Here is a 72,089-nt window from a genome sequence, read left to right on the forward strand (position 1 = left end):
GGGTACAACACTCTCTCCAGGTATCACCTTACAGTCTAGGCACGCACGCCTATCTTCTCTTCTCGAGAGGATGAAATCAATCTAGCTAGAGTGTTGGCCACTACTAAAAGTCACCAGATGTGATTCTCTCTTTCTAAAGAGGGTGTTAGCTACAATCATGTTGTAGGCTAGAGCAAAGCTTAAGACATCTTCTCCTTCTTGATTCCTGATGCCATAGCCAAAGCCCCCGTGCGCCCTTACAAAAAAGCTTATGGATTTAACATAAAGCCAGTGAGAGACAAGGAGCATTGGAGAAAGATGTATGGAGTTGACGTATATCCACCTGTGTACACTAAGGTCATGGGAAGACCAAGGAGGAATAGGAAGAAAGAACCAGAGGAGAAGCAGATGAAAGATGGAGGGAAGAGGCTGTCAAAGCATGGTGTGTCCATGCATTGCTCTTTATGTGGAAGAGCAGATCACAATAAGAAAGGGCACAACAAGTGGGAGGAGAACAATAGAGATGCACCTCAGCCTACAGAAGATGATGGAGATGATGATGATGCAGAGTATTATGACGATCCTTCAATCATTTCAGTAAGATGGAAGCAACTAAAATTACTGTAATGTTTTCTAAATTTTACTCCCTGCCTCGTAGCGCTGACACTTTGTTTGCACTCTTTTCAGAACATAATGCCACATATAGTGCACCCACACCTGGATCCTACTCAAACACCAGGGTCAATGGTGTTTCTCATGCAACAAATGGTAAGGATTTTTTTCTACAGAACATTATATTCCGATTTCACCATGCAAAACTCTATCTGAAAATTGATGCATTGTTTCATACTTAGGAGAGGAGAGCATCTGTGCCAGTTATGGATGATGGACCTCTTCCAGAATCAGCTTTTGTTGCAAATGCTAGAGATAGCATACCCCCTCCTAGGGTTACCACAGCAATGGCAACAGGCAGGGTTAGAAGAAGAGGGGTGACAAAAGACATTCCTGAAGATGTCCCTGAAGCAAGCTACCAGGCAGCTGAAAATGCAAGAGGGAGAAAGAGGAGAGCAATTGGAAGAGGCAGGGGAAATTTCACAGGAGTAGGCAGAGCACCTGGGAGAGGAAATGGGAGAGGGACTGGGAAAACTAGTGGGAGAGGGACTTGGAGAGGTCGTGCCAGCGGGACTGGGAGAGGTCACACAGGCGGTAGGACAGGACCAGGAGCTGGGCTGTGGAACATCATGTTTCCACCAGATGAACCTAGATCATATGTGCGAGCCGAGGAGGTCCCAGTGACACAAAATGCACCACAAGAGGAGTGGCTTGATGATTTCCAGACCTTATATAGCAAGCTGCATATCAAATTAGTTCATGAATGAACTGGAAAAAAATGCAATCAAGTTCATGTATGAACTTTTGTTCTTTGGATTAATTGTTAGAACTAAATTAGCCCTTTGCTTAAGTTGAAACATGTCAGGAGCTGAACATATCTTTTGGTAGGATGCTCAAATGAATATGATGCTATCCTCTCTAAATTAGTTCATGTATGACTTCTCTAAAGATGATATGATGCTATCCTTTGCACTATGATTATTGTGAAGATGATATGATGTTATCCTGTGCTCTATGATTTCTGTGAAATTTTACTTCATTTCATATAGAAATGCTTCCTGTGGAGTTTTTGATATGATGCTATATTCTGCTCTATGGTTTCTGTAAAATTGTTGTGCAAATTCTATTTATAACAATTTTAACAGTATGAGAAATAAAAATGTGGAGTTTTTGATATGATGCTATTCTGCTTTATGATTTCTATGAAATTGTTATGGAGAAACCTTGCTATGCAAATTCTATTTAGAACAATTTTAATAGTATGAGAAATAAAATTAAAGAATGGTGGTTCTGGGACTCGAACCAAGAATCTGTAGGTGGTACTGTTTTGTCTGTAGCCAGTGGGCTACTGTGCAAGTTCTGTTCAACTTTGAAAGCTCTCTTCTGTTAAAACAACATATTTTGTTGTTTGTCTGACAGTTATAAGGAAAGGCCACTTGTGTACAGCCAACCCGGGGGCTTATTCGTCAAAAACGTGAAATCTGAGGGGGTTTCTGAGAAAACTCATGCCAAACGCACTAGCCCACGGCCTCTGGTCACTGCCAATGGGACCCGCGCCATGCTGTCTTGCTTAGTCAGCGCTTGATTCATACGAAACTGAGAAAAGCACCGTATGCGAACGATTGAGCCAAATTTTTCCGCCACTTTGACGTATCTCACAACTTGTAGCACCAAAGTGAACATTTAGGACAAGTTGTGACACCAACAGTGTAATTGACTCAAAAATTTACCACCGCTCAGCGATTTAGGTTCTACGAAACAGGCTTGGAAGAGATGTTGATCATTCCGTCAGTACAAATGAGAGATTTTTTGCTGCATTGTATGTTGTTAGGTTATAACCCAAATAGCAAAAAATTCATGATACAAGAACATAGTGGCAGTAAAGGCCTTATTTCACTTAGACCGGACGATGTGTTTTCAATATTTGGGTTTAAGAATGAAGGTGAGGATGTTTTTGGCATTCTTGCGACGGAAGGAAAAGAGTTAATAAAGAAAATTCCTATTCAGTACGTTCACAAAAAAAATGGTCACATAATGATAGATTACTTGATTCAAAAAATTGTGAGGAATAAATCCGCCGACGATGAATTTCTTCGGATGGCTGTTCTTGTTTTGCTGGGGACCATTATTGCACCCATGTTGGCTGTCTCCATACCAAAGGAGTACTACGCGTTGGTGCATGACGTGAAGCGGATAAGCACGTTGAATTTTAACGTGTTCACTTTGCGAACTTGTTTGACGGAGATTGGTAAACTCAAGCAGGACGGCCGTGTGAGGCAATGGTCATGTGGCAACCTAGCCCTACTACAGGTATGCTATTAATTAATGCTATTTCATATTTCTTTAATTTATGTGTTCGTAACTTATTTTGTCTTTTGTTTTGTAGTACTTATAATGGGAGAAGGTGCAGCCAACCACCGGCCCGAAAAATGACCCATTGTCGTTGCAAGTTCCCCTAATGAAAAAATGGACTGAATGTAAAGCGGAGAAACGAGACAAGTACGACCTGGAAAATGGTCGTGGCCATGGATTGGTAATATTATAATGCTTATTTACTTATACATTGATTATGCATTGAGAATGTTATGTACTCATGTTGTCATTGCATACTCACTTTGCAGATTGATGACTGCATTACGAAGGAGTATAGAATGAAAAAACTTGTAGATGAACAAGCTGAAAGCAGTAAGAAACATAGTAGCCGAAAGTCATCCGTTACGGGAAAGAAAAAAGTGGACAACGTGTCCGAGGTCCCTGCTAATCTAATGCCTTTTATGGATCGGGTTATGAATGATATGAAGGAAATTCGTAAGGAATTGTTTCGTATGCCGGAGTTATGCGCACAGGTAAAAATGTAACAACTCTGGTATGCACTTTATTAAACTTGATAAATTAATAAAAAGATATAACATGTGACTGAGCTTACTTTTGCAGAGAGTGTTAGAGAAAATGAATAAAACAGGTGTACGGTACAAACCGGGCACAATGACAGCGGAGGAAAAAAAATCTGTATGGACAGAATAGTGAGTCCAGGTATGAAAACAAGTATCCTCAAAAAGAATTTCAGTATGATGACAAACACACACCTAATGGCCGAAATGACAGTGGGCATTATGATTTGGATTCTGAAGAAGGGGATTCGTTCAAATTCAACACTGGTCACTTGAGTAGCTTTAAAGATGAGAAGGAGGATCATATAGATGTCCCGGAGCAGTCAGAAAAAAAGAAGCATCATCTCTAAAAACCGATGAAATAGAAGCTACAAGATGGCAAGTCCCTCAAAATGAGCAAGAAGTGTCAGAGGCCTTGTCAGATGGTAATAGCGAGGTAGAAGAGAAGAATGTGGTGATTCCAGCGAAGCGAAAGCGGTGTGCGTCAAAGTACACGAAATCTCCTTATGTTAAAAAGACTCCGAGAAAATGTGCGAAACGTTCCACGAAAACGAATAAGTTAAACATGCTATGAATATATTTTTGGAAATTATGTAGTATAAATTTGTACTTTAACTTTATTGACTTGTGTTGTAGAACTGTTTAATGAAACAACCCCTCAATTTGATCATTCTGTGGATGATATGGTGTGTGCCGCTGTGCAGTACGTGAAAGCGTACGAGCACTCATCAAAACATAAGAACCATGAAATATTCAACAACGGTAAAGATGAAGGACTTTCTGCGGACCGAGTTTGCCAGATACTTAACCATGCATGGATATCCGGTGATGTATGTATTTTTATTGTCATGCTTATGTCATGCATTAATTATATTGCATCCATCTTAAATTTACTCATTTATTTCAGGTAATTGACGCTTATGCGACGTACATATCGGATTCAAGTATCGTCAAAGACAGGTATATTGTACCCACATATAGATCTCACTGGTTATTGAACACTCGGTCAAAGTCAGTAAGACGAGGGAAGTCGGTAGACGATCCAGAAGGTTTAACACATGCAAATGAACCTCTCAACAGATGCATGACAGAATATTTTGCAAAACCGAAGGTACCGTTTGTATTGCAGAATTGCATTTTGATTACTATCTTATGTGAAAGCCGAGCTTACTAACAATATTTAAGTTATGCAATAGGCTTATTTTGCTTTAAATAAGGATAAAAACCATTGGATTACATGTGTTTTGCACACTAGAAAGAAAGAGTACCAAATTCTTGATTCTTTGAGGGGGAAGTAAATATCTCTGAAGCTACCAGGAAATTCATTGAAAATTTTGTAAGTTTCATATTCATGTGTGTACAATTAACCATATAATTTATTTACCGTATGTAGTCAACGTGTTCATATTTTTTTGTCAGAGAGAGCAACTTGCAGGAGATATTCAAAATGCAAATGACAGTGCTATTATGTCGTTCCCGGATGTGTCCGCATGGCCTATAGTCCCCTACAACATGCCTCAACAAGAAGGTGGGTGAGTTACATGTAGCATGTGCTTTCGAAATACATTAATTGGTCAAGTGCTATGTTACTTAACGTGCTTTAAAAACTGCACTTATGTTTTTTAACACAGGAACTCATGTGGACTGTTCGTCATTCGCTGTTTTCAATACTGGGACGGAGAAAAATTTATTACTCCTATTTATCAGGTGGGTACATTTTAAGTATGAAAAATTAATACATTATATCATATATAAGTGATGAAAATAATATTATTTTTATTACTTTTCAGGAATCTATTGGTAGTTCGAGAGAAAGAATGATAGCTGGAATTAATATGTCCCCCGAAAATAAGCTTACAGAAGTGAAGAACAAAGTAATTCGACTTGCGAAGAGGAAACAAAAATAAAAATATCATACGACAATTCTACATAATTGTCGAAATATTATTTGTTCATGACTGAGAATTGTGTGTGGATGCTTTATTTTTTTATGTGAGTTTCAAATATTTTTAGCATGTCAAGTTTATATTACCTGGCAAATTTATTAAAATTACATTTTATCATTTCTTATTTTACTATTTAATTTATAATTTATGTTCAATGAGTTCTCCCAAAAATACGATTTGGGGTTTTAAAATACTCTGATGATATATGATGACGATATCTCAGAGGCGAGCGCCGCCCGCGCCGCACGTTTGCCGCTACATGGCGCACGTGGGCCGCGTCATCTGCCAGCGGGCACGCGCCGCGCGTTGCCCCAGGGTTGGCCGTTGCTGGCACCGAGGCTGATTCTACATCGTCCCGCGTGCGCCCCTCTGCGCCCGAGGGCGGCGTCAGCCTCGGGATCGCCCCGGCGGCGCCTACTGGCGGCTGTGCAGTGCCTCGGGATCGCCGTTAACGTTATTTTTTTAAAATTAAAGCAACCGGCGGCTGCGCAGCGCCTCTGATCGCTCAACATGCATGATTTATACACAAAATCATATATTTGTAGAAAAAATATATATAATACATATCATGTTAAATTTGTATAACGCATATCATATTATAACGTAAAATTTGTATGTCGCATATCATATTAAGAACAACGAGTATAGTGCCAACAAATATGACATAAGTAAACACCGATTACAAGTCTCCCGTATCAATGTAACGAAACAAATATGTAAATACTATTCTTTAATACAACCAAATAAATCGTCAACTATAATTAGAAGTTGTTCCTTTTATTCAAACATTTCTTTGCTGTGATCATCATGCCATGTTCCTGCATAGAAAGGTTGTAATATACGTCAAAATTTTGTAAAGTATTAACTAAACAAGAAAAGAACGTTAATGAAATGGTGTGCACATACTTTGGATTCTGAGGACAATTGTTTTTGAAATGACCTTTTCCTCTGCATAAACCACATAGTCGTACAGGTTTCTCATCAAAACCTTTGGGTCTACTGTTTGTAGTCACGCCAGGTTCCTTACCACGGCCTTTGTTATTCTGTCCTTTCGGTGCTCCTTTCGTATTGATTTTTTCTAGATCACCAACAAAAACATGATTTTGATTCGGCACAAAAGCATCATCATGTGCAACTGTATGTTGTCTCACATAATCTTCCTCCTTAACATCCTTATTTGCTATCACATCCTCCAGAGCAGCCTTCAGTTTATCAAATAGAAATGGTTTATGACATGCCGCATGATTTGCCTCCGCAGACAAAATAGTCAACTCACTGTACTTAGTTCTCTCCTCAGTACCTGGCCATCCCCATGCGAAGAGATCGCTAGTGCATTTCACGGGCAGTCCACCTCTAGCATTCTTGCTGAATCTTCGCATCACTAAGCACCTAGGTAAGTCCTGCACGTTCAACCTGGCTAAAACATAAAGAACATGCTTACATGGAAGACCTTTACATTTCATACTATCACAACTGCACTTCACAGTTTCTTCTGAATTACTAGGTGTATAGTCCACTTTGAATCTAAGTTGCCTGTTATTTTTCCATGCCACTATGAATCTCCTACTGACGGCTCCACTCAGTCTATCTATGATCTCAAGATCCGTTGCCTTCTTCATTTCTTTCTGCAAGAGGTAAAAGTTCACCGCAGTGAAGTCACGGGCAGCGGCTTTTTCAATGCATTTGAAGTCGTCGAGTACTGCTACAGGGAGTGTCTGTGTGGACAGGCAGTCGTCGTGTGACTCGTTCCCATGGAGCCGAACAATGCAGTTCTCATAATGCACAACCATATCAACAATTTTCATGCTAGAGTCAAGATGCATATGAAGGCAAGAGTTCAGACTCTCGCTCCTCTGGTTACACCGCATACCAAGGAAGAACCCACCGGTGAGATATGACGCAGCCCAAAGCCTTTTCTTCCGGTACATCCTACACAACCATGTTTCAGTTTTCTCCGACTCCCATTTAGCTCTAAAAGCTGCCCATCTCGCCTCAAACTCATCATGTGTAGTGGCATAATAAATAAGAGACCTGAACTCCTTAAGGGACTTGTGGTGGAGGTGTTTCTGCATGTTTTTCTCAATATGCCACGAACAAAGTCGATGCCACACGTCAGTAAGGACCTTCCTGACGGCCCTTATCATGGTTGCGTCTCCGTCAGTAATTACAGACCTCGGCTTCTTCTGACAATGAGCTCTTAAGAAGGTATGCAACACCCAAACGTATGTATCCTCCGTCTCATATGACACAACTGCACAACCGAACACAGTGGTGCAACGATGATTGTTTAGACCAACAAAAGGTATGAATGGCATTCCGTACCTATTCATCTTGTAAGTGCTGTCGAAAACGATTACATCACCAAAGTCAAGGTAATCCCGACGTGACTGAGAATCACACCAGAACATGTTCTTCAGCTTTCCTTCTGCGTCAACAGTGTGCTCAAAGAAAAAGTCTGGATCCCTTGTCTTTCTTGTCATCATGATACCAATTGCAGTGTCCGCATCACCCTTTGCTAGCAACTCCATTTTCTCCCTATAACACATGTTATAAAGCTTCCTCCTCCCGAAACCAGCCAGTGCATATGATCCATACCTACTAACGAAGTTGTAATAAATCCAATGTTTTTTGAGCCCAGCACCTGCCATTGCTAAGATCTCGAGCTTCTGGTATTCCTTTATCTGATTATGAGATCGAAGATATATAACTTCATCTGGTCTAGCAAGAGTGTGACTATGATCATCGCTGAAACTGCTGACATACCAAATGGAACGCTCTCTGTCAACCTTCACGGTTAGATGGGCCTCGCAATAGCACCGAGTCTCCGCTCTCAGCCTGCGCTTCTTCCCTTCCATGGTACAAAACTTGGCCTGTCGTTTCCCAGACCTTGAACAGAGAAACCTCCTCAACTGCCTACGTGCGTCGATACCCTTACTATATTTCAAGTTGCCCCTCCTAATGCTGAAGCCTCGCTTTTTCGCATAGTCGTTATAGAAATCATATGCCTCCTCGTCTGTCCTGAACGTCATGGACATCACCGTCCAATGCCTGTCCAGTGATTCTTGCTGGTATTCATCGTACCCAGTATCAAAATTGCACTCATCACCATCGGCATCATCATCGTTTTCGCACGGGTCACCATCCTCTTCCTGAAAAAAAATACAAACAACGGTATATGTCAGTAAGTAGTTGTATAAGGACTATCATATGTATTCACTTTCCACTACTTACTTTGCTCGGGCTGTCATTATAAGATGCATCGATATCGTTTTCGTCATTGGCATCATCGAAAAAATTCCACTGATAGTACCCTTCCACTTCCATCTGCGCAAATTGTAAATATGATATGTAAGACTTGATGCGTACTTAATTTCACTTTAAAATAACCTACATAATTCTAAACCTACATGGCTTCCGCTTTCAGCATATGAATCATCTACATCCATATCCTCATTGTCATCATCCCCTCCTATCTGTTCATAGTCGAACATGTTATTGTCATCGCGGATGCTTGTATTTAATATGGTTGAGCACATGCATACCACTTACATTGCCACTGTAAGACTCATCCAAACTCATATAATTTTCGCCGTCATGTTCGTCTTCATCCAATGACAAAGATCCGTCCTCGCTACCGCCATCATCACCGTCATATCCTATTTCAGCCTCAATCTATACACGTTCATATATAATCAAATATCCATTCAAACATCACGTAACATCTTCTCAATTAAAATCCGTTCTTAAATTACTATGCCAGCGCCTCGCGTACCTCGTTGCCTTCGTCAGACATGAGGCGGTTGTCGCCGGATACGAGCTGCCGGCGGCGGAGGCGTCTGCCCGACCGAGGCAGTTGTCGGCGTAGCGCACAACGCGTACGTTTTTTTTCGTCGGCCAGGTACTGCCAAAGATGGCGGCGGCGGCAGCGCGAGAGGAGGCGGGTGAGGCGTCTTGAAGATAGGGTTCGCCGATCGTTTTTTTAATCACTCGGGCGTACGCAGCGTACGCGGGCGGGCGTGCATGCGGGACGTGGGCGCCTACGGGCGCCCGTGCATGCGGAAGGGGGCGCGTACGGGTGGCCGTACGCGACAGCGCTGTACGGCGACGCGGGCGTGACTACGGCGGGCGGGTATTATTATACGGCGTGTGAAAATAACCGCCCCTACCCTTTATACGTTTTAGGGGGGGTTGTACCGAAGACCACCTCTACTAACTAACATACCACCACTATGGCCAGCCTAACAGCCGTCATGGAGAGGGTAAGCAGGGGCGAAGGCTAGAGATTGCATGGTGACTTCTTGGGCTGCGGCACTGCTGAAATCTGAGATGGGCTCTAGGCCCATATTGCAATTTCTGAAAAATCTCTAAGGGCCCATGTGGGTTATATGGCACTAGGTGTGGTGGGAAGTTTAGTCCCACCCCGGAAGTGGAAGGAGAGTTGGAGTGGTTTATAAGGGTTTCTCTTCTACATGTTATTGGAGCTTGAGAAGAGAAGAGGCCCTCGCGCACTCCTCGTCCACCGCCCGCCTCGCCACGCCACGCCTCGTCATGACGCGCCGCGGGTAGCGGGATTGAGCCGAGCCGAGCTCACACCTACGCGCTTATTTTTGCCAGTCACTAACGGAGAGTTTTCTGACAGCTGGGCCACGATCTGAGAAATTCGGATCGTGGGCTGTCACGGACTCGGACGTTGGTCGAGCCCACGTCTCTCCACGCGGCAGCGCCTATAAGTATGCGGTGTCTCCTAACCCTAGCCGCCACGAACAGATCACATCTGCTCACGCGCACACCCACCGTCGTTCCTTCGCTGCTGCTGCCGCCGGTGACTCCATCCCGTCCGCCGCGTACACGGTCGACGGGAGAGCAGGTCTCCGAAACCACGCCCTTCTGGTTCCTGTATGGGGTGAGGGGCGAATAGGTTTTTGGGCAGCGATTACGCGACTGCTCGCTTCCGATCGTCTACTTCCTCTACGTCCGCGTCGCCTTCATCATCACCATGTCCACCGACGCCGACCGTGCCGCCGCCGAGAAAGCTGAAGCCGACAAGAAGGCCGCCGAGGACGCCGCTGCTGCCACCAAAGCCGCGGCCTCTGCGTGGCCTACTGGAGGGTATAACTCGTTTATCCCGCTCCTGATTATTTTTATATTAGCAGTACTAGCAGTATGTGTAGATTTGTCTACTGTTTGTTTAGTACGTGCATGTTTAGATCAGAGTCAGTACGTCATCAACTTAGTCAATGCCATGCTAGTGATTTACTCATGGATTAATTTAATCGAGAAATTGCCTATTTACTCCACAATCCAAAAACCTATTATGTGTAGGAATTTCTCGGCAAGTGGCTTTGCCGCTGCACTGAAATCGGATAAGTTTACCGGTACATACTTCAAGCGTTGGCAGACTAAGACCACGTTATGGCTCACGGCTATGAACGTGTTCTGGGTCACCGGTGTCTCCACGGAAACGATTGCTCCTGAACAGGAGAAGGCGTTCAAGGAGGCTACCGTTGTGTTTATCGGAGCGGTTCTTAGCGTGATCGGAGATAAACTGGTCGACGCATATTTACATGTGCGTGTCGCCAAGGACTTGTGGGAGGCGCTCGAATCTAAATTCGGGGCCGCCGATGCAGGGAGCGAGATGTATATTATAGAGCAGTTCCACGATTACAAGATGGTTGAAAACCGTACTGTATTGGAGCAGGCTCATGAGATAATATGCATTGTTAAGGAACTTGAGCTTCTCAAGTGCGAGTTACCGGGCAAGTTTGTCGCGGGCTGCATAATCGCTAAGCTCCCTAATTCCTGGAGGAACTTTGCCACCACTCTGAAACATCAGAGGCGTGAATTCTCTGTGGAGGATGTCATTGGCCATCTGAGTGTTGAGCAGAATTCGAGGGCAAAAGACTCGCACGGAAAAGGGGCCGAAGGTACTTCTGTTGCCAACATGGTGAACCAGAAGAACTTCAACTCCCACAAGCCCAAGGGAAAGAATGGTGTCCAACACAATACCGACTTTAAGAAGAAGGGTAAGAAGACCTTCAAGAAGAACAAGAAGGACGAGGGCTGCTTTACTTGTGGTTCGGTTGAACATTGGGCCAACAAGTGCCCAAACAAGTACAAGAAGTCAGGACAGGACTCCAAGTCTGTCAACATGATTGTGGGCAACAATGAGAATGGTGCATCTGGGTACGGTAATTTATTTACTGTTTTTCAGTGTTTCAACCCAACGATTGGTGGGTGGACACAGGTGCAGGTGTTCATGTGTGTGCTGACATTTCATTGTTCACTTCTTACCAGGTCACAGGTCACGGGTCCGTATTGATGGGGAATGGCGCGAGTGCTTCTGTTCATGGTGTTGGCACGGTCGATCTGAAGTTTACTTCGGGAAGGATCGTGCAGCATGTCCCCGCCATCAAGAAGAACCTCGTTAGTGGCTCCCTTCTATGTAGAGAAGGGTTTAAGTTGGTTTTCGAGTCTAATAAATTAGTTGTTACAAAATATGGACTCTTTGTTGGAAAAGGTTATGAGAGCGGAGGGATGTTCCGTCTTTCCCTCGCAGATTTTTGTAATAAAGTCGTGAACCATATTCATTCGAATGTTAATGAATCTGAAGTTTGGCATTCACGTCTTTGTCACATTAGTTTTGGTGTTATGACGCGGCTAGCCAAGTTGAATTTAATCCCGAGTTTCACTTTATCCAAAGGTTCTAAGTGCCTTTCATGTGTGCAAGCTAAGCAACCTCGCAAGCCTCATAAGGCCGCGGAGGAGAGACACCTGGCATCATTAGAACTCATACATTCTGATCTTTGCGAGATGAATGGTGTGTTGACTAAAGGTGGAAAGAGATACTTCATGACATTGATAGATGATTCCACTAGATATTGCTATGTGTATCTGTTAAATACTAAAGATGAGGCTCTACACTACTTTAAAATCTATAAGGCAGAAGTTGAAAATCAACTTGAAAAGAAAATTAAACGAGTCCGGTCAGATCATGGTGGAGAGTACTTCTCGAGTGAGTTTGATTCCATCTGTGCGGAACACGACATTATTCATGAGAGGACGCCTCCCTATTCACCCCAGTCAAACGGGGTTGCCGAGCGGAAAAACCGTACTCTAACTGATTTGGTTAACACCATGTTAGATACATCGGGTTTATCCAAGGCATGGTGGGGGGAGGCTATATTGACGGCATGTCATGTCCTGAATAAAGTTCCGACAAAGGATAGTGAGATCACTCCCTATGAGAAATGGGCAAAGAGAAGGACGACACTCTCGTACTTGCGCACTTGGGGCTGTTTGGCGAAAGTCAACGTGCCGATCCCCAAAAAGCGTAAGCTTGGACATAAGACCGTGGACTGCATTAATTTGGGCTACGCTAAGAACAGCATTGGCTATAGATTTCTAGTAGTGAAATCTGAGGTACCTGACCAGAAGATCGGTACAATTATGGAGTCTAAGGATGCTACATTCTTTGAGGATATTTTTCCTATGAGAGATATGCAAAGCACTTCTAGACAGGAATCTGAGGAGACTCCTGAACCTGCCATCCCTATGGAATATTATGAACAAACACATGATGAAAATCCTGAGGAGGATGACGAGGAAACCCTTGGTAGGGGCAAGAGACAAAGGACTGCAAAGACCTTTGGTGATGATTTCTTCGTGTACCTCGTGGATGATACTCCCACTTCTATTTCAGAAGCGTATGCCTCTCCAGAAGCTGACTACTGGAAGGATGCGGTCCGTAGCGAGATGGATTCCATCATGGCTAACGGGACATGGGAGATCACTGACCGTCCCTATGGTTGCAAACCACTGGGATGTAAGTGGGTGTTCAAAAAGAAGCTTAGGCCCGATGGTACGATTGAAAAGTACAAGGCTAGGCTTGTGGCCAAGGGCTATGACCAGCAAGAAGAGGAAGATTTCTTTGATACTTATTCACCTGTGGCTAGACTAACCACCTTTCGAGTATTACTCTCGTTGGCGGCCTCACATGGTCTTCTCGTCCATCAGATGGATGTTAAGACGGCTTTTCTAAATGGAGAGCTAAAGGAGGAAATCTACATGCAACAGCCTGATGGCTTTGTGATAGATGGTCAGGAAAGAAAGGTGTGTAGGTTGATAAAATCTTTATATGGCCTGAAACAAGCACCTAAGAAATGGCATGATAAGTTTAATACAACTCTGACATCTGTTGGTTTTGTTGTTAATGAGGCTGACAAATGTGTATACTATCGCCATGGTGGGGGCGAAGGAGTTATACTGTGCTTGTATGTTGATGACATACTGATATTCGGAACAAACCTCAAAGTCATTGAGGAGGTCAAATCGTTTCTATCTCAGAACTTTGAGATGAAAGACCTTGGTGTGGCTGATGTTATCTTGAACATCAAGCTACTGAGAGATAATGAGGGTGGAATCACACTCCTGCAATCCCATTACGTTGAGAAGGTGTTGAGTCGTTTTGGATATTCGGACTGCACACCATCTCAAACACCATATGATCCTAGCGTATTAATTCGAAAGTCCAAAGGCATGGCTAAAGATCAATTGAGATACTCTCAAATCATTGGTTCACTGATGTACCTAGCGAGCGCAACGAGGCCTGACATCGCGTTTGCTGTGAGCAAACTGAGCCGGTTTATTTCCAAACCGGGTGATGTACATTGGCATGCTGTTGAGAGAGTTATGCGCTATCTAAAAGGTACTATGAACTATGGACTTCACTATACCGGATACCCGTCGGTACTTGAAGGGTATAGTGATGCCAATTGGATCTCTGATGCTGATGAGATGAAGGCCACAACTGGGTATATGTTTACTCTTGGAGGTGGCATTGTTTCCTGGAAGTCTTGCAAGCAAACGATCTTAACGAGATCGACAATGGAAGCAGAATTAACGGCATTAGACACATCTGGTGTTGAAGCGAGATGGCTTCGAGATCTTTTGATGGACTTGCCATTGGTTGATAAACCGGTTCCGGCTATCCTTATGAACTGTGACAATCAGACTGTCATCACCAAGGTGAAGAGTTCAAAGGACAACATGAAGTCCACCAAACACATAAGAATGAGATTAAAAGCTGTCAGAAAATTAAGAAACTCCGGAGTGATAGCGTTGGACTATGTCCATACGGCTAAGAATCTGGCAGATCCCTTTACAAAAGGGCTATCACGTGTTGTGATAGATAATGCATCGAGGGAGATGGGTATGAGACCCACATGAGTTGCCATGGTGGTAACCCAACCTATGTGATCGGAGATCCCGTGAACTAGGACCTGGGAAAACAAGCCAGTGGTGAACTGAGGAGAGTAACTATACTAACCCACTCCGTTGGAGATGCAATACTCTCGATACTGTATGGTAGGATGACTACGGTCTCAATGTGTTCCAAAGCTTATAAAAGCAAGATGCTATCCTACAGACCGATCTTTGGAGGAACACACCTATATGAGCCCGACTGCTGGTCACAGTCTATGAGGTTGGGGTGATCTCTAGTAAGCTCATGAATAGGCCAGGAGTGTGACTTATATGCTCCACCCGAGGGGTCAGCCTTCGGCAGCCTAGTACTAGTAAGACATGTAGTGAAACTTCTTTACGCCAAACTGACAATTCAAGGCATAGTCCATTGTTCAGTTGTGAAGGAGTGTAGCCACTTATTCTAGGTGAAGTTCAACCTTAACAGGTCTTTACTGAAACACTGGTATATCGAAACAGCAATTGGAACAGAGGACACAATGGGCCCTCGAGATCTGGTGGGGGATTGCTGAAATCTGAGATGGGCTCTAGGCCCATATTGCAATTTCTGAAAAATCTCTAAGGGCCCATGTGGGTTATATGGCACTAGGTGTGGTGGGAAGTTTAGTCCCACCCCGGAAGTGGAAGGAGAGTTGGAGTGGTTTATAAGGGTTTCTCTTCTACATGCTATTGGAGCTTGAGAAGAGAAGAGGCCCTCGCACACTCCTCCTCCGCCGCCCGCCTCGCCAAGCCACGCCTCGTCATGACGCGCCGCGGGTTGCGGGATTGAGCCGAGCCGAGCTCACACCTACGCGCTTATTTTTGCCAGTCACTAACGGAGAGTTTTCTGACAGCTGGGCCACAATCTGAGACGTCGGATCGTGGGCTGTCACGGACTCGGACGTGGGTCGAGCCCACGTCTCTCCACGCGGCTGCGCCTATAAGTATGCGGTGTCTCCTAACCCTAGCCTCCTGCCGCCGGTGACTCCATCCCGTCCGCCGCGTACACGGTCGACGGGAGAGCAGGTCTCGGAAACCACGCCCTTCTGGTTCCTGTACGGGGTGAGGGGCGAATAGGTTTTTGGGCAGCGATTACGCGACTGCTCGCTTCCGATCGTCTACTTCCTCTACGTCCGCGTCGCCTTCATCATCACCATGTCCACCGACGCCGACCGTGCCGCCGCCGAGAAAGCTGAAGCCGACAAGAAGGCCGCCGAGGATGCCGCTGCTGCCACCAAAGCCGCGACCTCTGCGTGGCCTACTGGAGGGTATAACTCGTTTATCCCGCTCCTGATTATTTTCATATTAGCAGTACTAGCAGTATGTGTAGATTTGTCTACTGTTTGCTTAGTACGTGCATGTTTAGATCAGAGTCAGTACGCCATCAACTTAGTCAATGCCATGCTAGTGATTTACTCATGGATTAATTTAATCGAGAAATTGCCTATTTACTCAACAATCCAAAAACCTATTATGTGTAGGAATTTCTCGGCAAGTGGCTTTGCCGCTGCACTGAAACCGGATATGTTTACCGGTACATACTTCAAGCGTTGGCAGACTAAGACCACGTTATGGCTCACGGCTATGAACGTGTTCTGGGTCACCGGTGTCTCCACGGGAACGATTGCTCCTGAACAGGAGAAGGTGTTCAAGGAGGCTACCGTTGTGTTTCTCGGAGCGGTTCTTAGCGTGATCGGAGATAAACTGGTCGACGCATATTTACATGTGCGTGTCACCAAGGACTTGTGGGAGGCGCTCGAATCTAAATTTGGGGCCGCTGATGCAGGGAGCGAGATGTATATTATAGAGCAGTTCCATGATTACAGGATGGTTGAAAACCGTCCTGTATTGGAGCAGGCTCATGAGATAATATGCATTGTTAAGGAACTTGAGCTTCTCAAGTGCGAGTTACCGGGCAAGTTTGTCGCGGGCTGCATAATCGCTATGCTCCCTAATTCCTGGAGGAACTTTGCCACCACTCTGAAACATCAGAGGCGTGAATTCTCTGTGGAGGATGTCATTGGCCATCTGAGTGTTGAGTAGAATTCGAGGGCAAAAGACTCGCACGGAAAAGGGGCCGAAGGTACTTCTGTTGCCAACATGGTGAACCAGAAGAACTTCAACTCCCACAAGCCCAAGGGAAAGAATGGTGTCCAACACAATACCGACTTTAAGAAGAAGGGTAAGAAGACCTTCAAGAAGAACAAGAAGGACGAGGGCTGCTTTACTTGTGGTTCGGTTGAACATTGGGCCAACAAGTGCCCAAACAAGTACAAGAAGTCAGGACAGGACTCCAAGTCTGTCAACATGATTGTGGGCAACAATGAGAATGGTGCATCTGGGTACGGTAATTTATTTACTGTTTTTCAGTGTTTCAACCCAACGATTGGTGGGTGGACACAGGTGCAGGTGTTCATGTGTGTGCTGACATTTCATTGTTCACTTCTTACCAGGTCACAGGTCACGGGTCCGTATTGATGGGGAATGGCGCGAGTGCTTCTGTTCATGGTGTTGGCACGGTCGATCTGAAGTTTACTTCGGGAAGGATCGTGCAGCATGTCCCCGCCATCAAGAAGAACCTCGTTAGTGGCTCCCTTCTATGTAGAGAAGGGTTTAAGTTGGTTTTCGAGTCTAATAAATTAGTTGTTACAAAATATGGACTCTTTGTTGGAAAAGGTTATGAGAGCGGAGGGATGTTACGTCTTTCCCTCGCAGATTTTTGTAATAAAGTCGTGAACCATATTCATTCGAATGTTAATGAATCTGAAGTTTGGCATTCACGTCTTTGTCACATTAGTTTTGGTGTTATGACGCGGCTAGCCAAGTTGGATTTAATCCCGAGTTTCACTTTATCCAAAGGTTCTAAGTGCCTTTCATGTGTGCAAGCTAAGCAACCTCGCAAGCCTCATAAGGCCGCGGAGGAGAGACACCTGGCATCATTAGAACTCATACATTCTGATCTTTGCGAGATGAATGGTGTGTTGACTAAAGGTGGAAAGAGATACTTCATGACATTGATAGATGATTCCACTAGATATTGCTATGTGTATCTGTTAAATACTAAAGATGAGGCTCTACACTACTTTAAAATCTATAAGGCAGAAGTTGAAAATCAACTTGAAAAGAAAATTAAACGAGTCCGGTCAGATCATGGTGGAGAGTACTTCTCGAGTGAGTTTGATTCCATCTGTGCGGAACACGGCATTATTCATGAGAGGACGCCTCCCTATTCACCCCAATCAAACGGGGTTGCCGAGCGAAAAAACCATACTCTAACTTATTTGGTTAACACCATGTTAGATACATCGGGTTTATCCAAGGCATGGTGGGGGGAGGCTATATTGACGGCATGCCATGTCCTGAATAAAGTTCCGACAAAGGATAGTGAGATCACTCCCTATGAGAAATGGGCAAAGAGAAGGACGACACTCTCGTACTTGCGCACTTGGGGCTGTTTGGCGAAAGTCAACGTGCCAATCCCCAAAAAGCGTAAGCTTGGACATAAGACCGTGGACTGCATTAATTTGGGCTACGCTAAGAACAGCATTGGCTATAGATTTCTAGTAGTGAAATCTGAGGTACCTGACCAGAAGATCGGTACAATTATGGAGTCTAAGGATGCTACATTCTTTGAGGATATTTTTCCTATGAGAGATATGCAAAGCACTTCTAGACAGGAATCTGAGGAGACTCCTGAACCTGCCATCCCTATGGAATATTATGAACAAACACATGATGAAAATCCTGAGGAGGATGACGAGGAAACCCTTGGTAGGGGCAAGAGACAAAGGACTGCAAAGACCTTTGGTGATGATTTCTTCGTGTACCTCATGGATGATACTCCCACTTCTATTTCAGAAGCGTATGCCTCTCCAGAAGCTGACTACTGGAAGGATGCGGTCCGTAGCGAGATGGATTCCATCATGGCTAACGGGACATGGGAGATCACTGACCGTCCCTATGGTTGCAAACCACTGGGATGTAAGTGGGTGTTCAAAAAGAAGCTTAGGCCCGATGGTACGATTGAAAAGTACAAGGCTAGGCTTGTGGCCAAGGGCTATGACCAGCAAGAAGAGGAAGATTTCTTTGATACTTATTCACCTGTGGCTAGACTGACCACCATTCGAGTATTACTCTCGTTGGCGGCCTCACATGGTCTTCTCGTCCATCAAATGGATGTTAAGACGGCTTTTCTAAATGGAGAGCTAAAGGAGGAAATCTACATGCAACAGCCTGATGGCTTTGTGATAGATGGTCAGGAAAGAAAGGTGTGTAGGTTGATAAAATCTTTATATGGCCTGGAATAAGCACCTAAGCAATGGCATGATAAGTTTAATACAACTCTGACATCTGTTGGTTTCGTTGTTAATGAGGCTGACAAATGTGTATACTATCGCCATGGTGGGGGCGAAGGAGTTATACTGTGCTTGTATGTTGATGACATACTGATATTCGGAACAAACCTCAAAGTCATTGAGGAGGTCAAATCGTTTGTATCTCAGAACTTTGAGATGAAAGACCTTGGTGTGGCTGATGTTATCTTGAACATCAAGCTACTGAGAGATAATGAGGGTGGGATCACACTCCTGCAATCCCATTACGTTGAGAAGGTGTTGAGTCGTTTTGGATATTCGGACTGCACACCATCTCAAACACCATATGATCCTAGCGTATTAATTCGAAAGTCCAAAGGCATGGCTAAAGATCAATTGAGATACTCCCAAATCATTGGTTCACTGATGTACCTAGCGAGCGCAACGAGGCCTGACATCGCGTTTGCTGTGAGCAAACTGAGCCGGTTTATTTCCAAACTGGGTGATGTACATTGGCATGCTGTTGAGAGAGTTATGCGCTATCTGAAAGGTACTATGAACTGTGGACTTCACTATACCGGATACCCGTCGGTACTTGAAGGGTATAGTGATGCGAATTGGATCTCTGATGCTGATGAGATGAAGGCCACAACTGGGTATATGTTTACTCTTGGAGGTGGCGCTGTTTCCTGGAAGTCTTGCAAGCAAACGATCTTAACGAGATCGGCAATGGAAGCAGAATTAACGGCATTAGACACATCTGGTGTTGAAGCGAGATGGCTTCGAGATCTTTTGATGGACTTGCCATTGGTTGATAAACCGGTTCCGGCTATCCTTATGAACTGTGACAATCAGACTGTCATCACCAAGGTGAAGAGTTCAAAGGACAACATGAAGTCCACCAAACACATAAGAATGAGATTAAAAGCTGTCAGAAAATTAAGAAACTCCGGAGTGATAGCGTTGGACTATGTCCATACGGCTAAGAATCTGGCAGATCCCTTTACAAAAGGGCTATCACGTGTTGTGATAGATAATGCATCGAGGGAGATGGGTATGAGACCCACATGAGTTGCCATGGTGGTAACCCAACCTATGTGATCGGAGATCCCGTGAACTAGGACCTGGGAAAACAAGCCAGTGGTGAACTGAGGAGAGTAACTATACTAACCACTCCGTTAGAGATGCAATACTCTCGATACTGTATGGTAGGATGACTACGGTCTCAATGTGTTCCAAAGCTTATAAAAGCAAGATGCTATCCTACAGAGCGATCTTTGGAGGAACACACCTATATGAGCCCGACTGCTGGTCACAGTCTATGAGGTTGGGGTGATCTCTAGTAAGCTCATGAATAGGCCAGGAGTGTGACTTATATGCTCCACCCGAGGGGTCAGCCTTCGGCAGCCTAGTACTAGTAAGACATGTAGTGAAACTTCTTTACGCCAAACTGACAATTCAAGGCATAGTCCATTGTTCAGTTGTGAAGGAGTGTAGCCACTTGTTCTAGGTGAAGTTCAACCTTAACAGGTCTTTACTGAAACACTGGTATATCGAAACAGCAATTGGAACAGAGGACACAATGGGCCCTCGAGATCTGGTGGGGGATTGCTGAAATCTGAGATGGGCTCTAGGCCCATTATTGCAATTTTTGAAAAATCTCTAAGGGCCCATGTGGGTTATATGGCACTAGGTGTGGTGGGAAGTTTAGTCCCACCCCGGAAGTGGAAGGAGAGTTGGAGTGATTTATAAGGGTTTCTCTTCTACATGCTATTGGAGCTTGAGAAGAGAAGAGGCCCTCGCGCACTCCTCCTCCGCCACCCGCCTCGCCAAGCCACGCCTTGTCATGACGCGCCGCGGGTTGCGGGATTGAGCCGAGCCGAGCTCACACCTACGCGCTTATTTTTGCCAGTCACTAACGGAGAGTTTTCTGACAGCTGGGCCACGATCTGAGACGTCGGATCGTGGGCTGTCACGGACTCGGACGTGGGTCGAGCCCACGTCTCTCCACGCGGCTGCGCCTATAAGTATGCGGTGTCTCCTAACCCTAGCCGCCTGCCGCCGGTGACTCCATCCCGTCCGCCGCGTACACGGTCGAGGGAGAGCAGGTCTCCGAAACCACGCTCTTCTGGTTCCTGTACGGGGTGAGGGGCGAATAGGTTTTTGGGCAGCGATTACGCGACTGCTCGCTTCCGATCGTCTACTTCCTCTACGTCCGCGTCGCCTTCATCATCACCATGTCCACCGACGCCGACCGTGCCGCCGCTGAGAAAGCTGAAGCCGACAAGAAGGCCGCCGAGGACGCCGCTGCTGCCACCAAAGCCGCGGCCTCTGCGTGGCCTACTGGAGGGTATAACTCATTTATCCCGCTCCTGATTATTTTCATATTAGCAGTACTAGCAGTATGTGTAGATTTGTCTACTGTTTGCTTAGTACGTGCATGTTTAAATTAGAGTCAGTACGTCATCAACTTAGTCAATGCCATGCTAGTGATTTACTCATGGATTAATTTAATCGAGAAATTGCCTATTTACTCAACAGGCACTCCATGGTATCACGCCGCGGGAGACCGTCGCGGAGAGTTAGTGACTCTTTGTTGCGCTGGTTACGACAGCTGGGGCAGTAGTGCAGTACACAGCGGCAGCGGCATAACGACGCACACTGGCTTTCTTTCACGTTCCCGTTCTGGCTCGACACACACTGGCTTGGCGTCTCCCACCCGTGCTGAAGCTGCGGAAAAGTAGTACGCCCCTGCCCGAGAGCTCACGGCATCTGAGACTGAGACTATTCACGATCGTTCCATAATTTTGATATATCTGAGAAGTTGTGCGTCCACTCATAGTTTTGCCCCAGGTCTTTCCTTGCCCCGTCAATTGGGGAATCAAAAAGGAATTCCAATGGGTGGACGTACCAAGACTGCCAAGGACTTCATTGTTGCCCCATATACTAGTACTAGTATCATTCATTCTACAACCACAGCATTCTCTCCCGTATCTCTCACCACAGCCCATGCATGACCATCGATTCAGTTTGCCCCCCTTGAGCTTATTCCTGCGACAAATTGCAAGTCCTTATGAACAGATGCCTTCAAGCTGCTGGTTCTTAGTCTTCAGCTGGGTTTGGTGGATGCCACTGATGCTCGCCGGGGCTGAGGAACAGCAAGGGGAAGGTTGCTCCACCAAGCGGTGTGGCAACCTCACCATCTCACACCCGTTCTGGCTGGGGGACAAGGAGACGGGAAGATCATGTGGGCCCTTGGATTTTGAGATCCGTTGCTCAAACGGAAGCATACCAGTTCTCCGAAGCTCTGGATTCGGTGATGACTTTGCGATCATGGACATCTCCTATGTGGAACTCAGTCTGCGTGTCGTTGATGTATACAAAGAGGAACACTTGACCGTCTCCAACGGCTGCTATTTCCCCACATGGAACACCTCCGCGCAACTGGCACCTCCGTTTAAGGTCAACCCTGCCAACCTGAACCTCATCTTCTACAACTGCACGGAGACGGCAGCTCATCGGAACAGGAGGCTGGTGAAGATGAGATGTGTGGACGCGGCCAATGCATATGTTCGCACAGGAGTGCGCTACGACGCGACCGGGGACTATGTCGGCTATGCTCTAGAGGGTTGCAATGCTCTCGTCGTGCCGGTGCTGGGCTCGTCCAGCTCGACGGACTGGGCCACTACAAGCAGCTCATCAGGGAAGGCTTCCTCATGACATGGGATTTGCTGCCCCTCCCTGCACCTGCACCTCTCCCTACGCCTGCGCCTGCACGTAAGTTCACCCGCCGAATCATCTTTCAAGTTGCAATCAAGTTTGTAGCTAAGCTAGGACGTTCAATACCTGTTATGTAGTAGGTGTGAGTTGTGACGTACCTCGGCTGTGGCAAGCATGGAAACTAGTGCTCTCATTAGGTACGTAGCCGTGTGCATCATTATAAGTTCGTTAACAAGTTGAACTGGGGTGTGGTACAGAACAACAAGTGGCTTCTATTACCAAGATCGATTCTGGTCTGAAGTCTGAATTTCTCAGCGCGCTCTGCCTAATCTGAACTCTCAACTCTTAACTGGTCTGAAGGCAGAAAACTGAAGTTCTCAAGTCTGCACTACGGCCAAAAATGCCAGCATGGGCTTGATTACTGGTCCAGTAACAGGCCAGTAGCAAATGGACATTCCCGAAATTCGCATGCTGATGGCCTAGCTCGGAGCTCACATTTGGGATGCCCGGACTCCCCGGACATTTCTATCTCGTTAGAATGAGCTAGATTGCCCTTCAACAAAAATAAAAATAAGTAATGTCATGGCATATTCTTTACTACTACGAAAACACTTGGATAATTGGTCGTAAAAAATGTTTAGTTGACATCATACACAAATAGCGTTCTCTATTAGGATGAATCAATTGATGCAAAGCCCGGAGATAGTTTGGCCTTCTTTCCATGAAAAAAAAGGTGATCCAAAGGAGAATTTTGTCTTGGAATCTGGACACCAACTGGCAGATTATTTTTGGAAGGAATCCAATCTTTAGATTCCAATATGTCCTATAGAAAAAATCCGGAAGACTAAAATCCTACAAAAACTAATTTACTACATAATTTTAAGAGAAAATTCCTTATTTGGCCCTTTCTTAAATTTTGCTTTTCTATTTGGCCCAAAAAAGTTTGTTTTTTCCTATTTGGCACCAAATATTAAATTTGTTTCCTATGTGACACTTACTACTTTGGCCCCTAATGGGGCATGAAAAGACCATTCTATGTGAGGGCTTGGGCGCTGCACGCCGCGCCCGCCGTCTCGTTCCGATTATCCCGGACAAGATATGGATAGAAACCAGTTTTAAAATAAACGCGCCGGTGCACCAATCCTTCGTCCAAGCTGATCGGCTTCTTGATCGACAAGCTTGGTATGTACGTGTACAGTGGGGCGCTGGCCGCGACACGTTGACGGGCACGCACGTACACATAAGTTGCACGGGCGTTTGGATACGTATATGTATGGCTGGCCCGTATGCGAGTATTCGAGTACACATACATGTACGCCGGTGGTTCGGCATGGGTATTCGGCCGCGTGTAGGCCTGGCCTCGAGCACGTACAAGTGCTAGTACGTGAATACCCTCGCCATGCACGTAGATGCAATTACGTGCACATGCACTAAGGGCATGCTCCGAGGGGCGTGTGTAGCTCCATCACCCAACAGGCACACACATACACGTGAGGGAGTCGTGTACTTTAGGAAACTCATTCATATCTAAGAATAATTTTTCTTGTTATAAGTCTTGTACAAAAGTACGTCAAACAGCCATCTATAACACGAGGGGCAGATTGTCTTTTCACATTGCAGTTAACACCTTTAGTTGCCAAAAATAGATGAAAGTGTCACATAGGAAACAAATTTTATATTTTGTGACAAATAGGGAAGAAAATTTGTTTTGGGCCAAATAGGGACGCAAATTTTAAGAAAGGGCCAAATAAGGTTCTCTCTAATTCTAATGCTTAAAATTACACCACAAAGCTACTAGCCGATGAAAACTTGAAATACGAAGCCAGTTTCGAGAGCATAGAGATAAACTATATATTGTGAAAAATGCGATAGTTGTCTTTGTTGAACGATATCTGTTTTATAGAGCATGGAGTGGAATAGTGCACTCGTTCAAGCTTTAGTCCACGGCAGATGTCACATCGCCAAAATAGATAGACTAATCAAAGATTTTGATAACCACCGGAAAATTGACAAGTCGACGACAATGATAATTTGACCAACTCCGCATTTTTTTTCCTTCTCGTCTCTCTCATTGGTTTGGAAAAGGGATCTTCATCTCTAGTTTGCACACTCGTAAGTACCTTGCAAGAAGATGGATCCGTTTCATGTCCTGCAGCTGCCATGCTACTGCTCAGTGCTCACTACCCTCCTCTCTAGCACCACCGGTGATGCTTCGTCGTCGTTGTCGCCGAGGCCCTGCGAGCCAGCGTCATGCGGTGGCCTCCTGGTGGTCATGTCATCCATGGCGGCTCGAACGTGGTGGAGCTGGCGCGACGCCGTGTGCTCTCATCTAGATAAAACCATGCATCCACCGTATTTGGTTGTATAGGCAGCCTCGTGGTGGATGCATGCAGAAGTCATGTACGCTCGAGAAAGAATAATCCAAGCGTGATGACGATCTACATACCAGTGTATTTATTCGCCCACACGTGAAAGAACAGATACGCCACGAACACAACGAGGCTCGTCAGTAATAACGACCAAAGAAAAGAAGGGATGAATGGTTGGTTGTTTTCACCGAGCAGTAGGCAAGGAGGCGTTCAAACCCAAACCTGGACCGACGACCTGATGACCCACGCGGCGGGTGAGCTCAGGGCCGGTCCTGAGATTTTGGGGGCCCAGGACGAAATTATAATTTGGGGCCCCTTAAAATTTTCTATGAGCATTTGTTGATGCAAAGTCACTTATAACGGTCTCGTCCTCCATCCCTCCTCCTGTTAGTTGTGTGAAGATCAACGTAAACACCATGTTGGGCAAGCAAGATTGGAAGGCTGTGATGGCATCGATCTCAAGGAGCCATGAGCATGATTTCATGGGAGCTTCAAGTGTCATCTTCGTTATCATTCGGAACCCTCGGGCAATGGAAGCGCTGACATGTCAGGAAGTGCTTTTGATGGTGATATATTTTCTCGTTCATAAAGCAAGGCTCTGGGTTATCAGTAAACTCAAGATGGTTTAGTGTGCCATTATGGCAGGCCGTAAAGGAGATTACAGCAAGAAGCAAAGCGTACGAAGATATCTTGTTTTCTATACAGGTGAATATCTTCAAATAAAGAGGCACAGGTGCTAACGATCTCTTCGCTAAGAGATGAGGTTAATTAGTCGCTGTGTGGCAAAAAGCTTTGCCTAATGGCCTTTGTATCCCAAAGTCTACTTAAATAAAATAGATATGATTCTCAAAGAACTAATCATGATGTTTTAAAAGAACATATAAAAAACCAATTTACTAAGATCATATAAAACAGAAGCAAGAATATGCACATCAGTTTTAATAAGTACTTACTAGTATAGTTCCATACTTGACCCAGTTGACCAATCGAGTGATAACCATGCACACACCTGAAGATGACTCTTGAGATGGTAAATCGTGAGGCCCTTTACCCTTGGATCCCATCTCCGCCATGAAGCAAAATTAACAGGTAACTAAAAACTCGACAAATTATCACCATCGGACTTTCAAGAATGGATCTATCTCCTAGCTGTGCGACAACGTCGACAAATCGGCCATGGAATTCAATGATCCACCGGAGGCGGGACTTGGGGTAGATGGTGAGGACGACTTGGACGTGCGGCCGGAGTCGCGGGCTTGCGACCCGCAATCTGGGCGAAAAAGGAATCTGCCGCGCAATCATCGCGAACTACTCAAGTTTACTTCTTTGGAAAGAAAACATCGTGGGCTTCTCTCCTTGGGGCCTGGGCTATGGGCTAGCTGCGAGTCCGTGGGAGGGGGGCCCTGGATTTCGGGGGCCCGGGGCGGCCGCCCCTGCTGCCCCCCCTCAGGGCCGGCCCTGGGCACTCCCGGCGAGTGCCGTGGTGATGTCCATTTCAGTCAAACTTCCGTGACGACGAACGGTCGACACATCCGGAAATCAAGCATGCATGCCTCTCTTTCGCTGTGTGCTTCTTCAATCTTCCTCTCAATTTTCATCATCATCAACTGCATGCCGGTCTTCGCTGCAGGCCTCCTTCTCTCCACCTTCGGGAGCCGTTAGCCTCTTCGATCTTCCATCCTCTGTTGTATCAACATCGACCGATGCATCCGTTTCGTGTCCCGGTGGCCGCCGCCGTGCTCTGCGCAGCCACAGTGCTGCTAAGTGCCGTCCTCACTACCCACGCCCGAAACACCACCTCCTGCGAGCCGGCGACGTGCGGGGGGCTGCGCATCGAGTACCCGTTCTGGCTCGGCGGCATGCACCCGCCAGAGTGCGGCTACCGGGCCTTCCAGGTCAGGTGTGACAGCAACGGCACCGCCTCCCTCAAAGACAACATACGGACGTACAAGATCCTCGACATCTCCTACCAGGATAGCTCGTTCCGGGTCACCAACGTCGAGCTCTCAGACAGCACCTGCGACTTCAAGCTCCAAGTCAACGTCTCCTCCGACCTCGGCCTCGCGCCCTTCACCATCAGCGCCGCCAACCGGGAGCTCTTCTTCCTCTACGACTGCCACGACCTGCAGCCGGCGCCACAGCCACCTACATGGGCGCCCTTGAACTGCGACAGCAACTCGTTCGCGTGGCTTGCCGGGGGTTACAAGCCCGACGACAAATAGCCGCCGGTGCCGGGAAACTGCTCGGTGTTGATGGTGCCGGTGCTGGGGTACCCGGCCGGGGGCGACCGGGGCGAACTACCACAGGCTGATGGAGGGCGGGTTTCGTCTCGAGTACACGGCCCGCGAGTGCACAACGTGCAGGGACACCGGTGGGCTTTGCCGGATCAACCCCACCTACGACATCTTCGATTGCCAATGTCCCAGCGGATCGTCTGACGGCCCCTTAAACTGCGGTGATCAATTTATCACCCCTGCAGAAAAAGGTAATTAATTCACCTCGTTTTTACGTCATATATAGATGCCAGTACTACTACTACCTCAAAAGAGTTTTAACTCATATACAACAGCCATGCCAGGTAGTTCAAACCCACGTTTAAAAAATAATCTAATTTAGTACTGCTACATAGACTTATTACTGGTGAGTTCTGTCTTCTGTGTGACCCGGTCACTTAACCACTTTAGTCGAAACTCACTGGTCACTTAACCGCTTTGTCCATCATCTGTGGGCAGGGTTTACATATGTAATAGTACTCTTTGATTTTGACACACTAAGTTGAGGGAATTTACAAGAAAAATGAACACAACATGCGCGTACCTACTAGCTGTAAATGGTTTCCTTTTATCTCCTACTAGTATAGCTGGTGTTCTGTCCAGTTTACTCTGTTTTTTAGTTAATGATATTCTTTTGCTTTTGAAAAATAACCAATGTAGTACTGTTGGACAACATTGCTTTTACTCATAAATGTTATATGTGTTATGTTCCAGGTAGCAAGGGGACTAGTAAGATGAGTATGCTAATAGGTATGCTCAAACTTTTGCCATTTTCTCAAATGTAATGATTTAAATATTGGTAGTCCACTACAGTGATTTCTATGTTGAAATAGTAACATAAAATAGTCATATCTGTAATCACTGCGAATTGATTCTACAATAAAAAATTGAATCAAGCAACTCTCACTTGAGAAATTTAAATTATTGATGGTATTGGAAACCAAATGACTGTATTATAAGTCCTGGTTTAGAAAAGAAAGTAACATCGATCTGCTTCAATCTCAGCTATGACATCAGCAGCTGGAGTCTTGCTCTTTACATGTATTTATGTCCTGTTATGGCATAGAAAGGGGAAAAGACTATGGTTTCTCCTTTGCAAGAAGACTAGCAGCAACACTGAAAAGAATTACGAGGCCATGATAGTATCATATGGATCCCTAGCTCCAAAAAGATACATGTATTCGGAGGTAATGAAGATAACATCTTCTCGCAACAATCAGCTTGGGAAAGGTGGTTATGGTGAGGTTTCCAAAGGAAGGCTACACGATGATCGTCTGGTTGCTGTGAAATTCTTGCATGACTGCAAAGGAAATGGGGACGAGTTTGTGAATGAGGTTATGAGCATTGGGAGGAACTCTCATGTTAATATTGTTAGCTTATTTGGATTTTGTCTGGAGGGATCAAAAGGAGCTCTTATATATGAGTACATGCCCAACGGTTCCTTGGATAAGTTCATTTACTCAGAGAACCCCAAAGAAATTTTAGGATGGGAGAGGCTCTATGCGATAGCAGTGGGGATTGCTCGTGGCCTCGAGTACTTGCATCATGGCTGTAATATACGCATCGTCCATTTTGACATTAAGCCCCAAAATATCCTTCTAGACAAGGATTTTAACCCAAAGATTGCTGATTTTGGTCTAGCTAAATTGTGTCATACAAAAGAAAGCAAGCTTTCAATGACTGGAGCTAGAGGAACAATTGGGTTCATCGCTCCAGAAGTTCACTCTCGAAGCTTCGGAGTGGTCTCAACAAAGTCAGATGTTTATAGTTACGGAATGATGCTGCTGGAGATGGTTGGAGGCAGGAGAAACGTAAAATCAATTGTTGCAAAATCCAGCGAAAAGTATTTTCCAGACTGGATTTACGACCACTTTGCGCAAGATGATGGATTACAAGCATGTGAAGTCACATCAAAAATTGAGGAAATCGCAAGAAAGATGACCTTAATTGGCTTGTGGTGCGTACAAATATTGCCTGCATATCGCCCTACCATAACCAAAGTTCTAGAAATGTTCGACAGAAGCTCAGATGACATGGACATGCCACCAAAGCAAAACTTCTCAGGATTGCTGTAAGATATTCTCCCATATTTTTTGTTCCTTTGTTTTTCTGTGCAACAATGATTATGCAATAACTTGACCTACACGCATATCTTTCATTACAGTGAAAGTTCAGCTCACAATATGGATGTACAAAGTTCAAGTTCTAACAAATCTGAGGAGATAAGCCTTGTGAATTCAAAAATCCTACAAAAATCGCCAGCTCTTTGAGCAGATATGCTATGTGAATCAAAGAACCTACATTAATTTCCAACACTGTGAGAAGTTGGCCTGTACTAGAGTACATTGAGAAATTGAACAAGCGCAGCGAAATTCTGCATTGTAGTAGAACATATTCCATGTATGCATGACCTAGAGTCAAGAGCATCCACATGCCAGCGTCCTAATTCTGATGAGTGTTGTGTTCCAACTGCTAAAAGGCATCGGAGGCAGACAGCTACCAATGACTTGTTGACTGTAATTTTCCCCCAAAACTGAATACACACGATTTGGGCTCTAACTACAACCCCTAAAATTTCAGAACCCGGATGCATATACCAGTCTAAACATTGTGATGTTATATATGCCAATTCATAGCAAGCAGATTAAATCGTGGAAGCGGAAGGCGCATACTTACTTGGTCCGCTCCGTAGATTGTATCCACTCAATCAAGTAGCGCCGTGCTTTTCCTTCACGTGCGCGCAACCTCGCCGGCGACCACCGCCCAACTGCGCGCACGTACTACTCTCCCTCCGCTGGCGAGCCGAGGGTTTGCACATCGCTTCCGTGGCCCCTCGCTCGCCGCCGCCAATGCCGAGCGGGTCCGCAACGGTTGGTCGGAGATCCACGCGCCAGAAGACGCCGCGACGAGAGGCCAGGCTCTTCTCTGCGCGGGTCACGACGGTAGCCGCACGCACTCTGCAGCGTGCGCCGGCAAGGGAGCGACCGCGGCGACCAGCGGCGGCGCAACGCCGATCCACGTCGGAGGTTTTGGGTTATAGACTACCTATTTTTTTGCGAAATAAAACAAACCATAGCGTCTTAGAAGCAGGAAGCATAACGGGCCGGCCACACAACCCATACTTTATATTTTCTTATGGAAATATGAAAACAATTAAGATAATAAATTTTAAACATAGTTTAAAAATACTTCATAATATAAACAAGAGTAAATGTTAATTTATTTTTAAAGTGTTCATCTCATATTAAAAAAATTGGAGCATAAAACTTTTTCCGTATAATTTACAAAATTGTTCAGATGTGTTGGAATATATCTTCATGTAATTTGTAAAGGTTTTACATATTTCGGCGAAAATATAAAAAATATGATATAAATAATAAAATCAAAACACATGAAAATAGGATAACAGTTATAAAAACACGGAACTGAGTTTCCCAACGTTAAAGCGACATAGGATCTTCAATCATTGGGCCTGGGCCCATCTCTTCGTGTGGCTCATTTTATTGCAGCCTTGCTCGCACCCTACCCCTAATACTCACTTCTCGCATTCTCAAAAAAAGAAATAGTCACTTCTCGCCCACAGCGTCCCTACTGGGGTCTAACCCTGCTATTTTATTATTATTTATCCCTCAAAAACGTTAGATTTTTTTCACTTTATTTTTTTGTTTTAATTCTTTTGATTTTTTTCATATTTCAAATGATTATACGAGTGCCTGACATACAAATACGAGCCACTTATTTAAAATATTTCTAGGTTAAAAAATATTCACACATTTTGCATAATCATCCGTGCAATTAAAAAAATGCTCATTGAAATCAACAAAGTTATACATCTAACTAGTTTTTTTAATATATGTAAAAAATAAACATTAAGTTTTCCTTATTTAAAAATAGTGTCAGTTCAATATTCTCTAATTTTGAGAAACAATTCTTTGCATTAAAAATGTTGTTCGCATATTTTTCAAAAGTTCATGCAATAAGAAAATCTTACATCAATAATAATATTCATTGTACTATGAAAAAATATCATTATGTAATCCTATATTTATAAAAGCATCATCCCATAACTAAAAACTATTTATCATATATTTATAATTGTAATATATATAAATATTAATAAATTGAAATAAAAGTAAAAAGAAAAGAAAAAGGATAAAACACGATGGAAACTAGAAAAAAATTGAAAAATCCATGGAAGGAAACTGGAAAAGAAAATATGAAAATGGAGAAGAAAAATAAAAGCGTAAAATGTGAAAAAAAAACAGAAAGACGAAAAACGAAATTGCAAGAAAAGTGTAAATAAAAATAAAAAAACTGGACACACAAAATTAAGGGAACAAAAATTGAAAGAGAAACCACATCATTACCTGACCCGGAAAGAAATCCGCCTAGTCTCCTGGTGCTACTGGGCCACGAACCACATCATGCACAAGCATTCTTTACCGTTCGCGCTGTGGCGATACGTATCATTTGTTGTATTCCTCTACAAATTTGAAGCCGGTCAAAAAGCCATGGGTTGGCCGGCCTTTTTGAACTGCCCATGGCTGGCACAAAGGTACTCCCTCCTTCCTATATTATGGGACGGAGGGAGTAGTTCTCAATTCGGTGACAAATAGGATTTCCGCTTTTGGATGATCATTCTCCTCCTTGCTTTCTTATGACATGCATGTATTTACGTTTAGAGAAACTAGTCAATGTGTAATTAAAATATATTAAGTGCACACGGATATTAAGTAGTATATTATTTGCATATTATTATGTGATTAGCACTATATTTGGTATGAAATTAACTGCACGGTAAATGTGTTGAGCGCTCGATATTGAAGCAGTCTAGGTCATTAGATTGACATGATTTGATGGCCAAGATTAATTGGATTTGCCCCTTTGGGTCTTTTTATATTGGTATAGATATAGATTAATGGAATAAGTTATACAATGGGTCATTTTTTAATAGATAGGTTACCATTTAGTATGTTTTTATTGAACTAGTTATCTCTTTTTTTTAACGCGAAGTAGTTATCTCTTAGTACTATATCTAAGAATAAATATGTGCATGCTCCTAATTTTGTGGGGTCACTAAAGTTTACACTAGAACATATAGCTAAGAGATTTGCTTCCCACACGGTGTTTCCTCCCGACCTCCGCGCGCGCTCCCATGGGCAACATGTGGGAAACCATCCCTCGCAGCAGCCACGAGCCCCCTATTCTCCTCCACCACCTCTCGCAGAACCTAACAGTGTGACTCCAGTCTTTGCGAGATTCTAGATCTAATTCCCAGATCTGTAGGTTGCGGGCTCTAGAGTTGGTGGGCTACCATTGGGCACCGTCTGGCAGAGCATAAAACATCGAGGGGTGCCAGGTGGACCAATCAACCATGGGTCGGGTAAACGGGGTTCCAAATGAAATCTAGGTTGGCTGCAGCGAAGCGGCGCCCACTAGCATTTTCATGACCATGTTGAGGGTGTCGTTGCAGCAACTTGTGTCTCCTTACCCAAGTGCTCTGAGAGGAACCCTAGATTCGAATCCTCGGCTCAGACTATTTGTAAGTGCATATAGTGCCCCTTAGTGATTTTGGTGTATTGAATACTTATAGGTTAAGGGACTGATGCATTTGTGAGTGTACGCAGGTCTATAAGTCTATGAGGAGTTTGATATTTACAGAGACAGTCGACCCCTAAAACTGAATGTCTTCAACTAAAGACTTTGGATTTCTGAAGACTTTGAAAGGGAAGAAATTGGTGTGATCGTGAAGAATTGGATTTCATGTGAGGAACATGAAGCGTGAAGACTTTTGTTTTCGTAGTTTCATTTTCTCTTTCTTGAGTCATAGGAAACACCGTACTGTTAAAGGGGGTCGAGGAAAAACTAAGGAAAAGTTTTCAAGTGATGCTAATCTCAAAATCCTACACCTACCAATCCTTTCGAGTGAAGCCATTGGAAATCTCATGTAGTTCAGTCAATTTCTTTAGTGACAGAGACGAAGTTTTTCTGGTCTCTGAGGAATTTGTTCTGACTAAGGCGTTAGGAATTCGCCAGTGCGGATTGCCTACAAGTGAGGATCATGATAGCCCTGAGAAATTATATAGTCAATTTTCCAACCGTTGCTGTGCTTTGCGCCAACTGTCCCAAAATATCTACCCACCTAACGGTCATATCATCAAAGGGCATTTATGTCTTATCATGTCGGACTGTTCCCTAGGCTATAAATAGCCGCCCCCTACAACCACTAGCTGGTTGGCTGCTCTGAGAGAAACTAACACTTGTCATTGAGAGCATCCCATCCTCCAAGGACTTTGAGCGAAAATCATCAAGTGAGGAAAACCCAAACCCAAACACCTACAAACCCAAAGTGATTGAGCATCACTGAAGAAATTGTTCCTGTGTGGATCCGATGCTTGTTACCTTTTAAGACTGTGCATCTTCCAGATGGTTAGGCGTCATGGTCTAGAGCATCCAAGAGGAAATTGTGGATCGCCGAGTGACCGAGTTTGTGAAGGTTTGAAAGTCACCTGAAAACTTACCACGAGTGATTGGGCGAGGTCTGTGTGACCTTAGCTCAAGGAGAATATGGTGAGAACTGTGTGTCCGGGACTATGTGTCCTCAGATTTAAATACCTAGCCGCTCCAACCAGATGTACAACTGTCACAGCAGTTGGAACTGGTCTACCAAATCACTGTCTTCATCAAGCCTACTGGTTCTATTTCCTGAACCCTTCCATTTCATCATTACTGTGTTGTGTGCTTGTTCATATCTGTTTGAAGACTTTGACTGAAGACATCAATTTCTTCAGTCCAATTTCTTCAGTCTGTTTGTCTTCATCATGTTTATCATGTGCTTATGCTTTTTTTACTCTGTGTTTGTTTTCATTTCATCATGATGTCTATGCTTATTTTATGTTATGACTGCATCTGAGTACTTATTCCGCTGCAAGTAGTTCTTCACTAAGGAATTTGCTCACCCTGAAATTCCTCAGTGAAGAATTCATAAAAATCGCCTATTCACCCCCCCTCTAGTTGACTTAACGCACTTTCAATTGGTATCAGAGCAAGGTACTCCTTTGTTCTGTGTGATTTTGGTTCAACCGCCTGAAGTTTTAGTTATGTCGACCGCAGGAATGAAGACTGTGTCATGCCCATCATTGTCGGTCATGATTATCCCAAGTGCAAGGCCATGATAAAGAAGCGACTCATGGCGATGAACAGCGAGTTGTGGTCCGTCATTGAGATTGGTCTTACCGATCTATGCAAGATGGCGGAGGCTGATGACATTCGCAAGTACACACTTCTCAACCTCACGGGGAAGGACATCATCTGCTCTTGTCTGTCTCAAAATCAGTTCAGGAACATTATGCATCTCAGCCATGTGAAGCTTATCTGGGACCGACTCTCTGAGGTCTATGAAGGTCATAGATCTGACCGTGATCCCTGGTTTGAGGATTTTATGGTATCGCGCAAGGCTATGACTTTCGAGTCAGAATCATCATCCTCTGCACTATGCCTTATAGCAAAAAGTGCCAAGGTAACTGAATGCTACATGTCTGAGTCAAGTGATGATGAATCAGGTGATGAATTTGGACCCAGCTACACCAAACTTGCTTCCCTTGCCACTAAACAACAAAGAGTTTTGAAAAAGGTTCAAAATATGCTTAATAAGAGTGATGATATGTTGGGTGAAGAAATGGTTCGCACCAAAACTTTGACTGAAAAAGGGCATCAGGCTCTTTGTGATGTGCTTAAAAAGCAGATCATCAACAGGAGCCCTAGGAAAGAGGGTATTGCCTTTGAGAGGAAACTCAATGCTGATGGAACATACTGGAATCCTGAGCAGTACCCCAAAACGTCATGGGTTGCTGCAAAGGGACCTCCAGCAGACCCATCTACTCTATCTGACTTTACATGTGAATCTCCTCATTCTTCTGATGAGTCATTTGACTCAAACTATAAGCTGTTCAAAAATTAGAATGGTGAAGTATTTGCTAGATATGTTGACACTAACTGCAGGAACGGTTGCCCTATGAAGAAAATCTGGGTTCCCAAAAGGTGCCTTGAAAGTCTTCAGGTGAATGTCCTCATGACACCACCCATGAAGAATGGGAACCCCAGATCAAAATCTTCATACGGACCAAATTCTTCATATGGATCCAAGTCCTCACGTGGATCAAATTCCTCAAAAGGATCAGAATCCTCATATGAACATCATCGTGCTAACACTTCTGTTTCGCAGGGAAGATCTAAGGGCTATGAATATAAGCTTTATTCTTCTAACCATTATGTTCATAAGTCCTTAAAGAATTTCTTTGCTTATTCATATGCTTACCCTAACTCCTCTTATGTGAAACGAAGTGGACTAGTTTCTATGCCACCTTTCTCTTATGGATCTCATAGAATGATGAACTCTTTGCCACCACTTCAGATGTGGGTGGTGAAGAAAAAGAACTAATCTCTTATGCAGGATCAGGTCTCCAGACGTACTTAAACGTCTGAAGAATTTGCTGGAGACCTCAAAATGCTTGAAAGGACGCAAGCTAATCCTGAAGAAATGAACTTTCATTTCTCACGTCCTCATACTGCTTTATCCGTTCTATTGCTTGATGAAATTGATCTGATGAAATTGATGTCATATTCTTCACTGATGAAGTATATGAGTTCGTAAGTGTTCGCACACGAACACGTCAGCGTGTACCCTCGACACCGGGGGTGATGCACCGCAGCTCACGTTGAAGGAGACCTGTCCGGAAGCGCGGTACTACGCTAGCAATCTGGTGGGCACTTTGGTAGACCTGAAACCCCACGCGCCCGGGAGGGACCCCGTCTGGACGCGCGACGACTATGGGCTGCCCTAGGTCGGCCTGACCGCCCCTAGGGCCTCGAGGTTCGCCACCCTGCAACAAGAAGAACGAACAAAGAACTAGGAAGAAGAAGAACTAGGGCTAAGGAGAAAAGATAAAAGATAAAAAGTGGTAGATGAATTGATCGATTGTGTGTTGTTCAATCGACCGTAACCTCTCATCTATTTATGAGGCGGCTGGACTTCCCGTACAAGAAAAGGACTAAAAATTCCATCCAAAACATCAAAAACCCTAACCTAACTCGGACGGGAATCTTTGGTAATTTCCCAGATCAAATCGGTCCCACCGATTGGTTCGTTTCGGTCCCACCGAGTGAACGTTGCCAACTCTCTGTATCCTTCTGTAATTTCTCGAATCAACTCGGTCCCACCGATTGGTTTGCTTCGGTCCTACCGAATGAATATTGCCAACTCTTTGGTAAATTTTTGGACCAACTCGGTCTCACCGATCAAATCAACTCGGTTTGTCCGAAATGACTCTGTAGCTTTTGTTTCTGACCTTGTTTTGCCCCCCACATGTTGCATACAGCCTCGGATTAAGACGATTTTTATACGAAAATCAACCATTTCGACGAGACGCACAACTTTCGTGTTGAAACGTTTTCCATTAGAGACAATCTAAATTGAGTTTCATGCCATTCTTTAATCTGGTGTCAACATGAGCATCTCTGAACTTGTCACAACTATTGTTTTCGAGCTCCGTTTTAAACCATCTTCATATCCATCTTGATCTTTGATTAACGAGCTAGTCAAGTAGAGGCATACCAGTGACACTCTATTTGTCTATGTATTCACACATGTATTATGTTTCCGGTTAATACAATTCTAGCATGAATAATAAACTTTTATCATGATATAAGGAAATAAATAATAACTTTATTATTGCCTCTAGGGCATCTTTCCTAAACGGCAGTGCCACAAATAAGTTGCACTATCATTATCAACTCTGCATCTTTTGGCTTCAACATTATGAATATGTGTATCACTACTATCGAGATTCATCAAAAATAGACCACTCTTCAAGGGTGCATGACCATAGAAGATATTACTCATATAAGTAGAACAACCATTATTCTCTGATTTAAATGAATAACCGTATCGCATCAAACAAGATCCAGATATAATGTTCATGCTCAACGCTGGCACCAAATATAATACTAATCCCGAAGGTAGATGTAGAGGTAGCGTGCCGACCGTGATCACATCGACTTTGGAACAATTTCCCACACGCATCGTTACCTCGTCCTTTGCTAGTGTTCGCTTAATCTGTAGTCCCTGTTTTGAGTTGCAAATATTAGCAACAGAACCAGTATCAAATACCCAGGTGCCACTGCGAGCATTAGTAAGGTACACATCAATAACATGTATATCACATATACCTTTGTTCACCTTGCCATCCTTCTTATCCGCCAAATACTTGGGGCAGTTCCGCTTCCAGTGACCAGTCTGCTTGCAGTAGAAGAACTCAGTTTCAGGCTTAGGTCCAGACTTGGGTTTCTTCTCTTGAGCAGCAACTTGCTTGCCGTTTTTCTTGAAGTTCCCCTTCTTCTTTCCTTTGCCATTTTTCTTGAAACTAGTGGTCTTGTTGACCATCAACACTTGATGCTCCTTTTTGATTTCTACCTCCGCAGCTTTCAGCATTACGAAGAGCTCGGGAATAGTCTTGTTCATCCCTTGCATATTATAGTTCATCACGAAGCTCTTGTAGCTTGGTGGCAGTGATTGGAGAATTCTGTCAATGACGCAATCATCTGGAAGATTAACTCCCATCTAAATCAAGTGATTATTATACCCAGACATTTTGAGTATATGCTCACTGACAGAACTGTTCTCCTCCATCTTGCAGCTATAGAACTTATTGGAGACTTTATATCTCTCAATTCGGGCATTTGCTTGAAATATTAACTTCAACTCCTGGAACATCTCATATGCTCCATGACGTTCAAAACGTCGTTGAAGTCCCAATTCTAAGCCGTAAAGCATGGCACACTGAACTATCGAGTAGTCTTCAGCTTTGCTCTGCCAGACGTTCATAACATCTGGTGTTGCTCCAGCAGCAGGCCTGGCACCCAGCGGTGCTTCCAGGACGTAATTCTTCTGTGCAGCAATGAGGATAATCCTCAAGTTACGGACCCAGTCCGTGTAATTGCTGCCATCATCTTTCAACTTTGCTTTCTCAAGGAATGCATTAAAATTCAACGGAACAACAGCACGGGCCATCTATCTACAATCAAACATACATAAGCAAGATACTATCAGGTACTAAGTTCATGATAAATTTAAGTTCAATTAATCAAATTACTTAAGAACTCCCACTTAGACAGACATCCCTCTAATCCTCTAAGTGATCACGTGATCCAAATCAACTAAACCATGTCCGATCATCACGTGAGATGGAGTAGTTTCATTGGTGAACATCACTATGTTGATCATATCTACTATATGATTCATGCTCGACCTTTCAGTCTCCGTGTTCTGAGGCCATATCTGTATATGCTTGGCTCGTCAAGTATAACCTGAGTATTCCGCGTGTGCAACTGTTTTGCACCCGTTGTATTTGAACGTAGAGCCTATCACACCCGATCATCACGTGGTGTCTCAGCACGAAGAACTTTCGCAACGGTGCATACTCAGGAAGAACACTTCTTGATAATTTTAGTGAGAGATCATCTTATAATGCTACCGTCAATCAAAGCAAGATAAGATGCATAAAAGATAAACATCACATGCAATCAATATAAGTGATATGATATGGCCATCATCATCTTGTGCCTGTGATCTCCATCTCCGAAGCACCGTTATGATCACCATCGTCACCGGCGCGACACCTTGATCTCCATCGTACCATCATTGTCGTCTCGCCAATCTTATGCTTCCACGACTATCGCTACCATTTAGTGATAAAGTAAAGCATTACTGCGCGATTGCATTGCATACAATAAAGCGACAACCATATGGCTCCTGCCAGTTGCCGATAACTCGGTTACAAAACATGATCATCTCATACAATAAAATCAGCATCATGTCTTGACCATATCACATCACAACATGCCCTGCAAAAACAAGTTAGACGTCCTCTACTTTGTTGTTGCAAGTTTTACGTGGCTACTACGGGCTTAAGCAAGAACCAATCTTACCTACGCATCAAAACCACAATGATAGTTTGTCAAGTTGGTGCTGTTTTAACCTTCGCAAGGACCGGGCGTAGCCACACTCGGTTCAACTAAAGTTGGAGAAACTGTCACCCGCAAGCCACCTATGTGCAAAGCACGTCGGGAGAACCGGTCTCGCGTAAGCGTACGCGTAATGTCGGTCCGGGCCGCTTCGTCCAACAATACCGCCGAACCAAAGTATGACATGATGGTAAGCAGTATGACTTATATCGCCCACAACTCACTTGTGTTCTACTCGTGCATATAACATCAACACATAAAACCTAGGCTCGGATGCCACTGTTGGGGAACTTAGTAATTTCAAAAAAATTCCTACGCACACGCAAGATCATGGTGATGCATAGCAACGAGAGGGGAGAGTGTGATCTACGTACCCTTGTAGATCGACAGCGGAAGCGTTATGACAACGCGGTTGATGTAGTCGTACGTCTTCACGGCCTGACCGATCAAGCACCGAAACTACGACACCTCCGAGTTTTAGCACACGTTCAGCTCGATGACGATCCCCGGACTCCGATCCAGCAAAGTGTCGGGGAAGAGTTCAGTCAGCACGACGGCGTGGTGACGATCTTGATGTACTACTGTCGCAGGGCTTCGCCTAAGCACCACTACAATATTATCGAGGACTATGGTGGCAGGGGGCGCCGCACACGGCTAGGAATATGATCACGTGGATCAACTTGTGTGTTTCTGGGGTGCCCCTGCCTCCGTATATAAAGGTTCAAGAGAGGAGGAGGCCGGCCGGCCCGTATGGCGCGCCAAGGAGGAGTCCTCCTCCTAGTAGGAGTAGGACTCCTACTAGGAGGGGGAAAGAAGTGGGGAGGGAGAAGGAAAGGGGGGCGCCGCCCCCCCTCTCCTAGTCCAATTCGGACCAGGGGGGAGGAGGCGCGCGGCCCACCTTTGGCTTCCCCTCTCTCTCTCCACTAAAGCCCATATAGCCCATTACTTCTCCCGGGGGGGGGGGGTTCCGGTAACCCTCTGGCTTTCCGGTTTTCTCCGAAATCACCCGGAACACTTCCGGTGTCCGAATATAGCCGTCCAATATATCGATCTTTATGTCTCGACCATTTCGAGACTCCTCGTCATGTCCGTGATCACATCCGAGACTCCGAACAACCTTCAGTACATCAAAACGTATAAACTCATAATATAACTGTCATCGAAACCTTAACCGTGCGTACCCTACGGGTTCGAGAACAATGTAGACATGACCGAGACATGTCTCCGGTCAATAACCAATAGCGGGACCTGGATGCCCATATTGGCTCCTACATATTCTACGAAGATCTTTATCGGTCAGACCACATAACAACATACGTTGTTCCCTTTTTCATCGGTATGTTACTTGCCCGAGATTCGATCGTCGGTATCCAATACCTAGTTCAATCTCGTTACCGGCAAGTCTCTTTACTCGTTCTGTAATACATCATCTCGCAACTAACTCATTAGTTGCATTGCTTGCAAGGCTTAAGTGATGTGCATTACCGAGAGGGCCCAGAGATACCTCTCCGACGATCGGAGTGACAAATCCTAATCTCGAAATACGTCAACCCAACATGTACCTTTGGAGACACCTGTAGAGTACCTTTATAATCACCCAGTTACGTTGTGACGTTTGGTAGCACACAAAGTGTTCCTCTGGCACACGGGAGTTACATAATCTCATAGTCATAGGAACATGTATAAGTCATGAAGAAAGCAATAGCAACATACTAAACGATCGGATGCTAAGCTAATGGAAGGGGTCACGTCAATCAGATCATTCAACTAATGATGTGATCCCGTTAATCAAATGACAACTCTTTGTCAATGGTTAGGAAACATAACCATCTTTGATTAACGCGCTAGTCAAGTAGAGGCATACTAGTGACACTCTGTTTGTCTATGTATTCACACATGTATTATGTTTCCGGTTAATACAATTCTAGCATGAATAATAAACTTTTATCATGATATAAGGAAATAAATAATAACTTTATTATTGCCTCTAGGGAATATTTCCTTCAATCACAGCCCTAGAATACCCGAGTGAAATAGTTGCTTCCGCACTCATGCATCATGTCTAAAATTTCTGAAATTTGATTTGACGTTTGTTGAAACCCTCAGAAATTAGTTCAAAAATAATCAACATTTAATTCTCATCAAATGAGCCCAAGGAAATGTTCCTGTTACTCTGTAAAAATATTGGTAAGAGATAAAATTCAAACCAATATTTTTGGAATCACAAAAATATTTATTTGGGGCGTTTGAATTAAATCAATGACATATTTGAGTTGGATTTATTTTTGTTAAATAAGAAATAAAGTTCAAATATTTTTGTAAGTTGCCTGTGATCTTGGACTAGTTTTTCAGCTGACATAACAATTTACAGAAAGTTTAAAAAATGATCTGATGTTTTAAATCAAATCAAAACAAAATACAGAGAAATAGAAATGAGAAATAAAAGACAGAAAGTAGAGAGAGAGAGAGAGAGAAACCCACCTGGACCTTACCTAGCACTCACCTGGCCTGGCCCAGCATGGCCTAGCCCAGCTGGCCGACGCCAGTCGTTGTCTCCACTGCGCTAGAAGGATGTCGAGCGCGTGCTCGCCGTGCGCACACACGCGCCCATGCCACCTCCTGCCTGCTAGTTTGCGTGGCGCCACGGATAGACCGCGGGAGCCTTCTAGATCGCGCTGACCGCCCCGCTACTCTCCCCCTCGCCTCCCTCTCGCCCTCTCCGCCATGGCCGAGACGCCAGCGAGCTCGCTGCCGCCATAGCCGCGGCCACCGTGCTCCCCTTGCCTCCCCACCTCGTGTGCAAGCTCCGCCATCGTCCGCCGCTTCGCCCCACCCTGGCCCCGAGCGCTGGGATGGCCTGCTGAAGGAAATATGCCCTAGATGCAATAATAAAGTTATTATTTATTTCCTTATATCATGATAAATGTTTATTATTCATGCTAGAATTGTATTAACCGGAAACATAATACATGTGTGAATACATAGACAAACAGAGTGTCACTAGTATGCCTCTACTTGACTAGCTCGTTAATCAAAGATGGTTATGTTTCCTAACCATGGACAAAGAGTTGTTATTTGATTAACAGGATCACATCATTAGATGAATGATTTGATTGACATGACCCATTCCATTAGCTTAGCACCTGATCGTTTAGTATGTTGCTATTGCTTTCTTCATGACTTATACATGTTCCTATGACTATGAGATTATGCAACTCCCGTTTGCCGGAGGAACACTTTGTGTGCTACCAAACGTCACAACATAACTGGGTGATTATAAAGGAGCTCTACAGGTGTCTCCAAAGGTACATGTTGGGTTCGCGTATTTCGAGATTAGGATTTGTCACTCCGAATGTCAGAGAGGTATCTCTGGGCCCTCTCAGTAATGCACATCACTTAAGCCTTGCAAGCATTGCAACTAATGAGTTAGTTGCGGGATGATGTATTACGGAACGAGTAAAGAGACTTGCCGGCAACGAGATTGAACTAGGTATTGGATACCGACGATCGAATCTCGGGCAAGTAACATACCGATGACAAAGGGAACAACGTATGTTGTTATGCGGTCTGACCGATAAAGATCTTCGTAGAATATGTAGGAGCCAATATGGGCATCCAGGTCCCGCTATTGGTTATTGATCGGAGACGTGTCTCGGTCATGTCTACATTGTTCTCGAACCCGTAGGGTCCGCACACTTAAGGTTTCGATGACAGTTATATTATGAGTTTATGAGTTTTAATGTACCGAAGGAGTTCGGAGTCCCGGATGAGATTGGGGACATGACGAGGAGTCTCGAAATGGTCGAGACGTAAAGATCGATATATTGGATGACTATATTCGGACATCGGAAAGGTTCCGAGTGATTCGGGTATTTTTCGGAGTACCGGTGAGTTACGGGAATACGGGGGGAGAAGTATTGAGCCTTATTGGGCCATACGGGAAAGAGAGAGGGGCTGCCTAGGGCAGGCCACGCGCCCCCCAAGGCCTAGTCCGAGTTGGACTAGGGGGAGGGGCTGCGCCCCCTCCTTCCTTCCCTTCTCCTTTCCCCTTCCTTGTCTCCTATTCCTACTACATGGAAGGAATCCTAGTTGGACTAGGAAAGGGGGAATCCTACTCCCGATGGGAGTAGGACTCCCTAGGGCGCGCCATAGAGAGGGCCGGCCCTCCCCTCCTCCACTCCTTTATATACGGGGGCAGGGGGCACCCCATAGACACACAAGTTGATCCACGTGATCATATTCTTAGCCGTGTGCGGCGCCCCCTGCCACCATAGTCCTCGATAATATTGTAGCGGTGCTTAGGCGAAGCCCTGCGACAGTAGTACATCAAGATCGTCACCACGCCGTCGTGCTGACGAAACTCTTCCCCGACACTTTGCTGGATCGGAGTCCGGGGATCGTCATCGAGCTGAACGTGTGCTAAAACTCGGAGGTGCCGTAGTTTCGGTGCTTGATCGGTCGGGCCGTGGAGACGTACGACTACATCAACCAAAAGCTTCCGTTGTAGATCTACAAGGGTACGTAGATCACACTCTCCCCTCTCGTTGCTATGCATCACCATGATCTTGCGTGTGCGTAGGAATTTTTTTGAAATTACTACGTTCCCCAACAGTGGCATCCGAGCCTAGGTTTTATGTGTTGATGTTATATGCACGAGTAGAACACAAGTGAGTTGTGGGCGATATAAGTCATACTGCTTACCAGCATGTCATACTTTGGTTCGGCGGTATTGTTGGACGAAGCGGCCCGGACCGACATTACGCGTACGCTTACGCGAGACCGGTTCTCCCGACGTGCTTTGCACACAGGTGGCTGGCGGGTGTCAGTTTCTCCAACTTTAGTTGAACCGAGTGTGGCCACGCCCGGTCCTTGCGAAGGTTAAAACAACACCAACTTGACAAACTATCGTCGTGGTTTTGATGCGTAGGTAAGATTGGTTCTTGCTTAAGTCCGTAGCAGCCACGTAAAACTTGCAACAACAAAGTAGAGGACGTCTAACTTGTTTTTGTAGGGCATGTTGTGATGTGATATGGTCAAGACATGATGCTGAATTTTATTGTATGAGATGATCATGTTTTGTAACCGAGTTATCGGCAACTGGCAGGAGCCATATGGTTGTCACTTTATTGTATGCAATGCAATCACGCTGTAATGCTTTACTTTATCACTAAGCAGTAGCGATAGTCGTGGAAGCATAAGATTTGCGAGACGACAACGATGCTATGATGGAGATCAAGGTGTCGCGTCGGTGACGATGGTGATCATGACGGTGCTTTGGAGATGGAGATCACAGGCACAAGATGATGATGGCCATATCATATCACTTATATTGATTGCATGTGATGTTTATCTTTTATGCATCTTATCTTGCTTTGATTGACGGTAGCATTATATGATGATCTCTCACTAAAATTATCAAGAAGTGTTCTCCCTGAGTATGCACCGTTGCGAAAGTTCTTCGTGCTGAGACACCACATGATGATCGGGTGTGATAGGCTCTACGTTCAAATACAACGGGTGCAAAACAGTTGCACACGCGGAATACTCAGGTTATACTTGACGAGCCAAGCATATACAGATTTGGCCTCAGAACACGGAGACCGAAAGGTCGAGCGTGAATCATATAGTAGATATGATCAACATAGTGATGTTCACCAATGAAACTACTCCATCTCACGTGATGATCGGACATGGTTTAGCTGATTTGGATCACGTGATCACTTAGAGGATTAGAGGGATGTCTATCTAAGTGGGAGTTCTTAAGTAATATGATTAAATTGAACTTAAATTTATCATGAACTTAGTCCTGGTAGTATTTTGCAAATTATGTTGTAGATCAATAGCTCGCGTTGTTGCTTCCCTGTGTTTATTTTGATATGTTCCTAGAGAAAATTGTGTTGAAAGATGTTAGTAGCAATGATGCGGATTGGATCCGTGATCTGAGGTTTATCCTCATTGCTGCACAGAAGAATTATGTCCTTGATGCACCGCTAGGTGACAGACCTATTGCAGGAGCAGATGCAGACGTTATGAACGTTTGGCTAGCTCAATATGATGACTACTTGATAGTTTAGTGCACCATGCTTAATGGCTTAGAATCGGGACTTCAAAGACGTTTTGAACGTCATGGACCATATGAGATGTTCCAGGATTTAAAGTTAATATTTCAAGCAAATACCCGAGTTGAGAGATATGAAGTCTCCAACAAGTTCTATAGCTAAAAGATGAAGGAGAATCGCTCAACTAGTGAGCATGTGCTCAGATTGTCTGGGTACTACAATCGCTTGAATCAAGTGGGAGTTAATCTTCCAGATAAGATAGTGATTGACAGAATTCTCTAGTCACCATCACCAAGTTAGTAGAACTTCGTGATGAACTATAATATGCAAGGGATAAGGGAAACAACTCCCAAGCTCTTCGTGATGCTGAAATCAACGAAGGTAGAAATCAAGAAAAACATCAAGTGTTGATGGTTGACAAGACCACTAGTTTCAAGAAAAGGGCAAAGGGAAGAAGGGGAACTTCAAGAAGAACGGCAAGCAAGTTGCTGCTCAAGTGAAGAAGCCCAAGTCTGATCCTAAGCCTGAGACTAAGTGCTTCTACTGCAAAGGGACTGGTCACTGGAAGCAGAACTACCCCAAGTGATTGGCGGATAAAAAGGATGGTAAAGTGAACATAAGTATATTTGATATACATGTTATTGATGTGTACTTTACTAGTGTTTATAGCAACCCCTCAGTATTTGATACTAGTTCAGTTGCTAAGATTAGTAACTCGAAACGGGAGTTGCAGAATAAACAGAGACTAGTTAAGGGTGAAGTAACGATGTGTGTTGGAAGTGGTTCCAAAATTGATATGATCATCATAGCACACTCCCTATACTTTCAGGATTAGTGTTGAACCTAAATAAGTGTTATTTGGTGTTTGCGTTGAGCATGAATATGATTTGATCATGTTTATTGTAATACGATTATTCATTTAAATAAGAGAATAAATTGTTGTTCTGTTTACATGAATAAAACCTTATATGGTTACACACCCAATGAAAATAGTTCGTTGGATCTCGATCGTAGTGATACACATAAACATAATATTGAAACCAAAAGATGCAAAGTTAATAATGATAGTGCAAACTTATTTGTGGCACTGTCGTTTAGGTCATATTGGTGTAAAGCGCATGAAGAAACTCCATGCTGATGGGCTTTTGGAATCACTTGATTATGAATCAGTTGATGCTTGCGAACCATGCCTCATGGGCAAGATGACTAAGACTCTGTTCTTCGGAACAATGGAGCGAGCAACATATTTGTTGGAAATCATACATACTGATGTATGTGGTCCGATGAATATTGAGGCTCGCGACAGGTATCATTATTTTTTGATCTTCACAGATGATTTGAGCAGATATGAGTATATCTACTTGATGAAACATAATTCTGAAACATTTGAAAAGTTCAAAGAATTTCAGAGTGAAGTGAAAAATCATTGAAACAAGAAAATAAAGTTTCTACGATCTGATCGTAGAGAAGAGTATTTGAGTTACGAGTTTGGCCTTCAGTTAAAAACAATGTGAAATAGTTTCACTACTCCACTACAGGAATCAGCTACTTTGCCATCTGCCACGGCGGACGGCAAAGGCATGAACGGCGGACGGCAAAGGCCTTTGCCGTCAGCCGCGGACGGAAAAGGCTCCGGCAAAGTAGGCTTTGGTAAACAGCTACTTTGCCGTCTGCTACTGATGGCAAAGTCTTTGCCGTCCGCCGCAGACGGCAAAGAGAGCGCGGCAGACGGCAAAGAAGGCGGACGGCAATAATTGCGCTGTCAGTCCGTTAAGTGGCTAACGGCAGGCCTTTGCCGTCCGCCGCTGACGGCAAACTTTCTAGTGTCTTTGCTGTCCGCCGTATGATGTCATCTACACGTCACTATATGGCAGGTTCTTTGCCATCTGCCACTGATGGCAAAGTCTTTGCCGTCTGCCACTGTAGGCAAACTGACCAAACGGGTCAGCTCCCAGGAAGCACAGCTGGATGCCACGTGCCTTCTTTGCCGTCTGCGGCAGACGGCAAAGAGCCCGTTGCCGTCGGTGGCAGACGGCAAAGAGCCTGCATATTGGCTCTTTTATCTGTTTTTTATTAAATCCAACAATTTTCATCACAAATATAGATGACATATATAGATATATTTCAAAAGGCCATTACAGAGCAAACATATAAGATATCCAACACATAACTTCATCATCCAACCATATATATTACATGCATAGTTCCATCATACATAACAAGTTCAACATAGAGGCATCGAACCATATATATTACAATAGTTTCATCCAACGATACATGCATAGTTCAACGATACAAAAGAAACAGAGAAAGGGATAAGGAGCACTCCATCTATGCAAGCTTTCGTCAAGTGAATGAACTCTGCAAAATGAAAAATAAGAAAGTTAGAACAAGAAGAGTAGAACAAGAAGAAGACTAGAACAAGAAGAAGACTAGAACAAGAAGAAGACTAGAAGAAGAAGAGTATGTCATTTATGAGCTAACTTACGTGAAATGGATCATATATGAGCTAACTAAGTTGAAATGGGTCGTTTATGAGCTAGCTAAGGTGAAATGGATCATTTATGAGCTAACTTAGTTGAAATGGGTCGTTTATGAGCTAACTAAGGTCAAATGGATCGTTTTTCAGGTAACTAAGGTGAAATGGATCTTTTTTAGCTAACTTAGATGAAATGGATCATTTATGAGCTAACTTAGTTGAAATGGATCGTTTTTGAGCTAACTTAGGTGAAATGGATCATTTATGAGCTAATTTAGTTGAAATGGATCGTTTTTTAGGTAACCTAGGTGAAATGGATCGTTTATGAGCTAAATTAGTTGAAATGGATCGTTTATGAGATAACCTAGGTAAGATTGGTCATTTTGGAGTTAACCTAGGTGAAATGGGTCATTTTAAAGCTAACGTAGGTAAAATGGATCATTTAGGAGCTAATCTAGGTAAAATGGGTCATTTTTGAGCTAACTTGGATGAACTGGATCATTTATAAGCTAACCTAGGTAAAATGGGTCATTTTAGAGCTAACTTAGGTAAAATGGATCGTCTATAAGCTAACTAAGCTAATTATGCAATTTTTGACATAAGTAAGCTAAGTACAGATCGTTTTAGAGCTAACTTAGGTAAAATGGATGGTTTTGGAGGTCAGTAAGCTTATTAAGTCATTTTGGAGGTGAAGAAGCTAAGTCTAGGTCATTATGGTAAGCATTGGAGGAAATAAAGCTAAGTCTAGGTCTTTATGCATGTGTTAAGCAAAACACTAGATAAACTTACCAAGATGTAGGAGGTGTAGGAGCGGGGTGGCTCGTGTCGGTAGCTGGAGAAGGATCGCGCGATGCTTGTCTGGAGTTACGCTGCACCAAAGATCATTTCCAATGTCTTGTTAGCATGATGACACTCAAATGTTAAGACTAGCAAGTAATGTCCATTCAAATAAAACTCACCGTGGTCCCAGGAGCAATCACTGGCATCGGCGGAGCGGTCTGACCTGTCTTCTTGCACACAGACTGCACATTTGGTTTTGACAACTCAGTCATACTAGTTAGTAATGAGACAAACACTACATGAATGTTTTGGCTAATCTGCAGAAGAAACTTACCACAAGGAGCTCGTACATGGCCCTTGCTTGCATGTCATTCCGTGCCCTCTCCTCCTCCATCATCTTTGTCGTCCTCTCCTCCAACTCCCGCTGCCTCTCCGCCACCTCCGCCAGAAGTTTCTCTGTTCTATCTCTCTCACTCTGTATAGCAGCCTGCAACACCACTCACATGACCATTTGTAATCATTGATGGAAGCGCACACAATGTAATGGAGAAAGATAACTGAGTACGTATCACTAACCTTGATGGCGAGTTGCACTGGCCGTTCACGAGGCCTTATCTCAGGAGCGGAGCTCGACTGGCGCGCCTTGATCTCTGGGAGAGTGCTAGGACAACGGATAAGTCCATCTCCAAAGGCTATGGAGCCATGGGACCTCCCGCCACCAGATATCATCAACAGCTCTGGATCAATGGGACCCTGGCTCGGGTTAAAGTCCTCCCCTTTCCTCGCCTTCCCCTCATCTCTATATCTCACGAGCTTGTTGTGGGAGGAGATGTTGGTGAAGTTGTTTGCATCATCGAGGTCAGACTGAGAGAAAGCCTTGACTTTCTTGAAAGAGGCAGTGTGGGCCATGGCATACAGGTCGTACACCTCTGGCACCTTATCCGCCTTATTGTAGCGTGCCTGAAAGAGAGAAACAATGAAAATTAGTAATTAAAGGGCTCAAGCTAGCATGATGAATGAATTGCATGAATCATGAAGCAAACCACATACCCAGTTGCGCCCGAACTGATATAAGTTGGAGCTACCTTGATGGTGTGGCACACCTTCCATTTGGGCACGTTTGTCCTTGGCCTCGTTGTGGAGGGCTAGCCATCGTTGTGAGCACCACTCATCGACCAACACCTCCCAACAATCCATCCGATCCGCACACCATCTCGGAGGCGCCTAAGTTAGCAAATAGAAACTTGAGCGCTACGGCTAAGAATTACTAAATGAAGGAACTTAAGTAGAGAAGGCCTTAAGAATTACCTTCATGTACTGCTTCTTACTCAGGAACTTATCGCGGCACGCCGGCTTGGTCTTCTTGATACCACGCAAGGCGTAGTAGTCTCGAACAGCCTGCACCCGAGCCTCGTGCCGTAAGTTCTGGAGTAGGCGCTTGTAGACGTTCTCGATAACATGTGCCGCGTCCTCCTCGTATCCCTCCTCACACCTGTAGAATGTCTGCAATCAAATGAGACAATATTGATTAGTACAATTAATAACTAGCTAGTTGAAGATTTTTAAATGTGTAAAGGAGAAATTACCCAGAACTTTCTGATCACCATGTCTGCCCTCGTGTTGCACACGACACCGTCGATAATCTCATCCGGCGGGGCCGGGGCAGCCACGTAGTGCTCCCAGCTCAATCCAAGCTCTGGAAGCCGACCCTCACCAGGCAACGTGACAAACCCCGGGAAGTTTTGCCGGCAAAGAACTCCAAGGACGGAGTTGGGCCGGCGGACACTATGATGGTGGTCCCAACCCCTGCAGCATGACAAGGCCAACGCATTAGTTATTTGAAAAAACGTGGATGCACAAGGTACAAAAATATTAAATGCACTTACGTACCTCTCCCCATCAGGGAAAATCAACCACCTCTGCTCGCGGGTCACCGGCACGGACGGGAGCCGTGTAGCACCACGCTGGTAGACGGTGCCCCCCTCCTCCTCAAGATCAGTCGGCTCCCCTCCATCATCAGCATGGCCACTCGGCTCCTCGGGCTGATCCGGCCAGGTACCCCATCCAGACGTGTGCTCCTCCGGGGTCACGTGGGCCGAACTCTCGTGGGGCGAAGGCCAGTCGACCCGAGGCTCATGGGCCCAAGACCCGTGGACCGGAGGCTCATGGACCGGAGTCCGTGTAGCCTCCTCCTCGGACGAGTCCACCCTAGCAGTCACGTGCTCGGGTGAAACGGCTGGGGGTGGCGGCGAGGAAGGCGCCGTAGCAGTCACCCTACCTCCTCTCCCACGACCACGTGCCCCACCTCCTCTCTTCCTACCTCGTCCCCTGCTGGGCACCGCGGTCGACGAAGAAGGGCCCGGCGGTGTGGCCATACTGTCCAGCAACGCTCGGCGGAGAGGTGCGTCTGGAATGGAAGACCTCAAACCACGCTCCCGACCAGCGCCCACCATCTTTCAACACCTGCCATGACAAACAGTAAACGAAATTAGTACAACATAAAAAAAGACCGACATGAATAATAATATGTGTATCACTTAAGTGTATCATCATCAAGTACAACATAAAAAAATGTAATACCTGACACTACTAATAATCTCGATCAGTATCATCAATAAATGCATAATCATCATCATCACTATAATCAATGACGGGCTCATAGGGTTCATTGGCATCAACATGTGCAAGGCCACCTTGACGTAATCGGTCAAGCATTGACAGGTCATCCATAGCAGTAACCTCTTCTTGTTCCGGCTCTTCTTGTTCCTCCTCTGGGGTGATGTCGGATTCATTGTCGCTGTCTACTTCAATGTTTTGGGGTGAAGTATAGCGGTTCTTGAAACGCTTTTTGGAAAGACGTGTCTCTTGGAAGAATTCTCCTTCATATGTGTCTGGATTAATGTGAGGTTCATAATCCTCTTCCTTTGGGGGATAAAGTCTAGCACGTGGCGGCACTTCATAAACGACATCCCAACCTTTCAGATTTGGATTAGTTTGGCAGGCCCACGGTAGATAGAATACTTGGGTCGCCTGTTGAGCCATAATATAGACATCAGGAACATCTAAATGAGTGCTTTGGTTGATTTCAACTAGCCCTACATGTTCATGAGTCCTTCTAGTCTCCTTCGGCTGAAACCAATAACATTTGAAGACTATGACATTCGGTGGATTTTCACCATAGAACAGAAGTTCATAAATTGCTTCAACTCTCCCATAATACTCGGTACCTCCTTCGCCGATAGCAGATACACAACAATTTGTTGACTTTCGGTCGGCCATAGATAGCTCTTTGCCATAGGTACGAAAGCGATACCCGTTGATGTCGTACTTGTCAAATGAACGGACCTTATAGTCAAAACCATTAGCGACTTGTCTCAATTCGGCGTCCATAGACTCTGAATTAGCCTACAAGTTTAATATGAAAGGATTGTTGCATTATGCACAAAGTAGCGAATGATATGAAATTTTCTAATAGAAATTACCGTTTGTTTGAACCAAGAGATGAAACCGGGATAGCCACCTCCTTGCTTTGCGAGAAGCTCATACTCTTCGACGGAATCCTTTTGGATCTCCGCTCCATACGAGAATATGGTGACGTATCGACTGTATGACATATCCAGGAATAAGAGTAGTTCAAAGGAAATAGAAGTTGTGAAACAATGTACCGAGAACTTACTCGATGTATGGCCGCACTTCTATTAGGTTGTTGAAGATATACAACGAAATGGTCCGCCATTCTTCGTTATCCAAAGATACTGGATGTGAAACACTAGCTGGTGCGAGATTACCTTTGAATAGGCTGAGGTTGGATCCACCCTTTTTAGGCTCGTCAGCATTGTACCGAGGCTTCGGATTATGCAAATGACGATTTTTGGCTTCGTAGTGCGCTGTTACGAAGTTTGCCGCCTCCTCTGTGATGAATGCCTTAGCCATCGATGCTTCAATTCTACGTTTATTTTTACATTTTTCTCGAAGCGTCTTCTGCATCCTCTCAGTTGGGTAGCACCAACGATTTTGCACGGCCCCCCCAATCTTGCCTTGGTCGGGAGATGCAAAATCAAATGCTGCATTGGATTAAAGAAGCCCGGTGGAAAGATCTTCTCTAACTTGTAGATCAACTTCGGCGCCAACTCTTCCATTTCTTCTAGCACGCCAGGCGATAGTTCTTTCGCACAAAGAACACGGAAGAAATAGCTGAGTTCTGCCAGTACTAGCCATTCATCCTCAGGGATGAAGCCACGCAACATCACCGGCATTACCCGCTCAATCCATATGACTCTTGAGACCAAATATCTTCAGTTTATCAAGATTCGCTCCCCTCTTTAGATTCGCTGCATACCCATCGGGGAACATCAACTGCTGTTGCACCCACAAGAGAATTTCCCTCATAGCTGGCCTTCCAAGATTGAACCATGCCTTTGGCTTCATCCAGTTCTGCTTTCCTTTCGGTTCTTTCATGTTTTGTAACGGCCTATCACATAGCGCCTCCAGATCGACTCTAGCCTTAGTATTATCCTTTGACTTCCCATCTATGCCGAACAATGTACCAAAAAGTGCCTCGGCGATATTCTTCTCAATGTGCATCACGTCGATGTTGTGTGGGCAAAGGAGGTCTTTGAAGTAAGGCAGATCCCATAAGCATGTTTTGTGAGTCCACGCGTGCTTAGTATTATACCCCTTGAAGTACCGTGGACGTTGTGGATCTGGCTCGAGAGCGTTTAACTGATCCAGGGTCTGTTGGCCTGTCAATGCAGGTGGTGCAGAGTTTTTGACAACTCTACCCCTGATGAAGTTCTTCTTGTCTTTCCTGAACTTATGGCGAGGATCCAGGAACTGTCTATGCATGTCGAAGCAAGAAAACTTGCGACCGGCCTGAAGCCAACGAAACTCAAGAGCTCCCTTGCATGTGGGGAACGGGAACCTTCCATGCACACACCAGCCAACGAATAGTGCATACGCCGGCAAGTCATGCGTCGAGTACATGTACCAGACACGCATTATGAAGTTCCGTTTGCTAAAGGCGACGTATGTCTTGAACCCATTATCCCAGGCTTCTTGCAATTCGTCCTTAAGCGGCTGCATGTACACATTCATATTTTTGCCTGGATAGTTGGGTCCTGGAATTATCAACGTCAGGAAAATGTTCTTTCTTTGCATAATCTGTCCGGGGGGGAGATTGAGTGGAAAGACAAATACGGGCCAACAACTGTATTGGGCTGCCGTCATACCAAACACACTGAACCCATCCGTGCTGATGCCGACTCGAGGATGCCTCGGATCTGCCGCTTTGTCAGCATGTAATTCATCAAACTTTTTCCACGCAACACCATCCGATGTGTGTACCATCATCAGATTCCCATCTACATCTAGTTTGGTTCTTTTGCCTGTTTTGTGCCATGTCATCTGTCTGGCCGTCTCTTCCACCATGAAAATACGTTGAAGTCTTGTTACGATTGGCATATACCGAAGAACACTAACGAGGATTTTGGTCTGTGTCTTCTCACCCATACCGTTGTCTACCACAACATACCTAGAAGACTTGCAAATGGGACAATAGTTCAAGTCCGCATAGTCAAGCCCAAATAAGGCACATACTTTCTCACAGGCATGTATCTTCTCATAGGGCATCTTCAGTGCACGGAGGATTTTGTCTGACTGGTACAGGTTTGCAGGCATTACATGGCCTTTGGGTAGAAAGCGTCCAAATACTGTCATCATTGCGTCATAGCATTCTCTGCCCAGGTTGAACTGAGCCTTCAGAGCCATTACTTGTGAGATGGCATCCAACTGACAAAGCTCAGTGTGCTCGTGGAGCGGACGTTTTGAAGACTCCAACATTTCATTGAAGGCCTTTGCAGATTCCTCCATCTCCTTGTCCGAATCCCGAGCATCATCATAGCCTTGCACCATGTTTTCCATCCCGGTACCATGCTCGTCGGTGCGACGATGATCCACCTCAGCTCGGTCATGTTGGGCAGACTCACCATGAAATGTCCACACCGTATAATCGGGCGTAAAACCACTCTTCTGCAGGTGTTTGCCCATTTCAGCCTCTGTCTTCTTTTCCCAATTGCCGCACCGGAAATAGGGGCACCAGGTTTTCTTTTGGCCATTTGCAAATGCGGCTTGCACAAACCCCTTAGTTTTTGTGAACCATTCAGCGCTCCATTTGTTCTGACCAGTGTGACCAGTATACATCCAAGCACGGTCACTCATCTTGACTTTCAGAGCTACTGGACACACAACAATTATATATGTAATTCACCATGTATATATTCATCAGTTGATCTACTTTGTCAATTTTATTACGTCCATGCAACCTACACTCTAATAGGTAATGATAGGTCCTAATCCCACCCGTGTATGTGTAGATTGGGTTCATTTTCCCATGCTATGCTCCGGATCCGACGCAAAATTTCGGCAGCACCTCCCCGCTGTTCTCCTGATACACGTCTCTGCAATAAACAGAGAGGATGTGTACCCGGAGAACAACAGGGGAGGCACCAACGAAATATATGCGTCGGATCCGGAGCAAAGCATATGGGAAAACGAACCCAATCTACACATACTCGGGCTGTCCATGGATAGCGTTGGACAATTCGAAAGAATCAAGGTTATAAATATGCAAATGCATGCATATTTATAACTATGACGCTTTCGAACGGGAGACACATATTGGTTACGCATACTGATGATTCAAGACACATATATAGCTAGCTATCAAGTTTCATCGGAATAGATCAAATAATTAATGGGGGAGGAGGACTTGTGATTTGTGCTCACCCACGAACGAAGGGGCAGAGCTCGTCAAACGCACGGCGAGGTCGTCGAACACCAAACCTCGCAGCGATGAAACAACTGCACATTTAAAACTACACGATCAACACAATTATATATGATGTTTTTCATAACAAAATCGAAAAATATATGACCTAACTAATAATTCACAAATATATGACCCCGTCGGCCTCTGGAAGGCCAAAGAACACCTTTTCGGGAGGTGTCGGTGGTCGGGGTGTCCTGTCGGTGTCGGGGTGCCGTGTCGGGGTCGGGGTGCTGTTTCGGGGTCGGGGGGTCGTGTCGATGTCGGGGTAGTGCCGTGCCGGTGTCGGGGTGTTGTTTTGGGGTCGGGGTGTGGTGTCGGGGTCAGGGTGTCGGGTCAGGCTCGGGGTCGGGGTGTCGGGTCAGGCTCGGGGGGTCGGGGTGTCGGGGTCGGGGTTGGGGTGTCGGGGTCGGGGTGTCGGGGTCAGGGTCGGGCTCGGGGTGTCGGGGTCGGGGTCTCAGGGTCGGGGTGTCGTGTCGGGGTGCCGGGTCGGGGTCGGGGTGTCGGGTCAGGCTCGGGGGGTCGGGGTGTCGGGGTCGGGGTTGGGGTGTCGGGGTCGGGGTCGGGCTCGGGGTGTTGGGGTCGGGGTGTCGGGGTCGGGGTGTCGTGTCGGGGTGCTGGGTCGGGGTCTTTTTTCCTTTTCTTCTTCTTCCTCTTCTTCCTTTTCTTCCATTTCTTCCTTTTTTTCCTTCTTCTTCTTCTTCTTCTTCTTCTTCTTCCTCTTCTTCTTCTCCTCCTCTCCTGTTTTTTTCTTCTTCTTCTTCTTCTTCTTCCTCTTCTTCTTTTTTCTTCTCCTCCTCCTCTTCTTCTTCTCCTCCTCTCCTGTTTTTTTCTTCTTCTTCTTCCTCTTCTTCATTTTTCTTCTCCTCCTCCTCTTCTTCTTCCTCCTTTCCTTTTTCCTCTTCTTCTTCTCCTCCTCTCCTGTTTTTTTCTTCTTCTTCTTTTTCTTTCCTAAAACTGAACTAAACCTAAAACTAAACCTAAATCTAATCTAAACATAAACCTAAAACTAAAAAAACAGAAAAAAGGAAAAAACTAAATCTAAACCTAAAACTAAACTAAGACTAAACCTAAACCTAAAACTAAACCTAAAACTAAAACTGAAACTAAATCTAAACTAAACATAAACCTAAAACTAAAAAAACAGAAAAAAGGAAAAATAGAGGAGAGGTAGAGATCACCTGGGCCGGTGGAGGAGGTGGCCGGTGGAGGAGGGGGGCGGGGCGGCCTGGGGCGGCGGCGCCGGGCCCAGGGCGGTGGGGCGCGGGGGGGGGGGGCGGGGGGCCGGGGCGCGGCGGCGCTGAGACGGGGGGCCGGTGGAGGAGGGGGGGCGGGGCGGCGGCAGTGGCGACGAGGCGGGGGGCGGTGGAGGAGGGGGGGCGGGGCGGCGGCGCCGGGCCCGGGGCGGTGGGGCGCGGGGGGGGGGGGGGCGGCGAGTGGTGGTGGCGGCGGCGCGCGTATGGGAGGAGAGAAACAGAGAGAGAGGGCGCGGGGTGGGGGGCGGGCCATTAGATATGTTAAATCTTTGCCGTCCGCCCCCCTTTGCCGTCCGCTTATTTGCTCTTTGCCGTCTGCTAGCAGACGACAAAGAGGGGGGCCCGTTAAGTTTTTTTTAACCAGCTCCTCAGTGGGGCCCCCTCCCTCTTTGCCGTCTGCTAGCGGACGGCAAAGAATCTTTGCCGTTAGCTAGCGGACGGCAAAGAACTGGCTGATGGCAAAGGCTTTCTTTGCCATCAACCAGTTCTTTGCCGTCTGCTTTCGGGTAGCTGATGGCAAAGGGCTTCTTTGCCGTCTGCTAACAGACGGCAAAGAGCTGGCAGATGGCAAAGTAGCTGATTCCAGTAGTGCTCACGCCACCTGGAACACCACAATGTAATGGTGTGTCCGAACGTCATAACCGTACTTTATTAGATATGGTGCGACCTATGATGTTTCTTACCGATTTACCACTATCGTTTTGGGGTTATGCATTAAAGACAGCTGCATTCACGTTTAAAAGGGCACCATCTAAGTCCGTTGAGACGACACAATCTGAACTGTGGTTTGGCAAGAAACCAAAGTTGTCGTTTCTTAAAGTTTGGGATTGTGATGCTTATATGAAAAGGTTTCATCCTGATAAGCTCAGAACCAAATCGGAGAAATATGTCTTCATAGGATACCCAAAGGAAACTTTTGGGTACACCTTCTATCACAGATCCGAAGGCAAGACATTCGTTGCTAAGAATGGATCCTTTCCAGAGAAGGAGTTTCTCTTGAAAGAAGTGAATGGGAGGAAAGTAGAAAACTTGATAAGGTAATTGTACCTTCTCCCTTATTGGAAAGTAGTTCATCACAAAAATCTGTTCTTGTGACTACTACACCAATTAGTGAGGAAGCTAATGATGATGATCATGTAACTTCAGATCAAGTTACTACCGAATCTCGTAGGTAAACCAGAGTGAGATCCGCACCAGAGTGGTACGGTAATCCTGTTCTGGATGTCTTGTTACTTGACCATGACGAACCTACGAACTATGAGGAAGCGATGATGAGCCCAGATTCCACGAAATGGTTTGAGGCCATGAAATCTGAGATATGATCCATGTATGAGAACAAAGTTTGGACTTTGGTTGACTTGCCCGATGATCGGCAAGCAATTGAGAATAAATGGATCTTCAAAAGGAAGACGGACGCTGATAGTAGTGTTACTATCTACAAAGCTAGAATTGTCGCAAAAGGTTTTCGACAAGTTCAAGGTGTTGACTACGATGAGAGCTTCTCAGTCGTATCTATGCTTGAGTCTGTCCGAATCATGTTAGTAATTGCCGCATTTTATGAAATCTGGCAAATGGATAAACAAAACTGCATTCCTTAATGGATTTATTAAAGAAGAGTTGTATATGATGCAACCAGAAGGTTTTGTCAATCCTAAAGATGCTAACAAAATATGCAAGCTCCAGCGATCCATCTATGGACTGGTGCAAGCATCTCGGAGTCGGGATATACGCTTTGATAAGTTGATCAAAGGATATAGTTTTATACAGACTTGTGGTGAAGCCTGTATTTACAAGAAAGTGAGTGGGAGCACTACAGCATTTCTGATAAGTATATGTGAATGACATATTGTTGATCGGAAATAATGTAGAATTATTCTGCAAAGCATAAAGGAGTGTTTGAAAGGAGTTTTTCAAAGAAAGACCTCGGTGAAGCTGCTTACATATTGAGTATCAAGATCTATAGAGATAGATCAAGACGCTTGATAAGTTTTTTCAATGAGTACATACCTTGACAAGATTTTGAAGTAGTTCAAAATGGAACAGTCAAAGAAAGAGTTCTTGTCTGTGTCATAAGGTGTGAAATTGAGTAAGACTCAAAGCCCGACCACGACAGAAGATAGAAAGAGAATGAAAGTCATTCCCTATGCCTCAGCGATAGGTTCTATAAAGTATGCCATGCTGTGTACCAGATCTATTGTATACCCTACACTGATTGGCATGGGAGTACAATAGTGATCTAGGAGTAGATCACTGGATAGCGGTCAAAATTATCCTTAGTGGAATAAGGATATGTTTCTCGATTATGGAGGTGACGAAAAGGTTTGCCGTAAAGGGTTACGTCGATGCAAGTTTTGACACTGATCTAGATGACTCTAAGTCTCGATCTAGATACATATTGAAAGTGGGAGCAATTAGCTAGAGTAGCTCCATGCAGAGCATTGTAGACATAGAAAATTGCAAAATACATAACGGATCTGAATGTGAAAGACCGTTGACTAAGATTCTCTCACAAGCAAAACATGATCACACCTTAGTACTCTTTGGGTGTTAATCACATAGCGATGTGAACTAGATTACCGAATCTAGTAAACCCTTTGGGTGTTGGTCACATGGCGATGTGAACTATGGGTGTTAATCACATGATGATGTGAACTATCGATGTTAATCACATGGTGATGTGATCTAGATTATTGACTCTAGTGCAAGTGGGAGACTGAAGGAAATATGCCCTAGAGGCAATAATAAAGTTATTATTTATTTCCTTATATCATGATAAATGTTTATTATTCATGCTAGAATTGTATTAACCGGAAACATAATACATGTGTGAATACATAGACAAATAGAGTGTCACTAGTATGCCTCTACTTGACTAGCTCGTTAATCAAAGATGGTTATGTTTCCTAACCATGGACAAAGAGTTGTTATTTGATTAACGGGATCACATCATTAGATGAATGATCTGATTGACATGACCCATTCCATTAGCTTAGCACCCGATCGTTTAGTATGTTGCTATTGCTTTCTTCATGACTTATACATGTTCCTATGACTATGAGATTATGCAACTCCCGTTTGCCGGAGGAACACTTCGTGTGCTACCAAACGTCACAATGTAACTGGGTGATTATAAAGGAGCTCTACAGGTGTCTCCAAAGGTACATGTTGGGTTGGCCTATTTCGAGATTAGGATTTGTCACTCCGAATGTCGGAGAGGTATCTCTGGGCCCTCTCGGTAATGCACATCACTTAAGCCTTGCAAGCATTGCAAATAATGAGTTAGTTGCGGGATGATGTATTAGGGAACGAGTAAATAGACTTGCCGGCAACGAGATTGAACTAGGTATTGGATATCGACGATCGAATCTCGGGCAAGTAACATACCGATGACAAAGGGAACAACGTATGTTGTTATGCGGTCTGACCGATAAAGATCTTCGTAGAATATGTAGGAGCCAATATGGGCATCCAGGTCCCGCTATTGGCTATTGACCGGAGACGTGTCTCGGTCATGTCTACATTGTTCTCGAACCCATAGGGTCCGCACGCTTAAGGTTTCGATGACAGTTATATTATGAGTTTATGAGTTTTGATGTACCGAAGGAGTTCGGAGTCCCGGATGAGATCGGGGACATGACGAGGAGTCTCGAAATGGTCGAGACGTAGAGATCGATATATTGGACGACTATATTCGGACATCGGAAAGGTTCCGATTGATTCGGGTATTTTTCGGAGTACCGGGGAGTTACAGGAATACGGGGGGAGAAGTATTGGGCCTTATTGGGCCATACGGGAAAGAGAGAGGGGCTGCCTAGGGCAGGCCACGCGCCCCCCAAGGCCTAGTCCGAATTGGACTAGGGGGAGGGGCTGCGCCCCCTCCTTCCTTCCCTTCTCCTTTCCCCTTCCTTGTCTCCTATTCCTACTACATGGAAGGAATCCTAGTTGGACTAGGAAAGGGGGAATCCTACTCCCGGTGGGAGTAGGACTCCCTAGGGCGCGCCATAGAGAGGGCCGGCCCTCCCCTCCTCCACTCCTTTATATACGGGGGCAGGGGGCACCCCATAGACACACAAGTTGATCCACGTGATCATATTCTTAGCCGTGTGCGGCGCCCCCTGCCACCATAGTCCTCGATAATATTGTAGCGGTGCTTAGGCGAAGCCCTGCGACAGTAGTACATCAAGATCGTCACCACGCCGTCGTGCTGACGGAACTCTTCCCCGACACTTTGCTGGATCGGAGTCCGGGGATCGTCATCGAGCTGAACGTGTGCTAAAACTCGGAGGTGCCGTAGTTTCGGTGCTTGATCGGTCGGGCCGTGGAGACGTACGACTACATCAACCAAACGCTTCCGTTGTAGATCTACAAGGGTACGTAGATCACACTCTCCCCTCTTGTTGCTATGCATCACCAATGTCTTGCGTGTGCGTAGGAATTTTTTTGAAATTACTACGTTCCCCAACACCTGCATCACCGACGGCTTCATCTTCTTCCTCCTCGGTGTCCCGAAGCCGTACGCGTTGATTCGCCGCCGTCTCCGCCTCCCCGAGCTCGCCGTCTGGCTCATCTGAACCGCTGTTAGCTCCCGCGTCGTAACCCCATATCGTCGTGCGCTATTGCTCGCCATAGCCCTTGCTGACCGTAGCACACCGCCACCCAAGCTCGCCGTTGACGCAGCTCCGGTGACCATTTGGTCACCCGGGCGATTCCTACACGCTCGTAGCACCACGTAGAGCAACCCTAGCGCTTTAGTTCGCTAGTTTGCGAGCTTCAAACGCGTTCCCATGCATGACCAAACTCCGGCGGCCGCAACCGAGCTCGCTGCCGTCGACACCGGCTACCCCAGGCCCAGGCACGGCCACCACTCGACGCACCATCAAGCTCTCCAACGCACCTAGCCGCGCGTCATTTGGAGCACCACAGAGGAAACCCGAGGCACAAGAGCGCCGCTGTCTTCGCCGGCAGCTAACTGCCGGCGGGATTAGCCAGTTTGACCAGGGGTTTGACTCCCCCTGACCCACTGACATGTGGGCCCAGGGCCTAATTAACTTAGGTTAGTTCTCCACTTAGCACTAATTAACTCTGTTAATCAATTGTGACACTGACAGGCGGGTCCCGCAGGTCAGGTTTGACTTGGACCGGGTCAGTTGACCGCTGACGTCACACGGATGCTAGGCTGACGCAGTGTATCCTTTTTTGGATTTATTCTAATTCGAAATAACCAGGAAATTCCAGAAATTAGTTAAAACTTCAGAAAATCATAGAAAATAATCTATAACTCAGAATGAAATAAGTTATATATGAAAAATGATCAAAAAAATCTATTTTATCCATCTGTACTGGTTTCATGCAAGTTTAAACAACTTAAACTTGTTGTTTAGATCAAAACATGTTAATGCACTTTGGAAATTCATAGTTTGAATTTGAATTTGAATCTTTGGTTCAAATCAACTCAAACCCTTCTGTTGCTAGGTGCATTAGCTCAAATCACATCACATTGCCATGTCACATTCAAGCATCATATTGTCGCATTGCATTGATTGTGTTCCTTCTCTGTTTGTCGGTGTTGTTCCCTCTCAGTAGACGTGTTCCGACGATGAGTTCGATGACATCGATGAAGAGCTATACTATCATCAGAAGTGCCAGGCAAGCAGAAACCCCTTGTTCATTCTGATATAATCCCACTCTCTGGCTCCTACTCTCTTTTACTCCATTAGGACAACAACAATTCAACTGTTACATGCTGCGGTAGTTGAACTTGTTTCCTTTGCATAACCTGTCATTGCCACAGTAAATAGATGAAACCCACTAGCATGAGTAGGAGTTGTTTGAGCCCTGATGTGCCTAATCATTCATAGTTGTTGTCATGCCTGCTACTGCTTAGAGTTGAGTCAGGTCCGATTCATCGGGGATGAATTGGAATGTGGTGAACATGTCTTACTGTTGAGAGCTAAGTGTGTGAACACGATTTGGTAAAGGTAGCAGTGAGAGGCCATGTAGGAGTACATGGTGGGTTATCTCATTGAAGCCATCCTCAGGAATTGAGTTCTATCTTTGTGATCCATGAACAGCTACTACCACTCATTGGGATCCTTAATTGACCCTCTCGACTTATTAACCGCCCCTGTCCTCTATCCGGGAGTTGCAAGTAGTTTCTGGTGTTTGTAGTATGCTGGAGGCCGTGCGCAGCGCTGACCCGAGGGGTGGGCTGTGATGCGGTAGGCACGTGGCCCGGTGTACCGAGTCGCCCGTTTGGTGACCCGGGAACCCTGAACACATCGTTCGGGGCCGTATGTGGAAACATCGGCCGGACTCCCTTCGGATGGAACCTAAATAGGCGATAAACCTGGACTAGGGACTTGTGTGGTTAGTCAGGTCGTGCCCGACACCCTCGCCAGGTTTCCGCTTGAAGGTTGCCGAGATACATAACGTGTACATGGCGGTAAGTGGCGAGAGCGTGTGTGAAGAAGTACACCCCTACAGGGTTAACATCATCTATTCGAATAGCCGCATCCGCGGTAAAGGACTTCTAGGTTGCCTGTACAATTCATAGACAAGTGAAAGTGGATACTCTAAAATGCGCAAGATAAGCGTGAGTGCTATGGATGGCGTTCTCGTAGGGAGACGGGAGCGGATCCATAGTGGTGTATTGATTGGTGAATATGTGGACTCGTGTGCGCCACCTCAAAAGAGTTACTTGCAGTCGTAGTTCAGGATAGCCACCGAGTCAAAGCTAGCTCGCTGCAGTTAAAATCCACCACCCCCTTTGTTGATACTGATGCATATGTAGATAGTTCTGATGTAAGTCTTGCTGGGTACATTTGTACTCACGTTTGCTTAATTTATGTTTTGCAGAGAGACTTCAGTCTCACTAGTAGTTCCGCGTGGACTTCGATGTTTAGGTTGTTACCTCAGCTACAATCTTGTGCCCTCGGCGTGGTCTTGTAGATAGTCAGGCTTCTCAGCCTTTTTCATTTGTAGTTGTCTGTACTCAGACAAGTTAAGCTTCCGCATGTGCTTGTTGCTTGTATGCTCTCTATGTTGGGTCATGAGACCCATGATTGTAATACTTGCCTCCTCGGAGCCTAATGAATAAATACTTTGAGTTGTAGATTTTTGTTGTGATGCCATGTTGTATTTGCACATATCGAGCATATTGTGTATATGATTTGAAATGCTTGGTATGTGTGGGACCCGACAAACTAGTTGTTTATCCCTGGTAGCCTCTCTTACCGGGAAATGTCTCCTAGTGCTTCCACTGAGCCATGGTAGCTTACTACTGCTCCGGAACACTTAGGCTGGCCGGCATGTGTCCTTCTTCGTTCCTGTGTCTGTCCCTTCGGGAAAATGTCACGCGGTATCTACCGGAGTCCTGTTAGCCTTCTACAGCCCGGATTCTCCGGAGTCCTGTTGGCCCAGCTGCTACAGCCCGGATTCACTCGCTGATGACCGACACATTCGTTGCTGGGTCATGTATGCATGTCCCTGTAAGTTAGTGCCACTTGGGTTTAGGACTAGTCATGTCGGCCTGGGTTTTTGTCATATGGATGCTAGCGACACTACCATATACGTGAGCCAAAAAGGCGCAAACGGTCCAGGGCCAGGTAAGGTGGCACCCGTGGGAATACCGTGCGTGAGGCCGCAAAGTGATACTATGTGTTACATGATAGATCGGTGTGACTTAGGATCAGGTCCTGACAACTTTGGTATCAGAGCCTGACTGCCTGTAGGTTTACCAAGCCAAACTGGTCAAAGTTGAGTCTAGAAATGCTTTAATTATATAAGGGAATTGATTGTGGAAGGGAAAATAAGGCTGTTTTTACTCCTTTACCTTATGCCCTTCTAATATAAGTCAACCTCTTCTTTTCTACGGGGATTAAGAACTAGGCTTCTCATCTTTCTATCAGGATCACGTGTTACTAATCGGTGAACTTATAGGATTGTTGGAATCAAGCCTCAGTTCAGTTCCTGATACCTCCGTGTGTTGACAGTTGCTCTCGGAACATTGATATTGTGATGTTGAGTGGTTATGCCATCATTTTGCAGGATGTCTCAAATATTTTTGACCATTTACAGTTGTTATGTTGTCCGAATCGTCCTAGGTTTCCAAATAGTCTGATGCATTTGCAAATCCCTTCTTTCCGTTCCTGATGTTTCTTTGGGCCAGTTTAACCACACTAATCGGTGAGTTGGGGTACTCCATTACCTCGACATATATGTTTGAGCTATTATTATGACCCTATGTGTCTTAGAGAGCCACCCACTAATCTAGCAATGCTTTATATCCCCAGTGTGATAATTCTGGCCACCATTCTCGAAAGAATCTCGTGATGTTATTTAGTTAGTAGGCATTCTTTTTCTGGGTCCTTGAACCCAAGATTCACTCTACTCATTCATGTTGATAGTGTTGCTCGTTCCTTTAGCAAATTAGTAACCTTGTGATAGTCTTCGAGGTTCGTGGTATATCATTTTTCCAAATACCACGAACCATCCTTGGCAGAAATTTGTTTGAACCAAAAGATCACAACTAGAGTGCTCTTGATGAGCTCTCCATTATACTTGTGAATCCGCCAGTCCCTCCTCTTCTGCATGGGTTACCCGGAAGAGATATGTTGAACTTGTTCCACATACTAATCTATGCGTGCACAACTCAGAAAATTATATGTTCCTTTGAGTTGTTCCTCTTTAGTTGTGTTCTGATCTCCATCTAACAAGTGATAGTCAGGAGTAGTAGTGCAGTCGTGTTCATAGATGCCTATTATTCCTGTGGTCCGTTAGACCGTTCTATTTCGGAATGACTAGGAGAAACAAACTCCAGAACCTCATACATATCTAGGATTGGGTCAAAGCAATTGTATTCCGTAGATCAAATTGCCAATCCAGCCTTTGTTCTATTCTACCTTGGGATATTACCATCTTTATGTCAAGAATGTCATGGGAATTGCACCACCTCCTATGAACTCTTGATGCAGTGATACTTCTCGCCATCATTATTCATTCCTCGGTCCCGTGTTGTTGTACCCGGAATGCCGACAAGTGAATCGTGATGTGTGAAATCAATACCCCTAGCAACTGTGTTGCTTGGTACCTAATGGACGATAATTCCATTCTTGGTGTGTTGGTTACTGAACCATCATTCTAAGATTGATCGTGCTACCTAGTCCATTTTTCCTGGTGCACTCCTCGATCAATGAGATAGGGTTGTGTCAATCCATCACTCTCTTGATCACATTGTCTTGTCCTGAAAAGCAAGATTGTTCTCGAGCTTAGTAACATATCGGTGGTTCGTGATTTTCCAAATATCTTCTCGGAAGTGTTACCAGGTTGTCACCTAACCGCTATGTTGAGTTCGTGATCAAGTTGGTTTCTTGTAGCCACCCCTTTCTCCAAGAATCTGTGTTGGATACCCCTGAACTAGTTGGTTAAGCTAAACAACAACTTGGAGAGTTGGAAGATAAAAGTTTGCCTAACTTAGTTCGTTCCAAAGGGATATACTTGTGTTTGTGTGTTAGTTGAAAAAAGATGATATCTTCATTGATTCGTCATTGTGATCAGTTGTTGGTCGTATTGTCTTATCAAAACTTTGATTTGAGTATGGGCTATCACCAAATCAAATCAGTACCAACGATGTTCATAATGTTGTCTTACTCATGGTTGATCCCTCCAGCATACATCATTACATCTTTTGGTCTGATCAGCTATCATCTTGTTCACATAACAATGTAACCCCATCTTATGTAAATCTTGATAAATTGTTGTTGAGCCCATCGACAACGTCTTTATCTCCTCCATGATTCATGTTGAACATTAAGCTAGTGTTGGAAACTTTTGAAAGCATTTCTTCATGCTAGCTCATGAAGCATATGTTTGGATGAAAGAAGTGACTTCCTCGAATTCATGTGCATTTGGTGCAAGTTGCCGCCGTGAGTTCGAGACAGATTGTTTTTGCTTCCTCTGGAATCATCCCAAGTCAGTCATGCATATGTGCAAAATATTCTGTGGTCTGGAGACTTGCAACCTTCATTCTATATGTATACCTAACACACCAAGCCACTGATTTATTTGTTCAAGGAGAAGAAGTTCCTTATTAGGATCTGGATTTATGCAAGGGCTTCGATATCCTCGATGATGGTTCCCAACCAGAACTCGATCGGTAGTGTTTTGTTGTAAGACTACTATGTGGTCATGCTTGTCTAGAACAGCGTGTTCACATGTATGTAGCAGAACCAACTCATGTTTTGGAGCTTGCTATCGTAGTTCATTTCCCGAGAATCTCGCAACGTCATCTCGTCGGTTTGTGTTGCAAACTTTCATTTTTCTTCAGACATGAGGAGTCTGGAGTATCCTGTTACCAACCAGATCTGAATTTGAGGCAGATATGATGGTTGGGCTTTTCCAAGATCTAGGATGTAGATTCCGACAAGGTCGATGTTCTGGCCGACACACCTAGTTGGAAGATCTACTATTGTAGTATCATGATTGAGCAATTTGACCATCTTCTCCATGAGGATTTCGTATGATCTATACTAAAAGTTGATCCTTATGGATGTTTGTGCTCCCGAAGTCAGACCTTTATTTAATGTTCCAGATACCGAATGGTATTGAGTTAAGCTGGTACATCAAGGAGAACATTAGAAGCGGAGTGCTAAATATCTCTCGGTCAATCATCCAGATTTCGTTTCCTTGCCTCGCCAAGGTAAAATCTGAGAAAGTGTTGTCTTCCTTTGCACCTGCATCCTCCATCGTTATTCATCATGGTAGTATGAGGTGTCACCATGATCTTGGCACAGATGTTAGTAAAACCTTGATGAACATGGAGATACTCAAGTTCTTGAAAGCACGCTCAGCCACTGGGTTATACCCTCGGTATGTATTGGAATGTGCCTTCCGTTTGGCGAGTTGTCTTATAACTCTAGTTTCCTTCCCAAACTGAGTATGCCATTCATCTGAATTCCTTCAAATGATCAATTGTGAATTGCCTCGGGCTAGTATAAAGAGTTTCAATGATCTATGGATCAAAAGTAATTCTTTTTGCCACTTGAGGGAATAATTCTACGAGTCACCTTCCCTGAGGTGCCTCATTATGGAATTAGGGCAATTAGCTCCTCGCTACCTTAACCCCGTCCACCATCTTCTTAAGCATGAAATGGTTGCCTACCAATTTGAACCCTTGTCATCTACTTCTTCCATTGCTCCTGGTGTGTGTTTGGTGTATCAACTCAAGAGGTGTTCTTACGTCTCACTCCATGAGTTGATCCTGAGTTGCTCGATCTTTGAGAAGATCGATTCTTCTAGGGTTTTTCCTTTCCTCCAGTTGTCATGTTGGATGGAGCTCTCAGAGCAAGACGTCGAGACAAAGATGATGATCGAATCAACGTTCTTATGAAGTGCAACCTGGACCGTGAAGATTGTGCTAGCTTTGTGTCCCCTCTGTCTTCTTACCTCACGTCTTGAATCTCGGGATGAGATTCTTGTTTAGTGGGGGTGAGTTGTCACAGCCCTAGAATACCTGAGTGAAATAGTTGCTTCCGCACTCATGCATCATCTCTAAAATTTCTGAAATTTGAATTGAGGTTTGTTGAAACCCTCAGAAATCATTTCAAAAATAATCAACATTTAATTCTCATCAAATGAGCCCAAGGAAATGTTCCTGTTACTTTGTGAAAATATTGGTAAGAGGTAAAATTCAAACCAATATTTTTGGAATCACAGAAATATTTATTTGGGGCCTTTGAATTAAATCAATGACATATTTGAGTTGGATTTATTTCTGTTATATAAGAAATAAAGTTCAAATATTTTTGTAAGTTTCCTGTGACCTTGGACTAGTTTCTGAGCTGACATAACAATTTACAGAAAGTTTAAAAAATGATTTGATGTTTTAAATCAAATCAAAACAAAATATAGAGAAATAGAAAAGAGAAATAAAAGACAGAAAGCAGAGAGAGAGAGAAACCCACCTGGACCTTACATGGCGCTCACCTGGCCGGGCCCAGCACGGCCTAGCCCAGCTGGCCGACGCGCTAGAAGTATGCGAGCGCGTGCTCGCCGTGCGCACACATGCGCCCGTGCCACCTCCTGCCTGCTAGTTTGCGTGGCTCCGCGGATAGACTGCGGGAGCCTTCTGGATCGCACTAACCGCCCTGCTACTCTCCCCCTCGCCTCCCTCTTGCCCTCTCCGCCATGGCCGAGACGCCCACGGGCTCGCTGCCGCCATAGCCGCGGCCACCGTGCTCCCCTTGCCTCCCCACCTCGTCTGTAAGCTCCGCCATCGTCTGCCGCTTCGCCCCACCCTGGCTCCGAGCGCTGGGACGGCCTGCATCGCCGGCTCCTTCATCTTCTTCCTCCTCGGTGTCCCGAAGCCGTACACATCGATTCGCCGCCATCTCCGCCTCCCCGAGTGTAACACCTCGGATGTAACTTTCCCTATTTGTACTCCAACTCTTGCCGTTTCCGGCGTTAAGTTATATTTATTTCCTCGGGTTCGGGTTTTTTTCTCCATGTGTTGTTGTCGTTGTCATGCATCTCATATCATGTCTTCATGTGCATTGCATTTGCATATGTGTTCGTCTCATGCATTCGAGCATTTTCCCCGTTGTCCGTTTTGCATTCCGGCGCTTCGTTCTCCTCCAGTGGTCATTTCTAGCTTTCTTTTGTGTGTGGGGATTAAACATTTCCGGATTGGACCGAGACTCATCAAGTGGCCTTGGTTTACTACCGGTAGACGGCCTGTCAAGTTTCATACCATTTGGACTTCGTTTGATACCTCAACGGTTAACCGAGGGACCGAAAAGGCCTCGTGTGTGTTGCAGCCCAACACCCCTCCAATTTGGCCCAAAACCCCCCAAACTCTGCTACATCTCCTAGAGTGTTCGATCACGATCGCGTGGCCGAAAACCGCACCTCATTTGGACTCTCCTAGCTCCACTTATGCCTATAAATAGACCCCCCCCCCCCCCGAAATTCGGATCTCTCCCCCTCTCCGAAACCATAGATCCATTCCCCACGCCGCCGCCGGACAAAATTGGCCGGGCCGGACGTGTCCGACCCGACCTCCGCCGCCGCCCGCAGCCAGTGGCAAGCCGCCACGTGGCCGCCGCGTCCCTCACCCGCCGCCGGCCCGGGAGGCCCAGGAGGGGCCCCCGCGAGCCCATCGCCGCGCCGCCGCCCGAGGCTGCCATCCCCGCCGCCTCTTCCAACTCCGGCGGCCGGAGCCGCCATCGCCGCCGCCTCGCCTAGCCGCCACCTCGCCCGCCGCCCGCCGCTGCCTCCCGGCCGCGCCGCCCGCCGCCGGCGACCACCCCGACCGCCTCCTCCATGCCAGCCCGCGAGATCCGATCCGGTTCGCAGCTACAGTAACCCTAGATCTAGGTCATTTTTTTTGCTAAGTCCTGAAATTCTTGATCCAAGTTGCTCTGTTCGAGGCCCCGTAACTTTGCATCCGTAGCTCTGTTTTGGACATATAGCATATGAAAATGTTCGTCTCGATGAGTACATCATTTCATTCCATTGCATCATTTTCATTTGAGTGCATCTTGTTGCCCGAAATGCTGTTAGAAGGAGGCTTCGTGAGTTAATTGTCAGATCTGCTAGTTCATCTTAGACTTTTGTCATTTTTGCCATGATTATTGTGTGCATGATATGCCTGTGAGTCCTACATATGTTTTGTTAAGGATTTTGTTATCTTTCCAGAGGAGCAACCCATGCATTTTTTGTGATGTGTGTGGTGACTTGTGCAAGCTTGCAAAGTGAGGCACCCGGTAAATCTGTTTTCAGGGACTTCGTAGTTTTCACTAAGTCTGGGATTATTTAGTTCATGATGCCATATGTTCTTGCTGTTTCCTAGTGATCCGTGCCTCTTTTGAGGATGATCAGTAAAGGAGTTTTGTTAATCTTGTTATGCTCTATCCATCCATGTCTTTACTTGCAATTATGGAGTACCCTAGCTTGAGTCAATCGAGCTCTACTTTTGCTTCGTTGTGAATCTGGGCAGATCGTCAACTCGTTTGCGATTTTGCCGATGCTATTGTAGTTGATCCGTGCATGCTATGCCATTGTTCTTGCCATGTCTAGCTTATATTTTGTGCCTTCTTTATGGGTGTATGCTTGTCTTGCCATGACTTGCACCGTAGTGAGTGCATCGAGTTCGTAAACATGCCTTCGTGAGTTATGTTTCAGCAAGTCCCAGTTTTCACAAAGTCTGAAAACAGATTATGTTTTTGCTATGTTCGTGTGCTTGTTAGTATATTTTGTGATCCCTTTTGGCTCAAGGTCACTAAGGGACTTTTGATAAGCTTGTTGAGTATCTCCATGCCATGTCTTTCTTTGTCATGTTCAGGTCCTGTAGCATGTTGTTTTGTTGCTCCGAAGTGGGCTATATGATCTGAATTTCAGACAAGTGTTAATTTCACTAAGTCTGAAATCTGTTTTGCATTTGCGTTTTTGCCATGCTTGTTTGAACCTGTTAATGGATGATTTGGCCGTAGCTCAGTGCTAGACTTTTGTTAAGAATCTTGTGTGCATCCCTGCCATGTATTTTGTTGTCTTGTTTGGTGGCTGTAGCATGTTCATGTCATTGCATTTAGATGCGTACTTGCTGTAAATCGCAGACCGGTGTCATTTTTGAATCGCTTGCCATTTCCAAACCGTAACTCCGATTCCAGCGTTCTTTATATCATTTTCAAGCGATTTCATCTCATCTTTCCAGTGGCACCCTTGGAATTCCAAGTTGAGGCCAGGTTCATGCATTTCTTGTCATATCTTGCATTTTGCATCCCGCATCGCATCCCGCATAGCCTATCGTCATTTCATCATATTGCTTGGTCTTGTACGTGGTTGATTGTATCCTTGCTGCTTGTTTGTCTTGTTTGGGTAGAGCCGGGAGACGAGTTCTCTAACGAGGAGCCCGTTGAGTTTGCTGTTGAGGATCCAGTCAACTCTGACAACTGTGCAGGCAAGATGATCATACCCTCGAAATCACTACTATCTTTGCTATGCTAGTTTGCTCGCTCTTTTCTATGCCAATGCTACGATGCCTACCACTTTCTTGAAAGCCTCCCAAATTGCCATGTCAAACCTCTAACCCACCATTGTCCTAGCAAACCGTTGATTGGCTATGTTACCGCTTTGCTCAGCCCCTCTTATAGCGTTGCTAGTTGCAGGTGAAGATTGGAGGCCGTTCCTTGTTGGAACATCTTTTATTTACTTGTTGGGATATCATTATATTGCTATGTTATCTTAATGCATCTATATACTTGCTAGAAGGCTCGGCCTCTCACCTAGTGTTTTGTTCCACTCTTGCCGCCCTAGTTTCCGTCATATCGGTGTTATG

At 45.1% G+C, this 72,089-nt stretch overlaps 3 protein-coding genes and 3 pseudogenes across 3 annotated transcripts; 5 read left to right on the top strand and 1 right to left on the bottom strand.

Moving 5' to 3' along the window:
• Positions 1-297: 297 nt before the first annotated feature.
• On the top strand, positions 298-1,358 carry LOC147978066 (uncharacterized). The gene is made up of 3 exons (XM_087514631.1): positions 298-576; positions 667-747; positions 834-1,358. The coding sequence occupies exons 1-3, from the start codon at positions 298-300 to the stop codon at positions 1,356-1,358; spliced, it is 885 nt and encodes a 294-aa protein (XP_087370757.1).
• Positions 1,359-6,189: 4,831 nt separating this feature from the next.
• On the bottom strand, positions 6,190-8,189 carry LOC147978067 (protein FAR1-RELATED SEQUENCE 5-like; annotated as a pseudogene).
• Positions 8,190-9,678: 1,489 nt separating this feature from the next.
• Positions 9,679-11,747, top strand: LOC147978068 (uncharacterized). Its single transcript, XM_087514632.1, has 2 exons — positions 9,679-9,687; positions 10,458-11,747. Exons 1-2 carry the CDS (start codon positions 9,679-9,681, stop codon positions 11,745-11,747), a joined length of 1,299 nt encoding a protein of 432 aa, XP_087370758.1.
• Positions 11,748-21,980: 10,233 nt separating this feature from the next.
• LOC125546554 (uncharacterized) lies at positions 21,981-22,985 on the top strand (annotated as a pseudogene).
• Positions 22,986-26,770: 3,785 nt separating this feature from the next.
• LOC147978069 (LEAF RUST 10 DISEASE-RESISTANCE LOCUS RECEPTOR-LIKE PROTEIN KINASE-like 1.2) lies at positions 26,771-28,125 on the top strand (annotated as a pseudogene).
• A 241-nt stretch (positions 28,126-28,366) lies between these two features.
• LOC125542544 (LEAF RUST 10 DISEASE-RESISTANCE LOCUS RECEPTOR-LIKE PROTEIN KINASE-like 2.4) lies at positions 28,367-29,634 on the top strand. The gene is made up of 2 exons (XM_087546116.1): positions 28,367-29,411; positions 29,505-29,634. The coding sequence occupies exons 1-2, from the start codon at positions 28,477-28,479 to the stop codon at positions 29,608-29,610; spliced, it is 1,041 nt and encodes a 346-aa protein (XP_087402242.1). The 5' UTR covers positions 28,367-28,476; the 3' UTR covers positions 29,611-29,634.
• Positions 29,635-72,089: the final 42,455 nt, after the last annotated feature.

Source organism: Triticum urartu, chromosome 3A, assembly GCF_056163025.1.
Source record: "Triticum urartu cultivar PI428250 chromosome 3A, HENAU_Tu73, whole genome shotgun sequence".
NCBI lineage: Eukaryota > Viridiplantae > Streptophyta > Magnoliopsida > Poales > Poaceae > Triticum > Triticum urartu.

Excerpts from the sequence above, each read along its gene's own strand:
- LOC147978066 (XM_087514631.1), top strand. The coding sequence starts at position 298 with ATGTATGGAGTTGACGTATATCCACCTGTGTACACTAAGGTCATGGGA. Across the intron at positions 577-666 it reads ACGATCCTTCAATCATTTCA|AACATAATGCCACATATAGT; the intron begins GTAAGATGGAAG and ends CACTCTTTTCAG. Across the intron at positions 748-833 it reads TGTTTCTCATGCAACAAATG|GAGAGGAGAGCATCTGTGCC; the intron begins GTAAGGATTTTT and ends TTTCATACTTAG.
- LOC125542544 (XM_087546116.1), top strand. The coding sequence starts at position 28,477 with ATGATAGTATCATATGGATCCCTAGCTCCAAAAAGATACATGTATTCG. Across the intron at positions 29,412-29,504 it reads CAAAACTTCTCAGGATTGCT|TGAAAGTTCAGCTCACAATA; the intron begins GTAAGATATTCT and ends CTTTCATTACAG.